Here is a 72,089-nt window from a genome sequence, read left to right on the forward strand (position 1 = left end):
ATCTCCCATTTCATCTTCATCTACATCCTCTTCCATTTCCATAATACTGTCCTCAAGTGCATCGCCCTTGTATAGACCCTCTATATACTCCTTCCACCTTTCTGCTTTCCCTTCTTTGCTTAGAACTGGGTTTCCATCTGAGCTCTTGACGTTCATACAAGTGGTTCTCTTATCTCCAAAGGTCTCTTTAATTTTCCTGTAGGCAGTATTTATCTTACCCCTAGTGAGATAAGCCTCCACATTCTTACATTTGTCCTCTAGCCATGCCTGCTTAGCCATTTTGCACTTCCTGTCAATCTCATTTTTGAGACGTTTGTATTCTTTTTTGCCTGCTTCACTTACTGCATTTTTATATTTTCTCCTTTCATCAATTAAATTCAATATTTCTTCTGTTACCCAAGGATTTCTACTAGCCCTCTTCTTTTTACCTACTTGATCCTCTGCTGCCTTCACTACTTCATCCCTCAAAGCTACCCATTCTTCTTCTACTGTATTTCTTTCCCCCATTCCTGTAAATTGTTCCCTTATGCTCTCCCTGAAACTCTCTACAACCTCTGGTTCTTTCACTTTATCCAGATCCCATCTCCTTAAATTCCCACCTTTTTGCAGTTTCTTCAGTTTTAATCTACAGGTCATAACTAATAAATTGTGGTCAGAGTCCACATCTGCCCCTGGAAATGTCTTACAATTTAAAACCTGGTTCCTAAATCTCTGTCTTACCATTATATAATCTATCTGATACCTTTTAGTATCTCCAGGATTCTTCCATGTATACAACCTTCTATCATGATTCTTAAACCAAGTGTTAGCTATGATTAAGTTGTGCTCTGTGCAAAATTCTACCAGGCGGCTTCCTCTTTCATTTCTTAGCCCCAATCCATATTCACCTACTACGTTTCCTTCTCTCCCTTTTCCTACACTCGAATTCCAGTCACCCATGACTATTAAATTTTCGTCTCCCTTCACTGTCTGAATAATTTCTTTTATTTCATCATACATTTCTTCAATTTCTTCGTCATCTGCAGAGCTAGTTGGCATATAAACTTGTACTACTGTAGTAGGTGTGGGCTTCGTATCTATCTTGGCCACAATAATGCGTTCACTATGCTGTTTGTAGTAGCTTACCCGCATTCCTATTTTCCCATTCATTATTAAACCTACTCCTACATTACCCCTATTTGACTTTGTGTTTATAACCCTGTAGTCACCTGACCAGAAGTCTTGTTCCTCCTGCCACCGAACTTCACTAATTCCCACTATATCTAACTTTAACCTATCCATTTCCCTTTTTAAATTTTCTAACCTACCTGCCCGATTAAGGGATCTGACATTCCACGCTCCGATCCGTAGAACGCCAGTTTTCTTTCTCCTGATAACGACATCCTCTTGAGTAGTCCCCCCCTCGGAGATCCGAATGGGGGACTATTTTACCTCCGGAATATTTTACCCAAGAGGACGCCATCATCATTTAATCATACAGTAAAGCTGCATGCCCTCGGGAAAAATTACGGCCGTAGTTTCCCCTTGCTTTCAGCCGTTCGCAGTACCAGCACAACAAGGCCATTTTGGTTATTGTTACAAGGCCAGATCAGTCAATCATCCAGACTGTTGCCCTTGCAACTACTGAAAAGGCTGCTGCCCCTCTTCAGGAACCACACGTTTGTCTGGCCTCTCAACAGATACCCCTCCGTTGTGGTTGTACCTACTGTATGGCTATCTGTATCGCTGAGGCACACAAGCCTCCCCACCAACGGCAAGGTCCATGGTTCATGGGGGTAAGCACTTTGGATAATGGGGATAAAATCATCTTCCAAAACCTTCACGTACCATCTGTCAGTCACCATGCCATCAGGGAACATTACACCAATTATTCCATGACTGAACACCACACACCACACAGTCACCCATTGACAGTGAAGAAACTTCTCAATTGCAAAAAGCAGATTCTCAGTCCCCCAAATGTGCCAATTTTGCTTATTGATGAACCCATCCAAATGAAAGTGGGCTTTGGCACTAAACCAAACCATGCATGTGCATACCAATTCCCATCATGTCTCACAGTCAACCACGCAGTTTGAATGGCCTAACCCAAGAAGTTATGGTGATTTTATTTCATATAGTTCAACAAGTGTCACCCTATATTAAAAATGGATAATAAACTCATGTATGGCAGTGTGCATTTGTGTATGCACTTTCATGTCCTTCATTAATGTTTTAATAAAATTATGATACAGTAATGACAAAAAACACTAAATGAAACAAGAATTAGCTGAAGGAAGGGCAAAAGCTATTCACTGATATAACTGTGAGCTTGGCCAACAATTAACAAAAACAGGAATAGATCCAGCCACTGTGAGAGCAAGTAAATATCGGGTAACAATTACATAAATCATGCATTGCCAGATAGTGGTATGCATACCACTAGTGGTATGCAAGAACATTTCAGGTGGTACACGTACAAGTAAACAAAATGCATATTGATGTAAGTAAAATTATTCTTTTATGGTACTTTATTTTTGAAGTAAAATAAAATGATAGTGAGAAAACTAATCTATAAAAGAATCATCTGTATAATGTTAAGGAAGATGGGTTTACCACAGACTGTTTATTTCGGACCGACACAGGTCACAGGAAGGTCGAATTGTACCATTCTCACCACTCTCTTCATTAGTTGTTGCTGCCTTTGCTGGGAAAGATTTATCTTGTTTTGTTGTTGGCAGTATTCTAATTTGGTGTTGTTGGTGGTTATTAAAAAGATTTCGTGCTGCACTGCAAATGCTGCCAACTAATGCAGTGTACCAATGTGTGATGCTGAAGTACTCATTACACAATGAATGATTTGTTGCTGTTATAATCACTTTGTTGCGTGTTATGTTAAATGGTATTGTGATATGAAGAATGCTTGCATCTGCAACTGGAGTGTGCGTGTTATGATAGGCTTGTGAAGTTTAACTTAATTGCGTGAGTTATACACAATTGTGTTTTAAGTTAACTATGAAGCAATTTTCAGGCCAGGAAATTCCTTCTACCTCCAAGGATACAGTCACGAAACATGAACCTACACCTAACCGCAAGTATGATGAAAGAAGCCAATTCCTCACCAATGCCTTGTATGCCAGTAAATGCTTTCAGACCAAATCGTGTAACCTCCTTTATGAAAACATCATCAAAGTACTTAGTACTCTGAGTTAGTTCACAAACCTATTGACCTAATTACTAAAGTGCTTCCATGAAACCATATTACTTGTGTATATTTGTGTGTGTGTGTGTGTGTGTGTGTGTGTGCTGCATTTCTACCATACACAGCAGGTAATTGAAATGATGCAAAAACTGTACCTGTGTTGTCAGCTTTGAGCAAAAGGCTGAAAATTATTCTTGCTGTACCATTTCCCACTCATGCAGCAGTTGTTACTCACCTTTCGGCACCCCATCCCCTCCCTCCCCACCACAGGGTTCTTTAAAAAGTGAACAAGCCATAGCAGTATGGCCAGATGTCTAAAAATGTCAAGTAGTACACAGTGACAAAAAGTCTGGGAAGCCCTGCTATGCCTGGATGCTGTTGCTCTTGTGATTTTCAGTCTGAAGACAGGTTTGATGCAGCTCTTCATGCCACTCTATCCTGTGCAAGCCTTTTCATCTCCAAATAACACCTGCATCCTACATCCTTCTGAATCTGCTTCCTGTATTCACCTCTTGGTCTCCCACTGTGATTTTTATTCCCCACACTTCCCTCCAGTACTAAATTGGTAATCCCTTGAGGTCCCAGAATGTGTCCTATCAACCAATCCCTTCTTTTAGTCAAAGTGTGCCACAAAATTTCTTGTCTCCTCAGTTCTGCTCAGTACCTACTCATTAATTATATTCATCTTCAGCATTCTTCCATTGCCACAAATTCAAAATTTATTCTCTTCTTGTTTAAACTATTTATCATCCATCAAACAATGGAAAATCCAGGATGGAATGTAACAATACGAGAGAAGGAAAGTTGCTACCCACCATATAGTGGAGATGCTGTCATAATAGGCACAGTAAAAAGATGCACACAATCACAGCTTTCGGCCATCCTTCTCTCTTATTGCTATTTATCATCCATGTTTCACTTCTATACATGGCCCTTTCACAAAAGACTTTCTAACAGTTAAATTTATATTTGATGTTAATAAATTTCTCTTCTTCACAAATGCTCTTCTTGCTATTGGAAGTCTACATTTTATATCCTCTCTACTTCAGGCATCATCAGTTATTTTGCTGCCCAAATAGCAAAATTAATCTACTGCTTTCACTGTCTCATTTTCTGATCTGATTCCTTCAGCATTACCTGATATAATTTGATTATGTTGCACTATCCTTGTTTTTCTTTTGTTGATGTTCATTTTATATCCTCCTTTCAAGATACCACCCATTCTGTTCAACTGCTCTTCCAAATCCTTTGATGTCTGTGACAGAACCACAATCTGAAACTTAAAGATTTCATTTCTTCTTCCTGAACTTTAATTCCTACTCCAAATTTTTCTTTGATTTCCTTTACTGGTTACTCAATGTATAGATTGAATGACATTACGGGTAGGCTACAAACCAGTCTTACTCCCTTTTCAACCACTGCTTCCCTTTCATGCTCCTCGATTGTTATAACTAATGTCTGGTTTCTGTACATGTTGTAAACATGATTTCACTCCATTTATTTTACCCCAGCTACCTTCAAAATTTCAAAGAGAGAGTTCCAGTCACCATGTTCAAAAACTTTCTCTAAATCTATAAAAGCTTTAAACGTAGGTTGGCCTTTTCTTAACCTATCTTCTAAGAGAAGACTTAAGGTTGGTTATTGCCTCATATGTTCCTGCATTTCTCCAGGATCCAAACTGAACTTCCCAGTGGTCATCTTCTTCATTTGTTCCCTTCTTCTGTATAGAATTTCTATTAGTATTTAGCAAACATGATTTATTACACTGATAGTTCAGTAATATTCGCACCTGTCTGCACCTGCTTTCTGTGGAACTATTATTCTTCTTGAATATCATGAAGGTATTCCACCTGTCTCATACAGCTCGCACACCAGCTGGAATAGTTTTTTCATGGCTGTTTCTCCCAAGGCTATCATTAGCTCTGATGGAACGTCATCTGCTCCAGGAACCTAGTTTAAATTTAGTCTTTTCAGTGCTCTATCAAATTCTTCTTGCAGTATCATATCTCTCTTCTCATCTATATCCTCCACTCTTTCTACAATATTGCCTTCAATTTCATCTGTCTTGTATAGACCCTCTAATATTCCTTCTGCCTTTCAGCTTTCCCTTCTTTGCTTAGTACTGGTTTTCCATCTGAGCTCTTGATATTCATACAGTTGCTTCTCTTTTCTCTTTTTCCTCTAGGTGGTAGGTCTTTCACCCAGTAAAACATACTTCTATATCCTTACATTTGTTCTCTATCCATTCCTGCTTAGCCATTTTGCACATCCTGTCAATCTCATTTTTGAAAAGTTTGTATTTGCTCTCACCTGCTCCATTTTTATATTTTCTCCATCCATCAGTTAAATTCAATATCTCTTGTGATATCCAAGGATTTCTACTTGACCTTGTCTTTTTACCTATCTCATCCTCTGCTGCCTTCAGTATTTCATCTCTTAAAGCTACCCATTCATCTTCTACTGTATTTCTTTCTAGTATTCTTGTCAATCATTGCCCAATGCTCCCTCTGAAACTCTCAACAACCTCTGGTTCTTTCAACCTATCCATGTCCCATCTCCTTAATTTCCTATTTTTTTTTTTCCAATTTCTTCAGTCTTAATCTACAGTTCATAACCAATAAATTGTGGTCAGAGTCCACATCTGCCCATAGAAATGTCTTACAATTTAAACTCCGGCTCCAAAATCTCTGCCTTATTATTATATAATTAATCTGAAACCTTTCAGCATCTTCAGGTCTCTCCCATGTATGCAACCCTCTTTCATGATCCTTAAACCATATGTCAGCAATGATTAATTGATACTCTCTGTAATATTCTACCCAGCAGCTTCATCTTCCATTCCTTTCCCATAGTCCATACTTATCTACTATTTTTCCTTCTCTCTTTTTTCTTATGATCGAATTTCAGTCTCCCATCACAATTAAATTTTCACCTCCCTAAACTATCTGTATAATTTCTGTTGTCTCATGGTACATTTCCTCAATCTCTTCATCTATGAATCTAGTTGGCACATACACTTGTACTACCATGGTGGGTGTGGGCTTAGTGTCTATCTTGGCTATGATAATGTGTTTACCATGCTGTTCATAGTAGCTTACCCACATTCTTATTCATTATGAAACCTACACCTGCATTACTCTTATTCGATTTTGTATGTATAACCCTGTGTTCATCTGATCAGAAGTCCTGTTCCTCCTGCCACTAAACTTCACTAATTTCCACTATATCTAACTTCAACCTATCCTTTTTCTTACTTAAATTTTATAATCTGTCTGCTCGATCAAGGGATCTAAGATTCCATGCTCCAGTCCATAGAATGCCACTTTTGTTTCTTGTGATGATGGTGTCCTCCCGAGTATTCCCCACCCGGAGATCCAAATGAGGAACTATTTTACCTCCAGAAGATTTTACCCCAGAGGATGCCAACATCTTTTAACCATATAGTAGAGCTGCATGCCTCTGAGGAAAATGACAGCTGTAGTTTCCTCTTGTTATCAGCCATTTGGAATACCAGCATAGAGCCATTATGGTCGATGTTCCATTTTCCAAGACCAGAGCAGTCAGTAATCCAGACTGTTGCACCTGCAACTATTGAAAAGGCTTCTGCCACTCTTCAGGAGCCACACATTTGTCTGGCCTATCCATTGTGGTTGGACTACAGTACAGTTATCTGTATTGACTAAAAAATAAAAAAAATAAAGAAATAAAACAGTTACTCTTAGATGCACAGCCTACCCAGAAATTGGGACTGAAGTCCTGACAACACACAAAAACCTTGAAACCTTTTACGCACTCAAATAATGGTGGACAAATTGTTATCAACAAAAATCGCTGCCCTTTTGTCAGAATGAAATTACAAGTAAGATGTGGCACAATGACTGGTAGGTGACAAGCACTTCACTCTGGTGGGTACTCATACCAAAGAAGGTGCTTGCATCCCAGAGGACAGTACCCTATCCTCAGCAGTGTTAAAGTCACTTCTTTTAATCTGTATGACAGAAACAATGTTTGCTATGGGAAAACTATAGGTTTTAGCAGCTTTAATTTGTTATTTTTTACCTCCAACTAAAAATTCTCCCATCAATACAACAATGATGTAATAGCATTCAAAGGGAAAGCATGGGACTAGTACATTGCTTTCTTCTCATGCATCCCTTGCTGCCAAGTCAGTTTGTTTAGTTCCTGAGAGTCCCACCCAGGAGTATTGTACTTGATGTTTTAGCATGTGAAACAAGTATGTTTGGACCACTTTGTTTGCTGAATGGTCTGTAGGACACTTGGGGAAGCAGAGTAGATAAGACTGTCATTCTGTTGATTGCATCTCATATGCTCCAATTCCTTTAGGACTGCAATGAGCTCTGTGTCTAAGACTGCAAATTAATCAGGAATTCTAATCCTTAAGACACTGGCAGAGAAAAATACTTAACAGCCAGCATTATAGCTTCCTTTTACACTTGTCAGTGTAAATAACTGTCAAATTTCCTAAAAAGTCGTAAAATGCCTGTATGAAAATAAATTTTGTTGCACAAGGTTTTTTACACTCCGTCGAACTTAAAAACAGCTTGGCCCCACTATGAACCAAGGAGAATACTTGTGCCAACCCATTGTTAAAACACTCAGGACCACCACACCAAGCTCTGCTAGGGGCTCTTTTGCTCTAATCTCAAACTGTCTAGCTGCTCTTCAGTGATTTACATACAAGAGTGGATAGCATCTTGAAAATAGGTTATAAGATGAGCATCAACAAAAAGAAAACAAGGATGCTGGAATTAAATAAAATGACACTGAGGAAACTGGATTAGGTTAGTGAGACACAAAGTAGTAGTTGAGTTCTGCTGTTTTGGAAAGCAAAGTTATTGATGATGGCAGAGAAAATGAGGATATAAGATGCAGACTTGCAAAAGAAAAAAAAATCTGAAAAAGAAAAACATGTTAACATAAAAAACACTTGATGTATCAAGAGGAATAGCAAATACTGCAGGAGGCGGTGGTATAGCATAATATTAATAAACTATCCCGTATAACATGTGTTCAGTTTTTACTGGTCAGAGAGATAAAACTTGCTATAGAGATAAGTTTTCATTTCATATGTTAGTACTCCAGCTGGTCTACATTTATTTATTGATTGTCATTTGTGCCTCAAAGTTACGGTTATTGAGTTGTGCTTGAATTTACATAACTGAATTTTTCAACTTGGCTTGCTACTTGTTGGGCAATTCTGCTGTATTGTTTAAGCTTGTTGCATGTATTTGCAAAGGATGAATTTTCCAACATGGGATTTGTATATGGGTTTTGTTATGGAAATGCACTGCAGCTTTTAGAAAATAGATGGACATTTCCTAAATTTACTCACGTTTTCATTAAACTGCATAAGACTGGTGTGGTCCCCAACAGTCTGATTTTATCCTAATGCATAAAATAAACAGTACGGATGAAGTAAAAGACATTATTCAGATGGTAGAACATACTCCTTCAACCAAACAAGCACAAACAGCATTCATACACATTTTGGTGTTCCAGATACAAGAATATGGTAAATATTACATATCCTCAGCCTCTATCCTTATCATTTATATCAGATTCAACACCTTAAGGAAGGAGATGGAAGGTAGATGACTGGAGTTTTATCACTGGCTAATTGCAGATCACCAAGTAATCTCATTAAAACTATTTGCTGGTGAAGCCATTTTTACTCATGGCAGTATCAATGACATTCATAACTCACATCAGTGATCCAATGAAAAACTGCATGCATCTGTGGAGGCCCACTTTCAAGAATGCCTCTCTGTAAATGTGTCATGTCATGCGATAACAGTCAGTTGATTGGGCTGCCTGTGTTACCGCATCACCTTACAGAGGGCTGTTATCTAGGCTTCCTTGAAAATATGCTCCTAACATTACTAGAAGAGGTTCCTTTGGCTACAAGGTTGGGAATATTCTTTCAGTATGATTGGGACCCTGCACATTCTAATCATAAAATGACACTCCATCTAAACCTAACATTCCTCAGAAGATGAATTGGCAGAAATTGTCACATTTCTTGGCTGCTATGGTCCTTACCCCTTTAGTTTTTGCATGAGAGATGAATTGTTTGTTCAGACTATGACTAGTTCTGCCCACATAAAAGAATGCCAGGATGACTCAAAAGAGCTACAGGTGGTATTGTCAAGAGAATCTGAAAATATACTGAAGTCAGAGATGGAATTTATGAAAATCAACTTTGAACTTAATCACTTGCCTTTGCTTCACATGTTTGTGAGTGTTTGGGTTACATACTAACTGTATCTCTGTAACCACATACGATATATGGAATGTTTTATTTAAATTAGGCTGTACTAGCACCGCCTAAAATATTTACTATCCTCTTGAAATGCACCGTACAGGCGGAAACCAAGGCTTGAATGCAGCACGTTCAAGTGGATACAGGCTGCAGTAGTTAGGCAGATATCAAGGGGTTTGCACAGTAGAGCTGCATCAAACCAGTCTTTGGGCTGAAAATCACACCTCATGTGCCTAACCTGCATAATTTTTGGAATTTGAGAATATTAAAGAAAACTTCAAGAAATAAGTCAGAATATCAAGTTCAAGGTATGCACAAGCACCACAATTCTTTTCCCCAATCCTCAAATTTGTCTGTTCACAATGAAATAATGAAAACAACACAATAAATAGTTTTTATTCACATTTGAAAAGCTGCTCAAGTTTATCAGAACTAGATATTTTCGTCTTCATGAAGTAATCATTATCGCTACTTATAAAAAAATATCCAATATCAGTTTCAAGATTGCTTTCCATTATTTCAATATCATAGCTCTGAGCCAGCTTCCCATCTTCAGATATACTACAAAAAATTATTTTATAATTACAATTGGTTCAAATTAGAAATGGGTTACAATTTAAGCTTGTAAAGCTTCAGGATTCTTAAGAAATTAGTTGTGATGCAAATTTGTGAAATATATAATTTGTTACAGTTATCTGTCGAATGTAGAACTGAAAGACATAACTAGCCATACACCAGCTGCTGTGGCTTTATAAATAAATTTTTTAAAAATCTGATGGGTGCAGAACCTACAACACTGGAAAGCACCCTCTATTTGTGGAGAGTGGATCATGTAATTCCATAAGCACTGCTCCTAAGCGTAGCAGGAAACACTAATTTCACACAGCCTGTCTCGCACCTGCCAACACAAACTGTTGGGTGTGATGAAGCAGCCGATTCCACATTCATTAACTCATCACAATCTCCCATGTTTTCAACAGTGAATTGGCTGACTGTGATCACACTGCCCTTCAGACATTTGCATTCACACAAACTTGTATCTCAAACAAGAGTACCACCATTCAGAACAGAATAGCTAGTGCTATGGTTCTCCACTGCTGAGCATGTGTTCAGTTTGCTAATCTTCAGGGTGGTTAGGCCATGTCATATTTCCTCTAAAATAGCCAACATTTCGACCCCTCTGCTGGGATCTTCTTCAGGATTTTCCGGTGTCCACTACTGTTACGACACTGTCAGAAACCAGTCTCATGTTCTCTTATAAAGGGGGGTGTCAGAGACCAGTCTCACGTTCTCTTATAAAGGGGAGTTTTCCTGCATTTGTGCAGGGGAAGTGGGAGTATTGGATAAAATTCTTGTGGCTACCATTTGTGGGCCATCATAATAGGCCTATAATGATGGCCCACCAATGATAGCCACAAGAATTTTATCCAATACTCCCACTCCTCCAGCACAAATGAGGAAAAACTCCCCTTTATAAGAGAACGTGAGACTGGTCTCTGACAGTGTCCTAGCAATAGTGGACCCTGGAAAATCCTGAAGAAGATCCCAGCAGAGGGGTCGAAATTTTGATTATTTTACATGAAATTTGACATGGCCTAACAACCCAGAAGATTTTAACTTCACTAAATATCATTGACGACGACACCAGATACATCACCCTCATCAGTAATCTTGCACAACATACTGAATTAATCAGTGAAGTCATCTTATCATCAACTGCTAAAAATAAATACACCATAGCTATGATATTGCTGTTGCAAAGACTATCAAAAAACTGGAGGAAAAATTACAAAAAGCCCTATTTGGTCATCAGCTCAAAGATAAGATTCCTTTGCAACTTTGGCACCACCTATGGTCAACAGTTGACGTGAATCTCATGACTAATGCCACTTTGTGGATGCTTTGGATCATCAAACTACTACAGCAGTTACAACTAAAATTGATACTGCATGAAACAGAAATGTTAGAGAAACACTGGGCTCTTTCCAATAGGTTGTTTATGCTATTACAGAACAAGCAACATATCAGCCAGGAAGCCACAGCACCCACACACCATTCTACAAATCGTTAACCTACATCACGTGCTGGACAGCACTGAGTGTAGCCAAATTCCACCAGCGGTGACATCTCCACCACTGACTGTACTGTGGCAGAATGCACAAGGCACCAACCCAGCAACTGACAACACAACAAAGGTTACAGCGGCCAAGTCAAGGTTACTAGCCTGGTGGGACCACAACCAGTTTGGAGACACCGCATGTGAATGCCACACCACATGTGATTTCCCAAACTGCAACTGCAAGGTGGTGTTAGCACACTGGCTCGCACAACTGCATTAAGTCACCACCAATTGCTATATGTGTCGCAAACACACCCCTTCACATGCTCATTGTGGAGGCAGGCTGTACACCCTCAATCTCAACTCTGGGGATTAGTTCCTCATCAACACCAGTTCCGATATCAGTTCTGTACCACAAAATGACACATTGACAGCTGACAGCATGCAGTCATTTCAGCTGCATGCAGCTAACAACTACACAATCAGAGTGACAGATCCACGATATGCAATTTATATCTCTCAAGTCAATACCAACTCACATGGACATTCTACATCACTCACGTCTTTGAACATGTGTTGATCATTGATTTTCTTCACCATTTCTGATTCTTGCCTGACATCACAACTGCTTCACTCATACAACATGATACCGGAGAACGCATTGCAGAGCTTTTCTCACTGACCACATTTCCACCCATTAATCCAGCATGCTGCTCCAGGCGGTGACTCAACAATGCTTCTAGACATGCTGACATACTCTGCAAGTGTGTCATCACCGCATACAAACATCTCATAACCCGTCAACATTATGACAACAGCCACGCTGCTAATGATGCACTCCCCACAGAAAATGCTTTGTATCAATGACACTTCAACTGTTCTCGCATTAGCACATGAACAGTTGTGGTGTACTTTACTCACACACAGCACTTACTATCATGTGGACACACCAAAGCCATCCAACCAGGCCTCACTGGTGTCATCACACAGCATGCACAATCCATGATGGCACTGTGCACTAAATCTCAACAACCAACAGTCCACCTGTATGGCATAAAGCATGCTGACCAGCAATGGCTAACTTGTGACTTCTGAAATTTTCCCGGCGTATTTCTTCTTCTAATAATTTCCGGGTATGCAGCCGGATCCCGTCGACATTCTGCCACGATATTTCGGCCCAGAGACGTCCGGCCATCATCAGGTGAGTACACAACTACTGAAGAGCCCACGTGCAGTCGCGGTATTTATGCCGAATCTCGCGCATGTGAAATGTACTGGCATCCTACAGCGCATGCGTCAGGTGTTGACATGCGCAGCATAGCCGAGTTGTACGTGCTGCCCTCGGTGGTGGAAATAAAGGTTCATCTAGTCATTGAGTATCGAATGACACTGTCGATTCCGCTGTGATTGTATAATTTTAATAACAGGATTCCAATTTTTATCCAGCTGAAAGCCGTTGTCACGATTTATAAGATTATTGGCAAGGCGTATTTCCACTGATTCCTTGATTACGGAATCCCAAAAACCGGAAACCGGGGATAAAATTTTTGTTACATTGTATTCCATTGAATGTCCCAAAGAAATACAGTGCTCTGCTACTGCCGATTTTGACGGTTGCCGCAGACGGGTGTATCTTTCATGTTCTATACATCGTTCATGGACAGTTCTTGTCGTCTGGCCAATATATGCAGCGCCACATTCACAGGGAATTTTGTAGACGCCTGCCCTCTTCAGCCAGTGGGTGTCGGCTATCAAATAGGTGTAAAAATAAATAAATAAATAAATAAAAGAGGGCACTCTTCACCTCTGCTGTGATTATAGAGCTCTCAACACCCTTACAATGCCTGACAGTTACCCATTACAAAATATACAAGACTTTACTCACACACTGGCAGGCACATCCACCTTTAGTGTACTCGATTGTAAAAAAGCCCATTTACAAATCCATATGCACACCAACGACAAAAGTGGCAATTATCACACCCTTTGGTCTGTACGAATACCTTTTCGTGCCTTATGGGTTGAAAAACACTGCACAGATTTGGCAGCAGAATATTGGCAAGATCATCTTCCATGTCAATCATTGCTATCCATACCTCAATGATACTCTTATTTTTTCCACCTAGCCTGAAGAACATGAGGTACACCTCGAACCATTTCTCAGAACCTTACAAGATAGCAGTGTGTTGATCAATCATGACTAATCTCAACTAAATAAAAAAAAAAGTCACTTTCCTTGGACACTTAGTCAGTGCCACAGGCATCAGACCAACACCAGACAGGGCAGAAACCGTACAACAGCTCCCACTACCACTAATTTACCATGAACTCTGACATTTATCATAATTTTAAATTACTAACAATGCCACCTACCACAAGCCGCTGCACCACAAGTGCTGCTCACAAATGCATTATCAGGTCACAATGAAATTGGAAAAAGGAAGGTTTAATTGACTGAAAACATGTGAAATGGTTTCCATTGCACAAAAGAATGTCACACTAATGCAGTCACACTTGTACAACCCATCACGAATGCTCAATTGACTGCTAATGCTTATGTGAGTGACACCACCATAGGCAAGGTGCTACAAAAGTTGGTGAGCATCAAAGCTCAACCTCTCCGGTTTTTTGCTTGAAAACTGACAGCTTCCCAGTCCAAATGGTCAGCATTCGACGAAGAACTCCTTATGTTTTACAAGGCAGTTAAGTACTTCTGCAAAGACCTTGAAGGTAGGAATGTCATTCTACTCATGAACCATAAGCCATTTGTTAACATTATAAAATATCCACAAAGGAATTCACCCCACAAGGTTTTCAACACATGGATTTCATCTCACAGTGCTCAACAGATGTACAGCACCTACACAGTGCAGACATCAGTGCTGATTACCTATCCAATTCAAGTGAGAATAGCAAGCTGCTGCCCGAAAAACTTACACTAGCATTGCTGAACCACTATGCAGCAACACCAGCCTCAAAATCGAAAAGATTCACCCGAAATTCAACCACTTGCACCACACTAACAATGTGACACAAAATCTTTAAATCTGTCCATATCCTTACATTCGTCCCGCAGTCCGCTAATCACTGAACATTTTGTGTGACTCAACATTAAGATAGTCTTTCACACTTGGACACAGATGTGTGAATCCCGTCACCACAGCAAGGCAGAATGACATGCGCAACCACAACTCAGCCAATTCACGAGCGCAGCTCATTTCTGCCACCTCTACATTGATCCTGTGGGGGCCCTTACCAATTTGGAAAACTACAAGTTCCTCCTCTCCATCACAAGGAGGGTTTCATGGTGGGTCGAAGGAACATCATTTTAAAGACATTACAGCTGAAACAACAGCATGCATTTTTGTTGACACTTGAGTATCACGCTTCACCACGCACCAGGGTCACAAAACTGATCTGCACTCTCTGTGGCAGTCTGTGTTATAAATGTACCTGCACCATCACCTAAAACCTGCAGAGCATCAGTCATTGTCCTCACAAACACCCCTCTTCAGTGCAACGCACTACGAGGGGGAGGGGGCGCTCTGTGGGGATATCCACACCTACAGTCACCACCAGTGAGTGAGGACTGCAGTATCTGTGACTTGACCAAAGACAGCAGTATGTTCCAAGCTGTGTGTCTATGGGCATGCTTCTTGTCAATACATAGTGTTTCTGTATCAGCATTCCGTCTCGTTACTGGTATATTCCTACCACATTGGAGTGAATTCCTCCAAAATCTCATAATTATTCACATTGCCTGATTGAGTTGCACACACTACATCTGTGGCTCTTCAAACATGATCATTAGCTTCCCACATGGTACCAAAATGTTTTTGAGGAATGTTGTTTTTTCACTTTAGCAGCTAAAATTGCTACACCAAGAAGAAATGCAGATGATAAATAGGTATTCATTGGACAAATATATTATACTAGAACTGACATGTGATTACATTTTCATGCAATTTGGGTGCATAGACCCTGAGAAATCAGTATCCAGAACCACCACCTCTGGGTGTAATTACAGCCTTGATATGCTTGGGCATTGAGTCAAAAAGAGCTTGGATGGTGTGTACAGGTACAGTTGCCCGTGCAGCTTCAACACAATACCACAGTTCATCAAGAGTAGTGACTGGCGTATTGTGACGAGCCAGTTGCTTGGCCACCATTGACCAGACGTTTTCAATTGGTGACAGATCTGGAGAATGTGCTGGCCGGGCAGCAGCTCAACATTTTCTGTGTCCAGAAAGGCCTGTAAAGGACCTGCAACATGCGGTCGTGCATTATCCTGCTGAAATGTAGGGTTTCGCAGGGATCGAATGAAGGGTAGAGCCACAGGTCGTAACGCATCTGAAATGTAACGTCCACTGTTCAAAGTGCCGTCAATGTGAACAAGAGGTGACCGAGACGTGTAACCGATGGCACTCCATACTATCACACTGGGTGATACGCCAGTATGGCGATGACGAATACACGCTTCCAATGTGTGTTCTCCGCGATGGCACCAAACACGGGTGTGACCATCATGATGCTGTAAACAGAACCTGGATTCATCTGAAAAAATGACATTTTGCCATTCGTGCACCCAGGTTCGTCGGTGAGTACACCATCGCAGGCGCTCCTGTCTGTGATGCAGCGTCAAGGGTAACCACAGCCATGGTCTCCAAGCCGATAGTCCACGCTGCTGCAAACATCGTCAAACTGTTCATGCAGATGGTTGTTGTCTTACAAACGCCCCCATCTGTTGACTCAGGGATCGAGACGTGGCTGCACGATCTGTTCCAGCCTTGCGGATAAGATGCCCATCATCTCGACTGCTACTGATACAAGGCTGTTGGGATCCAGCATGGCGTTCTGTATTACCCTCCTGAACCCACCGATTCCATATTCCGCTAACAGTCATTGGATCTCGGCCAACGTGAGCAGCAATGTCACGATACGATAAACTGCAATCGTGATAGGCTACAATCCGACCTTTATCAGTCGCAAACGTGATGGAACGCATTTCTCCTCCTTACACGAGGCATCACAACGTTTCACCAGGCAACACCGGTCAACTGCTGTTTGTGTATGAGAAATTGGTTGGAAACTTTCCTCATGTCAGCACATTGTAGGTGTCACCACTGGCACCAACCTTGTGTGAGTGCTCTGAAAAGCTAATCATTTGCATATCACAGCATCTTCTTGCTGTCGGTTAAATTTTGCGTCTGTAGCACGTCATCTTCGTGGTGTAGCAATTTTAATGGCCAGTAGTGCATGTTTGAAAGACGCTGCTTGCAAGTTCAATCTAGTGTTACTCCTAGGTGTTATGGTGTACTGCAGTATGGTAAGACTTGGCCTCTGAATCTGACTTCTGGTTTATATTTTGCCTGTCTGTTGTGTAGGCGAAATGCAGCATTTAGTTGGAGGTACCAGTTTGTGAAGTATACATCCCTCAGTGGAAAAGGTGGTTTCAGCATCAGAAAATATGAACTCTGGGCCTCCAAATAAACGTCACCAGCAAAAATGAATTATCTTGAAGATATTTCGAAAGTCATGTGTTTATGAACTGAAAAGGAGGGGAGCCAGAACAGGTCCTTGAGGTAAACCATGATTTTGTTTAAATACTCTACTTCTGTCATCATCAGAACACATCTCAGACTCTATTGTTTAGTATGTGGTAACGTTGGTTCATAAGTTTACAACATGGGATACCACTCATGAATTTCAACAGAAATTCTTCTTGCCAAACAGTGCCATAAGCAGCTGAAAGATAAAAAAAGGTAGCTACTCTTACTGATTTTTCTCCAACCCATTGTAGATATAAGTAGTGAAAGAGAGTACCTGATCATTATAAACTTCTGCTGGTCTGAATCCTGCTTGGTCTATAGGGATGTGTTTGTCAATTACTTAAAAATTTTATTGTACTTCAGAGGCTCAAAGAGTTCATATGCCAAACTTAAAATTGCTATTGGACAACAGTTTTCCATCCTCATGGGATTTTTATTTGGTTTCAATATGGTTAATACTTTAATTCCTTTCATCAGAGGCAGAAGATTTCCAGTTTGTAGGATATTTGAGAAGTAGTTCGAAGACCATTTTACTACTGCTGGTCCATGGTGAGCCAGAAATTTAGGGTGTATCCCATCAAAGCCAGCTGCTTTTCCAAGTTTCATACTTTTCATTGCATCTTTGGTTTCCTCTTCTTGACATGGAGTGGAGAATCCGAAAGTCTGTTGTGCAGCTCTTCTTTTGGTATTTAACTGTAATTTGATACCCCTTTGGTTTGCTGGTCTTTTGGTTCTTGGAAACTGATACCAGGTGTTTAACAACTCCATTCAACTGATGGTTGTTTTTGATATTTTAGTTGCAAGATTTGTTTAATCTAGTTTCCTAATGACAGTCTTGGCTTTCCTGCGAGTGGGTGTAACTCAGTTTTCGTATTTTACAGATATTTTTTGTTCCAAACATAAGAATTTTATTTTATATTTTGCAAATATTTATTTATTTATGTTTGTGGATCATTCTGTACTTATGTATTTGACACGCCATGTTTACATTAAGTATGAAAAATTACAAGTTTCAAAATTACATAACTACATGCATAAATCAGTAAAGTGACTTGATTTCTTCAAAAGTAGCCTCTAAAAACCAAGCATCTAATATATTTTACATTAATTTTTTGCTTCAGTGTATTCTTTAACACTGTATGAACAAGTTTTAATCAAGAGACATTTTAGTTTATTTTTGAAAATTGAAGCATTTAATTACTCTAGTAGATATGCTGTCTAGCCCCCCCCCAGCATTTTTTGTTTTTAATCAGTGTATTACTTGAATAATTTAGGTTCATTTGTTGGGAGAAGCAACAAACTTTTTGTCTTGTGAGGAGGACTGTACGAATTGTGTGTCAGGAAGGTTTTGGTTTATCAATTTGTCCACTACCACAACTTAAGGCTGACTTAAATATTACTGACTTCTTAAGGGTCCTTGATTTTCTTCCCATTTTCCTTTATAGTTATGTTTCCACTGTTTTTCATGTCTACACCATCCCTCTCTTCCTTTGTGTGAGACCACGTGGTCTTCGCAATATTATTTGAAGCTGTAATTTTGTTTATGTACTAATTTGATCTGGTTTCTTTTAGCATTTTCTTATATGAGGTCTTCTTGTCCCTGTAGGCATCACAGTTTGCTTGTGTTGGATTTATCCAAGATTGTTCATACAGTTTTAGTTCTTTGTTCTTTCTTTTTGCATCTGCTGTGACCCAATTTTTAATGCACGTAACATCTGTATTCCTATATACTAAGGACATGCAAGATCTATGTAATAGGATAATGTTTTGTAGAATGATTCCCATCCATTATTTATGTTTTCTGTTTGGTAAATATTGTTTCAGTATTTAGACTATATTATTCTTTATAGCCTCTGTAGGTTTGCTTGCTTTATTTGTCGCAACTCTTTAAAGATTTTTTACGACATTTTACCGTATCTGATGCCTGTATTAATACCCTATGGTGGTCAGCAATGGCTGTGTTTATGACCTGTACTTTTTGTCTGTATTGTGGTGTACAGGTAATTAGGTGATCTATTAATGTCTCTGTATCTTCACTGCACCTTGTGGGACTCTTTACTACTTTCTTTCAGTGTGTTAATATTTAGATAACCTGCTACTATTATGTACGTCAATTGCTCAATGGACTTGTCTAACAGAACTTTTAGCTTCTGTAGATTATCATTTACCTGTCTGCTGATCTGTATATTCCGAATATCAAACACTTTTCTCCTTTGAATGTTTGCCAATCCAAACAGCATTTCTGTACAGATGTCCACTGTCCATGGTAGGCAATGTTTCATTGTAGTTCAACTCCTCCACATTTATATTGACATCTGCAGAAGTAAGTCAATATATAGTTCAACTCCTCCACCTTTATAGTGACATCTGCAGAAGTAAGTCACTTTTTGATGGTCCTGTATGTTGTAAACGATTATTTCATTATTGTTTAACCCATTTTCTGTCATAATAAATATATGTGGTAGTTCTGCTGCTGCTATAGTCCAATCCACGAATGATGTCTGTTCGGCACATATGGATGGGGACTGCATTGTAGCAGATGCCAAGTGACAGTTACAGTACACAGATGCACGTGCTTTGCTCTTGAAGAAAGTGTATATCCAGCAAATTACGTCTCTCGCTTCCTTATGCAGAGTTTCTCATATACCACCACTACGATGACAACTCGCAACAAATGTAACCGAAATTCAGTAAATAACTTGCTACGATCACATTTAATGCTCACATTAGCTAAAAAATTCACAGCAGAGCACTCACCAGCTGTCCAAGAATGCGTGACATAGGCATGCAGAATAAGCCAAAACTCGACTGCCATCGTTCGTGACTGCAATTATATTGTCTAATTTACTTGATACATATCATAATTTGGTGTAGAATTCTTACAGCAGAAAATTTATATTCGTTTCTAAATTTTTTTCTTTATCTTTTTTCCCAGCTGCTTGTGCATCCAAATTACACCTCTGAACACTTTCTTGATGGTCATTTATCCTATTGTGATGATCTAATTTTAGAATGTAATTTTGTTTTATTTCATTGCCTTTGGATGATGATTCAAAATTGTTTGTTTTCTTTCCTGAACCTTCTACAGAATATTGCAGAAATGATACAGGGGGGAGGCACTGTCATGAGTGGTAAAATACCAGTGGTTATAGGATTCAGAAAAGACCCTTTTTTAGGGTAGGGAGGACAGAAAGAAAGCAAATTTTAAGAGAGGTTAGAACTGAGACAAACCTTCAGTTTGAGAAAGAAATCAAAAAACATAATTCCACCTTATTACATCAGCATAAACAGCCGTTGGCTAAGAATTTTCAACTGTCAGCAGATATTTTAACTCCACCCAATTTTAACTCAGTCAATGTGAAATGTCAGCTATCTTTATTGCATCAAAATATTTGAGGACTGAGAAATAAAATTAATGAATTAACTATCTGCATAGATGAATTAGAGTCTTCAAACCCAGCTGACATAATCTGCCTCTCTGAACATCATGTGACCACTGGTATAGAACTTTTAAGTGTTACAGGGTTTAGGTTAGCATCTCACTTTTGTAGATCAGAAATGGAGAAAGGAGGAGTTGCCACATTCATCAGGAACTGTCATAAATTTAAGAACATAGACATTCATAAATTTTGCCTAGAACAGCATATGGAAGCACGTGCAACAGAATTAGATTTTCACAAAAAATCTATCATAATATTAAGTGTATATCGAGCACCTGCAGGTAACTTTAATCTGTTTGTAAACCACCTTGAAGCTGTACTGGCCCATTTAACAACCAAAAACAAAGAAATAGTGGTTGCTGGTGATTTCAATGTAGATTTCCTTAAAGACTCTCCCAATAAGAACTTATTTGAGTTAGTAACACTATCATTCAACTTAATTCCCACAGTAAAGTTCCCCACTAGGATAGCCACTTGCTCACAAACAGCCATTGATAATATCTTTATAGAAAAGACCAATGAACAAAATTATATTACAAAACCAATAGTCAATGGCCTCTCAGACCATGACATGCAGTTCCTTCTGTTAAATGTTAATACTGAACAGGATATAAAATCTGTTAAATCTGAGCTCAAGAGGGTAATCAGTAAGCCAAAAATTGATTATTTTAGGACACTCCTCAGAGACATTCACTGGACTGATGTTTACAGTGCTCATGGCATGAATGAAAAACATAACATTTTTGCTAATAAAGTGCTTACCTTATTCGAACACTGCTTTCCCCCAAAACTTACCAAGGATAGAGCAAAGTCTACAAAGAAGCCATGGATTACTCAAGGAATAGGAGTATCTTGTAAAACAAAAAGAAAACTGTATCTGTCAATCCGAAACATTTCCAATGTTGATGCTAAAGCACATTATAAGAAATACTGCAAAATATTAAAGACTGTAATACGGATGTCAAAGCAAATATATTACAAGGAAAAGATAGTCATATCAGATAACAAAATAAAGACAATATGGGATATAGTGAAGGAGGAGACCGGTAGAACCAGACATGAAGAGGAACAAATAGCATTAAGAGTAAATGATACATTGGTGACAGATGTGTATAGTGTTGCAGAACTTTTTAACAAACATTTTATAACTGTTACTGAAAAGACGGGGTTGTCAGGTTCGGTAGATGCTGCTATGGATTACCTTAGACCAGACATTTCAAGTAACTTCCATAATATGAATTTGACCCTCACTACCCCAACAGAAATAATGTCCATCATAAAATCTTTAAAATCAAAAACATCTAGTGGGTATGATGAAATATCAACAAAGTTAATTAAAGAATGTGATTCTTAGCTAAGTAACATATTAAGCTATCTGTGTAACCAGTTGTTTATCAGTGGAATATTTCCTGAATGGCTGAAATATGCTGAAGTTAAGCCACTGTTTAAGAAGGGAGATAAAGAAATAGCATCAAATTTCCGTCCAATTTCACTGTTGCCAGCATTCTCAAAAATTTTCGAAAAAGTAATGTACAGTCGTCTTTATAACCATCTTATCTCAAATAACATACTGTCAAAGTCACAGTTTGGATTTCTAAAAGGTTCTGATATTGAGAAGGCTATCTACACTTACAGTGCAAATGTGCTTAATTCATTGGACAAAAAATTGCAGGCAACTGGTATATTTTGTGATCTCTCAGAGACATTTGACTGTGTAAATCACAATATCCTTTTAAGTAAACTAGAATATTATAGCGTAATAGGAAATGCTGCAAAATGGTTCAAATCTTATATCTCTGGCAGGAAACAAAGGGTGTTATTAGGAAAGAGACATGTATCAAGCTATCAGGCATCATCCAACTGGGAACTAATTACATGTGGGGTCCCACAAGGTTCCATTTTGGGGCCCTTACTTTTTCTTGTGTATATCAATGACCTTTCATCAGTAACATTACCAGATGCCAAGTTTGTTTTGTTTGCCGATGATACAAACATTGCAATAAATAGCAAATCAAGTGTAGTCTTAGAAAGATCAGCCAATAAAATATTTGTGGACATTAATCACTGGTTCCTAGCCAATTCTTTGTCACTAAACTTTGAAAAAACAACTACATGCAGTTCAGAACTTGTAAGGGGTGTCCCAAGAGTATATGTCTAACATACGATGACAAGAAGATAGAAGAAGTGGACAGTGTTAAATTCTTGGGATTACAGCTTGATAATAAATTCAACTGGGAGGAGCACACCACAGAACTGCTGAAGCGTCTTAACAAATCTCTGTTTGCAATGCGAATTTTGTCAGACATAGGGGATACAAAAATGAAAAAGCTGGCATACTATGCTTACTTTCATTCCATAATGTCATATGGGACTATTTTTTGGGGTAATTCATCAAGCCAAGCTAAAGTTTTCTGGGCACAAAAACGTGCAGTAAGAATTATATGTGGTGTGAACTCAAGAACATCCTGCAGAAGCCTGTTTAGGGAACTAGGGATACTAACTACAGCTTCCCAATATATTTATTACTTAATGAAATTTGTCATTAAAAATATATCACTTTTTCAAACCAACAGCTCAATTCATGGAATCAATACTAGAAATAAGAATAATCTTCACAAGGATTTAAAGTCACTTAGTCTTGTACAAAAAGGTGTGCATTATTCAGGAACACACATTTTCAATAACTTGCCAGCAACCATAAAAAGCTTAACAACCAATGAAATTCAGTTTAAGAGAAGCCTAAAGGATTTATTGGTGGCCAACTCCTTCTACTCCATTGATGAATTTCTTAGTAAAACCAACTGATTTGTATATAAGTACAACATAACTTCTGCACAATTTCAGTGCAGTAATGTGTTCACTGAAAATATTTGTGTGTGTGTGTGTAAGTATCTACATCTACATCTACATCCATACTCCGCAAGCCACCTGACGGTGTGTGGCGGAGGGTACCTTCAGTACCTCTATCGGTTCTCCCTTCTATTCCAGTCTCGTATTGTTCGTGGAAAGAAGGACTGTCGGTATGCCTCTGTGTGGGCTCTAATCTCTCTGATTTTATCCTCATGGTCTCTTCGCGAGATATACGTAGGAGGGAGCAATATACTGCTTGACTCTTCGGTGAAGGTATGTTCTCGAAACTTCAATAAAAGCCCGTACCGAGCTACTGAGCGTCTCTCCTGCAGAGTCTTCCACTGGAGTTTATCTATCATCTCCGTAACGCTTTTGCGATTACTAAATGATCCTGTAACGAAGCGCGCTGCTCTCCGTTGGATCTTCTCTATCTCTTCTATCAACCCTATCTGGTACGGATCCCACACTGCTGAGCAGTATTCAAGCAGTGGGCGAACAAGCGTACTGTAACCTACTTCCTTTGTTTTCGGATTGCATTTCCTTAGGATTCTTCCAATGAATCTCAGTCTGGCATCTGCTTTACCGACGATCAACATTATATGATCATTCCATTTTAAATCACACCTAATGCGTACTCCCAGATAATTTATGGTATTAACTGCTTCCAGTTGCTGACCTGCTATTTTGTAGCTAAATGATAAAGGATCTATCTTTCTGTATATTCGCAGCACATTACACTTGTCTACATTGAGATTCAATTGCCATTCCCTGCACCATGCGTCAATTCGCTGGAGATCCTCCTGCATTTCAGTACAATTTTCCATTGTTACAACCTCTCGGTACACCACAGCATCATCTGCAAAAAGCCTCAGTGAACTTCCGATGTCATCCACCAGGTCATTTATGTATATTGTGAATAGCAACGGTCCTATGACACTCCCCTGCGGCACACCTGAAATCACTCTTACTTCGGAAGACTTCTCTCCATTGAGAATAACATGCTGCGTCCTGTTATCTAGGAACTCCTCAATCCAATCACACAATTGGTCTGATAGTCCATATGCTCTTACTTTGTTCATTAAACGACTGTGGGGAACTGTATCGAACGCCTTGCGGAAGTCAAGAAACACGGCATCTACCTGTGAACCCGTGTCTATGGCCCTCCGAGTCTCGTCGACGAATAGCGCGAGCTGGGTTTCACATGACCGTCTTTTTCGAAACCCATGCTGATTCCTACAGAGTAGATTTCTAGTCTCCAGAAAAGTCATTATACTCGAACACAATACGTGTTCCAAAATTCTGCAACTGATCAACGTTAGAGATATAGGTCTATAGTTCTGCACATCTGTTCGACGTCCCTTCTTGAAAACGGGGATGACCTGTGCCCTTTTCCAATCCTTTGGAACGCTACGCTCTTCTAGAGACCTACGGTACACCGCTGCAAGAAGGGGGGCAAGTTCCTTCGCGTACTCTGTGTAAAATTGAACTGGTATCCCATCAGGTCCAGAGGCCTTTCCTCTTTTGAGCGATTTTAATTGTTTCTCTATCCCTCTGTCGTCTATTTCGATATCTACCATTTTGTCATCTGTGCGACAATCTAGAGAAGGAACTACAGTGCAATCTTCCTCTGTGAAACAACTTTGGAAAAAGACATTTAGTATTTCGGCCTTTATTCTGTCATCCTCTGTTTCAGTACCATTTTGGTCAGAGTGTCTGGACATTTTGTTTTATAATAATAATAATAATATAATATAATCTAACTTCTGCACCATTTCAGTGCAGTAATGTGTTTATAGTAAATAAGTATTACAGTAGTTGTATTACATGTTTATTACCTTATAAATAAATAAAAAACTTTTTTATTTTAAATTCAGTGCATTAGTATTTGTAAAATGACTCTTAGTGTTCATTAAAAAATGACGATCATTCCACTTGGGACCTGTGGAATGGTACATTAGCTTATTTGTTTTAGTTGTAAATATTTGTCATGTATTGTTGTTTTTCTGACATGTTCCACATCCTGGAGGACCTCCTCACTACGTATCAATTGGAATGAAAGTAAATCTAATCATGTGTATTTAAACCTCTGTGAGGCAGAGGTCCATATGAATCACATACACTGTCTTGAGTGGTGCAACATTGGTGGAGAGTTTTATTGGTGTCAAAAGACATTATTCTTGCCCTGCTGATGTACTGTTTCAGTGATCTGGCATTCTGTGGTTATTTTTTCTGAGAGTTCATGATTTTTGTCATTGAGGGAAATGACCTCTGTAGAACAATACAGCATATTCAATTTCTTTACACATGACCAATCTGGTAAGTCATAACTGTGTGGGACAGAAGACAATCAAATTTGACCTTCTCAGCTGGTGGAGCCTTCTTTTGAGTGAGAGCAATAGCTCTGTAGCGTGGTTTATTGTTACTTCGTTTGTTTCTGCTGAGAATATGAAGTTTTTGTTAGTTGAAAGTGTTGCCACATTAGGATTCACAGAAGTCATTGTGACCACATACACATAATTAATACTGGAGCTGTGTATGTGGAAGCCTAGGCTGTATACCCACAACTACATTAGACAGTTCAGCCACTAAATTCCGCCCTTGACTGTCTACAAACCGGTTTATTTCATCTGTTCTTGGTGGCTGGTAGTTCCTTGAATTTTCCCCTAAGCAACATTCACTCATATGCCATGAGTTGATGCCAGCTTTAGTCTTTTGAAGAATGAGAATGTCTTATCATTTCACCAATTTTCAGATCTTTAACTATTTTTAGTATTTTGCACATTTTCTTTGTTATGGTCTGCAACTGATGTTTTTACATTACTACAATTTTCTTGACACTTCTGGTCTTCGATTTCTTTCTTCAGTAAACATATTCACTTTTCAGAACCTCTCTATCACTTAACACCACTCTTATAATTTCATGTTTCAACTGTACTGCCAAGGCTAAACATGTGTTTTCTTCTTTTAAACAGTCAGAACATGACCACCGAAAATCGTAAGTGATCAATTTTAGACATACTTTAATGTACTTTTCACACTGAATTCTTTTGCACTAGTCACTTTTGACTGTTTAATTTATTCTTTTTATGGAGTTATGTAACTCTACACCATCTTCCTCAACATCTAAGGATCCTACCGTGCCAGAGCTCTCTTCGACCATTATTGCAATGAGGTCTTTTAACTTCACAGACGACATGGGCAGTCTGAATGGGTAGAGTGATGGCATTTCCTCAAGTTTAATCATGTAAGGATGATTTAGCATGAGTTCTCTTCTAGTTTTTTTTAGTGATGATCTGGCAACTTTTTGAAGAGTTCCAATCCTTGTCACGGTTCTCCTTCAGAGTTAGTGTATTTGAAAATAAGCATGCCAGGCTGTCTATCAAATTTCACATAGGTTATTTTTCTGACTAGCACTTATTGCAATTCCACTCTTTATATTTTACTGTAGAAAAATCCCTGAAATATTTATGTTTTCATTCAAATTACATTAAAGGGGTCTCTGACTCTGGCACTTTCCACAACTTCAGGTGTGTACATATGATATGTCTTTCAAAGTTTCTTTTCAATTGTGCCAAAATCTTGATCACTTGGTAAATAGGTATTACCAAGAACAAAGAAATAATGTTGAATGGAATCATAGTGTCCTTTCACAATCATAGAATAACACACATTAACAAATATAATTTTTTTGTCCAGTACAACAGACAGAAAAAATATTAACTTTCTCTTAAAATGAACATTCATGGGATCACTAAGCACTTCTGCATGAAAGGTGCAATTGCTGAAGAACCCCTCAAGGCAATATCATGTGACCACATACACATAATTAATACTGGAGCTGTGTATGTGGAAGCCTAGGCTGTATACCCACAACTACATTAGACAGATCAATGCCTCTGTTGCAATTTTTGGTGCTGCTGTAATTCACAGATGGTGATTACACAGCAGTCTCAAACATGACTGGAACAAGCCTCTTTGCTTATTCCTCCCACCCCCAAGATTGTGTTTCTTCTACTTTAAGTTGGTGTAGCCTAACATTCAAAGGGATAGAATCAGCACACTCATCACAAGTTTTACACATCAGTATGTGTTCACTTATAATAAACTCAGTATTGAAAACTTTACCATACATTTCATATTTTAAAGGTAAATCTCCTGAATCTTGGCCTTTTTTCATACAGACAGTGCATTTCAGCTATAGTTTTCACACTTCTCGTATACACCTTAATTGTAATCTTTTAATGAATAATGACTTCTGTAATTCAGAAACTTTTTTATGTGATCTCTCAACATTATGCAACAAGTATACACTGATTTCATGCTTAACACTGCTGTGTTTGTCTATATGTGGCAAGGAAAACTCTGTTATATTAAGCTCATTGCTAACTTCATCGATACCTGCATCTTTTCCCCAACATTACATCTTTCCTGGCTCCTGTACTCTTTTCCATGAAATGTATCGCAAGAAGCTTTCAAACATAAATCTAAGCTTGGTAACCAGTAGCTGTCTCCACTGAAGTAAACGAGTTCGTTCTCCTACTCACTCCTACGTCATTATGTTTTTTAGCAAAGCCCCAACTGCAGGCTTCAAGCTTAATAAGACCACTGAGGCATGCACTTTGATGTTGCACACTCACTGATTACAAAACAAAATAATATGTGTTTAGCATGTTCATCTACAGTTGAATAGCTACATCAATTGAGGTTAGAGCCGCCCGATTTGATTTTCAGTTGCATACACATCCTTTTTGCCTAGTTGCTGCTATTTTACTGGTCTTACCTTTCTTCTTTACATTTTCTCTCTTCCTCTTGCCTGGGTTACAGATACATGCTCTGATGCACAAGCACCCTTGTTTCTCTGAAATACTGTAAAACAAGGATACCAGAAATACAATTTTTGTTATAAAAAAAATGAGTTAACACATGCATTACAAAGTGAGGAAAGAAGACAGTTTAGGTGTAATGTATGTAAACAGTTTAGGTGTAATGTATGTAAAAGAAGAGAGATGTAAATGCAAAAATCAAATAAAAAAATGCTCTTCTTGTATGATAAAATTTATGCAACAGTCTGTAACATTCCTGTTGGTAACTTTGTCAATGACATAGCAGACATCATCAGGAAGTGGCATAACAACTCCTCTCACTCAAAATGCCAATGACTATGAATTCCCGTACTCTAAGAATCTAATGTGGAGCTATGTCATGTCATTCTAGTTTACTTGACACACAACATATGACAGTAGTACACCAGAAACGGCAAAAACTGAGTTTTTCAAGCTTTTTGGCATAGCTTCCCCTCTCACTACACCCCTCAATTAATAACTGAAAATAATTGTTATCTGTTTCAAATTAAAATCAATTGGCAACTCTTATAGCTTACTTGTTAGGAATCAAATAATAACTTCTGTCTTGAGATTAACTGCTTGAAATGTTGCTAAATACATAATGTCAAATGTTGCAGAGAAGTACTGATATTCATTTTATGCCATATCCTTACTGTGTGTGGTCTATGGCAATTTTAGATATCACCAATGGCTGCTGTAACTTCCATACGTTCTTCTTGTGGCCTTCAGTTCAAAGACTGGTTGATGCAGCTCCCCATGCTACTGTATCCTGTGCAAGCTTCTTGATGAAGAAGCTGCAACCTACACATTTCTGAATCTGCTTACTGTATTCATCTTTTGGTCTCATACAATTTCTATCCCCCACACTTCCCTCCAGTACTAAATTGGTAATGCTCAATTTCCAAGTTTGAGTCATTCCACATGCTTGAAATTCAACCTGCACGTCAGAATCTAAAGGAAGATAAATAGTAATGGGAAAAAATGAAATCAGTGTTCCTATTCAACTAAGTGCAATGAAATATTGCAACAAACAGGAATTCTCTGTTGCTTGAAAAATGAAGGGATATTTCTGATCACGAAATTAAAATTACAACCAGTGAAAAAGAGAAGTGTGGGACTTCTTATGAGTATTATTATATTTATGGGCCACAAAAAAAAAAGGTGAATGATAAACTCACCAGACAAAATATTAGTCACACCCTTACAAAAGGAACACAGGTCACTTTGAAGTGCAACGGAAGGAGCAGAACTGGTACCCAGTGGTAGTGTCACACTAACCATTTATGCAAGTCATGGCAGTGCAGTGGTATGTTTGTACTGGTCACTCATACAGTATCAGCATAACAGAACGTAACTATCCACACCGTGAATGAAGTAGCCAGTTTGGTGTGTTACCAGTCTGGACTGCCCAATGTGTCTACAAGGAAAGATGCACTACTTGCAGCCATGTTAACACTGCATAAAACAGAGGCCATAAAAAGATCCTGACAGACTGGAGACAACAGTAACACCTTGTAACTCAAGTGGTTCTAAATCTGACAGAAACAGCTGCTGTCACTGGATCGAGGCCCAACCAAACCAGATTCCGGGTGAGCAATGGGAAGGAAACTGAATGGACATTTGGAGTGATGTACTCCACAAAAGGCCATTGTTCACAGTGGCATGTACAAATCTATGGCTGCAATGGGCCAAGCAACACAGACTGGGCAGAAGCTGAGTGGAGTCAAGTAGTATGGTCTGACAAGTCACAATTTTGCCTCCTTTAAAATGCTGTGAGATACTGTGTGCACTAACATACCACTGATATGCATTTTTCAATTCTCATGGCATAATGAGAAATCCATTAAATTTCAGGCACGCAGCCATGCAAATACTACTTCTTCCACTGATATTTGAGCCACATATCGTCCGGCCACCCTCAGAGTGAATAGCGGGTCAAAATATCAGTGAAAGAAGTAGCATTTCATAGCTGCATTGCCCAAATTTTATTGGCCCAAAGGTATATTTAACCCACAGCTTGTGGAAGGTGTAGTTCATCCTGGGTATGGATTCGTGGTGTTTCTTCCCCCCTCCATGACAGAGCCCTTTCTTTCAGGTTACTGTGAACATAAATCAGGATAATAGTGTCCAGAACTTTTTGGGATAGTGGGTGAAATTTATCAATCAACATCTCCGCAATTTGGTAGCTCTGTGGGATATAATAATCAATGAATGGCTTCAGCTGGATACGGTATACATGAAGAAACTTGCTCACACACTTTCTCATCAAATGGTGGCCATTAACAAGGCTAGTGCAATTTCTCATGGGAAGGACTAATTTTTTGTCCATTTCACTTATCACCAATACTCTATAAAATTAGAATATTGACTTCTGTCTCTATCTGGTCTCGTGTTTCACATTCCCCTGAAAATATGCAATTGTTGGGTAACAGGTGACAAGTTTCCATAGTGCAACTGAAAAAGATATTAACAAGGAAAGCAAAGTATAATGGAATGGTAAATGACAACTTACAGTGGCCAAAATGACACAATATTTTTCAAGAATGCAACATATCAAACAGAGATGTATTAAATACGTCTTTATTTCAACCATGCAGATTGCAATTTAAATACCATTTTGCATATAAAACAGAGCAAGAGCAGAAATACACACAACATACAGCTGGCAAAATTATTCTTATACAAACTAACATAAAATGTCAATGTGTAAATATAAACTTTATTTACACAGTAATCACATTAATCTCGGGAAACAATACAAAGTCTCACAGAAAAATCAGTTAATTTCACAGGACTGTTATTTCCCCTTATAGCATAGCTGTTCCTCATTTGTCACTTCTTATTATGGTCCTATAATATTCTAACAGTCCTATAAAAAATAGTACCATTGGTATTGATGTGAAAATGTTGCTAGCTTTCTAATCTGGGATGAATACTTGAAGTGCCAACCGATATGACTGGAAAGAAGCATCCTGTTCTTTCATGTCTCAGTATTGTATTACAGATGATTACTTCAAGTGCCAACAGATATGTCTGGAAACAACCAGCCTGTTCTTACAAGTCTCAGTATTGTATTACAATCGTAATGCACAAAATTGGGACTTAGCTGGTTGTTACCTAATTTCTTTCTACTCAAGATATTAAATCTCTTAGGCTAGCAGAGCCTATTTTTTCACTTCAATAAAATAGTACAAATACTTATTCATTTACCATACTGCCTTGGTCACACACTTTTTCAAATACTTCTATTCTTTAATTATCTCTAGTCTTTGACAAGATGTCAGAAAACTGTGGATGAATATATATACATGGCAATATCACATACAATTGTCTCCTAGTCCTTGCTGTATAAAGTTTCTATGAACCAGACTTTTCATGTATCCTTGTATAACTCATTCTCTTTTCCTTTTGCCTTGTAGTTCGAAAACAAGTAATTTGAAATGCAATAAGTTTATGATTTGATAACTGCACTCAGGTACTATGTTGATTCTAGAAAACATGCTTTTCCATTTTTCAACGTTCATATCTGAGACTTTCAAATTTTACTTCATTAACTGTGGTATGAAACTGACAAGTCTTACTGATGAAATAAGCATAGACTAAGAATATTCAAAATAGTCACCATTTCTATATACCTATTTTCAAAGAAAGAATGAATGTAAAGAAAATGAACAAGAAATAATAATGGACTAACACCACTTTCAAATAATAAGAGAAAATTGAAATTTTTAGCTTTTATTTTATGTTCTGGCATACAAATATCCCTCTCTCAGGGTTGATGAAAGACCATTACTGACTATTACAGTTTAAGTTTCAAAAAATTGTAACAAAAAGAACCCCTATCACTTATATTGAGAAGGGAAGTCATACCCAACTACATAATCTAAAGATGTGTAGTTGTCCAACATAAAGAAATAAAGTTATTATGACTTATTTCAAAGTGCAGTAACTTTGCAAATTGTGTGTAAATGATTTACGTTTATGTGATTAACAGAAAAAGAAGATAAAGTGTATGTCTTACATGCTTTAGTGAATAGTTCTCAATTTGCATAAAAACCTGAGCTGAAGCATCTTCACATCTCCTGATTCAACTTTAACAACTCCATCCTGATTATCAATAGAGATAAGTTTTCCTACTGCTTCTCGCTCTTCTCCTAAAATAACTTTAACCCTGTCACCTTGCTGTGGCAGTACTGGTTCCAAGTGCTCAGCCAAAATGTTGACTGTGCGATCTTCCTGAAGTAAGAAAACTGAGCACATACCTCCAGAAATTCCAGTAATAATACCAGTTTGACCACTTAATCCAGTATCCTCATGTGTGTCTTTAATCCTCACTTCAATGTCTGTTGTATGCCATTCTTGTTGCAATTGCTGCTGGTCTAAGCCAGAACCAGGTGTGTGTGGATTAAACGGAGATGCTGCTCCTGGTGTCACAGGACTATAAACCAATGGAGATGGAGTGGCATACTGAACGCCACTAGTTGGAGATGGTGTGTAGCCTGAAGGACTTGGAGTTGCAACATAGGCAGAGGGAGTGCCACGATAACCAGGTGGGGAAGGCGACGGCTGATATGGAGAGTATGAATTGTCTGAACCATACATAGTTCCTGGTGTCTGAGGAGTAAGTGGACCTCCTGGCTGATAAGCAGGTGTACTGGGATTGTAAGTGGGTGAGGGAGAAGCATCATCAATTGGATAGCTATCAAACTCATTAGGTCGGCGAGGAGTATTTGCAATAGTTGGATCCCATGCTCCTGATCTTCCTGGTGTCTGTGACCCATCATGAGAAGGTGTCATGCCACCAAAATGTGGTGTGCGAGAACCTGCATCATATATGGGTGTCTGGGAGCCGTGCATCGGAGTTTTGCTGCCGTCACGATATACAGGGGTTTGTCCTCCACCATATGCTGGTGTTCGGCTGTATGACGAGAATGAACCGTCCCTTGTTGGAGCACCCACTACAGCAATGTGAGACCTATCCACAGAGATGGTTTGGCAAGTTGAATGCAGCTCAACTCTGGCAGTTGATTCTGTTGCAACTTTAACAATTCCAACATTTCCTTTGTAGGGTCCACCAGTAATTTTTATTGTCTGACCAATTAATTCTCGATCTCTTCTCATACCACCGCCACGACCTCTACCTCTCGCACCCCCACCACGAGCACCTCCACTTGGATGCATTGGAGAGGATATGTGAGGTGACATGAAACCTGGAAAGCCACTGTCCAAACCACCAGATGTGTTGGAGTTTTTGTTACCACCAGCGAGCTGCAAATGACGTGTTTTGCAAACAAAAATACCACCATTGTCTAAATACATTCTCGAATGGAGGAACGCATAATTTCTATACAAATGTTTTATTTCACCATCACGGCCAGCATGAGGCCCATCTATTACCTTCACAATATCTTTTCTCTGAATTGTATTTTGATCATAATCAAGTGCTACAGTATACCTTGATTCCTTCCTTTTTTGTAATGCTTGAGGTTTTGCCTCTACTACTTTGCCTTGCATACTTAAGACATGGAAATTCTCTCTCTCCAATCTGACGATAACACCAACAGTCTGTGGATCCAACTGCACACAGTCACCCCATTGATACTGGCCCAGTGAATCAACACCTGTAGCCATATCTGGACTCAACTGAATATCTTTAGGGAGAACCTCTAGTTCATGCATTGTGAGATCTGAAAAGAGAACAACACGATTTTCTTCGACTCTTACTATAAGGCCAGTGTCTCCTTCATATCGCCCGGCAATGACCTTCACGTGATCTCCCATACGGAAATATTTTCGCAATTCTGATGCTAGGAACTCCAGAGGTTCTGTAAGTGCCTCATGCTTAGGCATAACGGTTATCATGTTGCCATCTATAGTCAAAATTTTACCTTGAAGGTTCATCAATTCACCTTCACAAACTTCAACATTATCTCCTGTTGAGAATGAATGTGTTGTTGCATCATCTTTTGATGCTGTAGTTGGTAATTCAATATCAATTCCTTCTGGAGCTTCTTCAAACTTTTCTAGCTCTGACAATGTTGGTTTGACACCATCTGCAACTATGGCACTCATTGTAAAATTTTTGTACAGAAATCCTTTCCTGGAGTACCTGTTTCCTTCAAAGATAAGGAAATCTCCATCACTTGTAACTTCACCCCCAATAGCCCTAATTGCCTCAGGATCAAATGGTTTTGCTGGCGGGCGAACTTTCTTCTTACGTTTTGCAGAATCATTATCAGGCTGTGAAGTCCTTAAGGCACCTCTCAGTCTCGTGTAGTCAATCCTAGGAAGTAACTTAAGGTGCACTTGATTCTGTGCTAAATCAACATAGTCCACCTGAGCAATGTCATCTCTATATATGCTTCGTTTTAGGCGAACCCACTGCTTAGGTTTCAGTCCAATCTGTTCCTTTACCACCCTTAGAACATCTGTCATTTCCTTTATGGGAACCATCTGCTGTTGCCATTGTCCCATCCTAAGATTGCCAACATTCTGAATAGCAGCTTTCACATGGGGTTGCTTGTAAGCTTCAATGTAAATATATCCCTTCACATGCTCTGGTGCAACGACAGATTTTATCTGCAAGGGTTCATTAGTGAATTGATAAGCAATAAATTTTCTCATAAGCAGCAAAGCTGTGTTTTTCTCCTCTCCTATGCGACACTTAACCATCCACAAGTTTGGATCTTTAACACCAGGCAATAATGTCTGCTGTGTGATCTCATCAGACATTTCTTCACCTCCATCACCAAAATGCCTGGCAGCAATAGATTCATCAGCATATTTCTTTCGTAAGTATTCTTCAATTTCATCTTCTTTCTGGGAGTCCCAAAGATTGGTGCCTCGGCGTCTTCCTTCAATCTCACGAGCTGTGGGTCCATGTTCATCAAATTCATTCCCTACAATTCCTATTTCCTGGGCTCCTTCCTCCCATTCATCCTCATCTTCAACCTCATCATCTACCTCAGCTTCATCAATAATAAATCCTCCAAAACGATCTTTCTTCTTTTTCTTACGTGGTCGGTCATCTTCCTCTTCATCCTCCTCTTCATCGTACTCATCTTCATCTTCCTCCTCCTCCTCTTCTGAATTAAGATCTTCTCCTTCTGGCTCCTGCTCATCTTCAACTTCTTCCTCCTCCTCACCAGGTCCTGCTTCTTCTGCTTCATCATCACGAGTGGAGCGGCGACTTCGACCAGACTTCTCCGACCTCTCTGACCTCTGGTCATCGTCTGAGGCATTTCCATCATCTGACTGGTTATCAGCATCTGATTGGTTACCATCTGACTGGTTACCAACATCCGACTGATTGCCAGCATCTGATTGATTACCAACATCTGACTGATTACCAGCATCTGACTGATTGTCATCGGACTGGTTACCGCCATCGGATTGCATTTCAGCATCTGAGTCATTCTCACCACCTGACCTGTTACCAACATCGGACTGGTTGCCTGCATCTGACTGGTTTCCATCATCTTCGTCCCCTGAGCCTACGTCACTTCCACCTCCAGCATCAGATCTTGCATCTTCAGCTTCTGAATCACTTCCTTGATTGCTTCCTCGGTCGCTCTCATTGTAAGAATTACTGCTGGCTTCAGAATCCGACATGATATGGGATTCTGAAACAAATCAAAGAATAAAGGTTTTAATTAGCTTAAAAGATAACTATTTAATTTTTGTTATACCTACAGATAAGTCATTAGTGCAAAGTATTACGATCACGGCTCTAGCCAAAAGCGAAAAGAGCTAAGACTCATTCCATGTGGAAATAAAATTGTTCTGAGAGCTACGCTTCTACATAAAACTCTATGATTAGACACACACTACCAACACACAATCTGTAGCCTTTGCTGCCTTACCATTAAACCGTCAAAGGCTGAAGCTGCAACCACTTAGCACAAAAATTCCAAGTGACATCAGCAAACACCTCTTTTTGGCTTCAACTGTTAACCTTCATTACTGCTACACTAGTGTTACAGTACAGTTCCTAACATTCTCACGGTGACAATCATACTTACAGGTTGAGACAGCCACATTAATTTTGGTTTATTGCTGCATGGAAATCGTACATGTCTGTCTGGGACTATTATGTCAACTCATGTAACAAGTTTCTTCTTTGTAACTGTACAAGGGTTGGTACAGTAGCTGAAGAGGTAAATGCCAGCAAAAGTGCGGAGTTCAGCCCCTGGAAGTTTTACCAAGCGAGGTGGCGCAGTGGTTAGCACACTGGACTCACATTCGGGAGGACGACGGTTCAATCCCGTCTCCGGCCATCCTGATTTAGGCTTTCCGAGATTTCCCTAATTCGCTTCAGGCAAATGCCGGGATGGTTCCTTTGAAAAGGCACGGTCGATTTCCTTCCCCATCCTTCCCTCACCTGAGCTTGCGCTCCGTCTAATGACCTCATTGTCGACGGGACATTAAACACTAATCTCCTCCTCCTCCCTGGAAGTTTTTTCGTCGATTGTCACTTTATCCCCTTTAGAATGAGTTGTTAATAAGAAAAAACCAAGTTGGATCCTGATTTAAAAACTGTGTTTAACTACATGTATCTGTAATTGGCTCAATAAGTCATTTCAAAAGTCAGAGACGGGTAAGGGCACCTCACCTCCACTAGGACTATGCTCAGTGAAGCAGAGGCGCTGCTCAAATCAGCCTTCGGGTTGAGAACCACTTTACTAACTATAACACTATCTTGTTTCTATGATGAGCTGTCAAGGTATTTATTATAAACCCAAACAAATAGTTACGCAGTTAATTTTCTTTGCTTGTTTGTTTGCACGTACACGCCTGTAGCCATGGTACACACTGAAGTCGTTGCACCACAGTACTGTAACATGTCGCTACAGGGGCCAAAACAAAATGGCACAGCCTACTGATAACGTGGAGTATCAAGTGGTAGGCCCTACATCAAATTCTGCATTTGAAGATGAACAATGCTATTTCTACACTCACTCAATTGAACTGTAGCAGTTGCAAAAATGCCTCAGCTGTGTCAGGCCAATTCATTCAGAGGAGGTCTTTAGCTGCCTAATAACCATAGATGAGTGCTGGGTGTATCACTACGAATTCAAAACAAAGGAGGAAAGCAAATTGTGGACATGTGACTTCACCAATGCCAAAGATGTCAGGCGAGGTGATGTCAAAGTTTTTTTTTTTGGGTGGGGTGGGGTGGGGGTAGACTGCCATAGCTTGGTGCTAATGAATGAATTATACTTGTCAGGAGAAAACAGTCATATGCACATACTACCATTATTTCCTGAGGGGCTACAGGAGCATCATGTGAAGCAGTCTGAGGTGTTTGGCTCCACGGCAATAGGCCAGCTCACTCTGCAGGGGATACAGTCAGACATTGCTGCTTCTTTGGGCCCTCAGATTTTGCCGCATCTTGCCATGTTCTTCTCACACGGCACCCAGTGACTGCTTCTTCTTTCATTAGGAACAGCGAACTGCAGATTTCTACACCCAACGATTCTGTCAAGTCATCCACCACTGGGAAAAATTTGTTGCATTGAAGTATGAATATGTTGGAGGAGGACTAACAGCATCACCCAGTTTCATTAACACAGCTTGATTTTTTCCACGTGATAATCAAAACTTATTGGCTAATCACACATACACTCTCATATTTTATATATTCTTTCAATACATTTAAGGAAAAAGCAGCAATATGAGAAATAACATGACAGCAATGATGAGATCAGCAGACAGTACATAACCCCTGATTTACTTCCTCATCCTTCCCCAGTCAGTTGACACAGTACATAATCCCTGGTTTACTTCCTCACCCTTCCCCAGTCAGTTATGATTTTTGAAGGGAACTATCTGATCATTTGCCTTAAGTGATATAGGTAAACCACATAAAACCTAAATCTGGATGGCATGGTGGGGATTTGAGTTTGTAATTAATATGATGCACATTATTACCACAACAGTCAAGCAAACTTAAGGAGGATCTAATGTTTCTTGGAAAAAATTGCTAATAGAAAGGTTTGTGGGCAAGTATCATGGAAACCACAATACAATGTCAATTCAGCTGCTTTAATTTAATTTTTTTGTGAAATCCCTGATAAATACCTAAAAGTGTATCTGCCATAAATTTCCCTGGTAGCAGGAGCGGAATACCACCAAGTCCACCACTGATTTTTATAGCCTTGATCCAATCCACACACATACACAGTGTTTGAAAACTCAACAGCAAAACTTCAGGAATGCATTCCTCGTACAACAAGATGTCCGCATGAGTCCAGAAAATCATAGGTACAGAGTTGTTCGAGCACATTACTATTACCCAGCACGCTTTGTCAAGTGCCGTTTTCCTGAGGAAAATGTATGACAGCAATTACAAGTCTTACACAAGTAATCAAATTGTGAATCATAATGTGTGGAAAGTTCTGGTTGAAAATTATAAATTATTTAGGAATAAAGGAGATTACTCACCAAAATGCAGAAGCAATGCAGAAGCGCTGTGTCATCGATAGCCACACAAACAAAGGTACGGAGCTTTGGTAGCATTTGGAATGCACTTCCTTTTTCTATCTGTAGGGAAGTGACACACACACACACACACACACACACACACACACACACAGGCAGTCAACTGAGTGTGTGCGTTTTTTCCTACAGCTACAAAAAGGAAGTGCTTTCTGAAAGCTAACCAAGCTCTGTACCTTTGTTGGTGTGCCTATCGACAACACAGCGCTTCTGCCTTTCAACAAACTGTGAATCAATATGATATAAGCCTCAATATCTTTTAGCAGGTGCAGGATACTGATTACCAGTTAAGTATGTAGCTTTGTAAGGTACACATGGCGTGCTGACAGGTTACCTGTCTTGTCGGAAATGAAGAACACACCTTGTATGCCACAATCAAAGCACAGACACTTTTATTGTCCAAAGATGACCAGTTTCAACAGTCTTATCATGACGTCATCTGATCTAAGGGGAAAAGATGAAGCTTATCATGCTTCATCTGATCTAAGGGGAAAGATGAAGATAATGGGGAGGAGGGGACTACAATTAACTTCACTGATTACATAAAATACAGAATTTCATGTACTTGTTATAAAATTGCCATATTTGTTTGCGTTAAATCAAAGCACAAAAGACACTCCACACTTATATGTATCTTCATAAAAATCCAGTAGATAAAAATTCTTGCCCCATCCACACATATCGGCTATCACCAGGACTCTCCCATGCTTGCTGCACTGCACTCTCGGAGATAGTTAATATAGAGGTGTTACATCCCCTACAAAGTTACCTGTTTCGCCACTGGACGGCGACCGTAGTACAAGGTAAATGATCACATGCTGTGGTTACAATCAATGGATAGCGATCCACCAGAAATAAAGGTGGATTTTTCAAAGTGCCCAATAGAACAATTAGGAATGCCACCTGACCTGACCATAAAAATAAAATTACCATGCGCTTATGCTCCATATAAAATGGAGCCTGCTGATAGTGAAGAAACAACAATAATACTAAAAAAATTAAAATAACCCCTATCTTTAATTAACAAAGCAATGTGATGTAAAAAGAAAACTGCACTAGTGGGTGCACGGATGCCAAGCCTGCCAGACATGGAGGGCTCCTGGGAAGTATCTTCTACAAAAGGAGGAGGGGAGAGTTCCACACAAATCATGTGAGGCTGAACTTACTTCACGACTCACCTGATTCAGATGCAAGCCTTATTGGGAGCAATGTCTCTACTGCAGTGTCAATTGAAATGCTATCTACTATAAAAAGTAATGCAGACAGTTACAATAGAGTTAAAAGAATGAATGTGTCGTTAATAGTGTGTATGTAAACAGGTCATACATTGTGCAGAGGATGTCTGGAGTCAATGCTGCGTGTCAAGAACTACTGTAAATGGAGGCATTTAAGCAAACAGGAATGACAAAGATCAAGTAGCTGTTCTGGGTCCGAGGTCTACCTTTAGTATCATGGTGAAGTGGGAGATGGAATATATTATATCTGCAACACCTGAGGGTATATGATGATAAAGACTCAAAGTAATGCACTAGATGATGAAATACTAAATGAAAGGTTTGGGGGTGATGGCGTGGTACCTAGAGGCTGTTCTACTATAAGCACTTAAATGTCTGTATATACACCAACCAACTTAGTAAACTGCAGTCTCTCATACTACCTTACCCAAACTTCTAGTATACCATTGGGGGTGGGGGGCGGAAGCCTTGTCAGCTGGCTATTACCATACCGAAAGACATTAGAAGAAATTCATTGATGCCTCTGTTAATACAGGATTTTCACATGTTCACCAGGCAGTGGAGCCAGCCAAGGTGTACATCAGAGGACGAGGAAGGTCTACTTAACAATGTGGAGGAAAGTCCTGGAATCAGCACAAGGCAGTTAGGCCTGCAGAGGAATGTACCATATGTGACAATCTGGAGATATTACGTGAAAACATACTATATTTGTACCATCTGCAGCATGTACAAGCCTTGCCTCCTGCAGATTATCCTCCCTTCTGTCAGTGGTTTCTGCAACAATGAGTTATGACATCCACCTTTGCAGTGGTTGTTTTATTCACAGAAGAATCAACATCCACAAGAGATGGTTAGATTAGATTAGATTAGATTAATACTAGTTCCATGGATCATGAATACGATATTTCGTAATGATGTGGAACGAGTCAAATTTTCCAATACATGACATAATTAAGTTAATTTAACAACATACTTAAGTTAATATAACAACTCTTTCATTTTTTTGTGTTTTTTATTTTTATTTTTTTTTAATATTTTTTTTTAATTTATATCTAAAAATTCCTCTATGGAGTAGGAGTTGTCTTTCAGAAATTCTTTTAATTTCTTCTTAAATACTTGTTGGTTATCTGTCAGACTTTTGATACTATTTGGTAAGTGACCAAAGACTTTAGTGCCAGTATAATTCACCCCTTTCTGTGCCAAAGTTAGATTTAATCTTGAATAGTGAAGATCATCCTTTCTCCTAGTATTGTAGTTATGCACACTGCTATTACTTTTGAATTGGGTTTGGTTGTTCATAACAAATTTCATAAGAGAGTATATATACTGAGAAGCTACTGTGAATATCCCTAGATCCTTAAATAAATGTCTGCAGGATGATCTTGGGTGGACTCCAGCTATTATTCTGATTACACGCTTTTGTGCAATAAATACTTTATTCCTCAGTGATGAATTACCCCAAAATATGATGCCATATGAAAGCAACGAGTGAAAATAGGCGTAGTAAGCTAATTTACTAAGATGTTTATCACCAAAATTTGCAATGACCCTTATTGCATAAGTAGCTGAACTCAAACGTTTCAGCAGATCATCAATGTGTTTCTTCCAATTTAATCTCTCATCAATGGACACACCTAAAAATTTGGAATATTCTACCTTAGCTATATGCTTCTGATTAAGGTCTATATTTATTAATGGCGTCATACCATTCACTGTACGGAACTGTATGTACTGTGTCTTATCAAAATTCAGTGAGAGTCCGTTTACAAGGAACCACTTAGTCATTTTCTGAAAGACAGTATTGACAATTTCATCAGTTAATTCTTGTTTGTCAGGTGTGATTACTATACTTGTATCATCAGCAAAGAGAACTAACTTTGCCTCTTCATGAATATAGAATGGCAAGTCATTAATATATATTAAGAACAACAAAGGACCCAAGACTGACCTTTGTGGAACCCCATTCTTGATAGTTCCCCAGTTTGAGGAATGTGCTGAACTTTGCATATTATGAGAACTACTTATTTCAACTTTCTGCACTCTTTCAGTTAGGTACGAATCCAGAATTTGGCTAACCAGCATGTATGAGCAGACAAATTCCCATGCAACTATCCAGTCACTTCACCAACAGAGTTTCTCCACAAATATCTGGGCAGCCATTGTTGGCAATTGCTTGTTGGGAACTTACGTCCTTCCAGGTAAACTTATTGGAAGGAACTACACAGATCTCATGTGCACTTCATTGCCTAGTGCTTACAAGACATGCCACAACTGTATTTCATGCACGATGATGCTCCCACACATTGTCTGCCTGCTTGGAGGCACCTGAATGCACATTTTACTAAGCGATGGAGACACAGAGGCGAACTAATTCCGTGACCAGCTTGTCTGCCTGACATAAGCCCCCTGGACATTCACCCGTGGGGACATGTTAAGTCTCTTGCTTATTCAACTGCTGTTTTGGATGAACCTATTCTTCATAAGTGCATTATGGCAGTCCTTCAGACAGCAGGAACTACCCCTGGCATTTTTTATCGTTTCTGGAACTCAATAAAGTGACAGAGGCCTGCATTCAAGCAGGAGAATGTTACTTGAATCATTTCCACCTATACGTAACCAGAGTGCACTTTGAAAGAACCTGTTGGATAATTAAACTAGAGAGAAATCCACCAGTCAATAACTTCAACACACAAAACATATGGTGAGAATAAACAACACAATTCTGAAGTGGCCAGATAAAGATGCCGTGAAATAAAATTATTCTGTAATTATTCAGTAATTATTCTTCTTTCATTATTCATTCGATATAATAGAGTCAAAATATTTCACGTTGCAATGTCCTTCCAATTGCAACTGAAAAAAATTACTGTAAAATAATAAATACTGAATGGAACATAAACTGTTTCAACTGAGGGAAAGCTTGTGTTAAATAACAAATTATTTCCAATAAGTAAGCCAACAGCAAATAAGTATTCTTTTTCAAAGAGACAAACTGGAATCCAGTCAAAAGAAATGACAACTTGAGCGACAAATTGGAACACTAGGAAGCATCAAATCACTAACAGATAGCAAACTATCCAAATAATGAATTTTAATTCTGTAGCAGAATGTGTGCTGCAGCAATGTACGATGGTTCACTCACAGCTAGTGATTGATTGATTGTTTTGTTTAAGGGCACAAAAGCAACTGGGGTCATACACGCCCAAGTCAAACCTACAGAACACTAGAGATCGTCGGAGGGAATATAGAACTAGTGAGCTGAGGTACGAGGACAGCAGCCTTGGCAGCAGCGTCAGCAGCCTCATTTCCTGGCAGACCGACATAACCAGGAACCCACAAACATCACTGTGGCTCCATCAAGAGTGAGAAAGTGACAGTTTTCCTGGACCCATTGCACAAAGGGATGGGCAGTGTACAGAGACTTTGAAGGGTACTGAGCGAGTCTGAGCAGAGGACACTACTTGAAACCTGTGTTGCCGGATGTACTCCATGGCCTGATACAGTACAAAGACCTCGGCTATAAATACTGAGCAGTGCGCCGGAAGCGGATACTGAAAAACGTCGGCACCAAGGACGAAGGTACACTGAACACCATGGTCAGTCTGAGAGCTATCAATGTACAGAAAGGTACTATTACAAAGTTCCATGCAAAGCTCGTGAAACTGAAGGCGATAGAGCAAGGCTGGGTAGTGTCCTCCTTAGGTAGCGAATGAAGGCCAAGGTGAACATGGGACACCATACAAAGCCAAGGTGGTGAAGGGTTCACACCCATTAGGAAATTTGCAGGTAGTGTGAAGTTAAGCCGCCAGAGCAAGGGCCGAACGCGGACTCAAGGAGGTAACAGAGAAGAGGGACGCACCCCATACTGGTGATCAAAGGAGTCACAAAAGAAGGAGGCATAGGATGGGTGGGCGGCCATGCATGGCAGACAAACGGAATACATACCTGCAGCGGAGAAAGTCACGGCGGTATGTCAGTGGTAGTTCAGCAGCTTCGGCATACAGACTCTCAACCGGGCTAGTATAAAAGGTGTCAGTGGCCAAATGGATACCACGATGGTGGACAGTGTTGAGCAGCGTTCAAGAACAGACATGCAGACACACAAACAAGGCACCCTTAGTCTAGTTTCAGACAGACAAGGGGCCGGTACAAATGGAGGAGATTGGTTCAATTTGCACCTCCGGAAGTACCATTGAGGACACGTAGGACACACAGAGAGACCACGTACAGCGGGCTGCCGGGTAAGACACATGGGAAGACCAAGAGAGCTTCCTATCGAGCATGAGCCCCAAGAATTTCATAGTTTCAACGAATGAAAGAGCAACAGATGTAAAGATGGTGGGGGGAAACCAATTGCGCCACCAGAATTTCATACAAACGGTTTTGTCAGTGGAAAAATGAAAGCCATTGTCAAAGTTCCATGAGTAAAGACGACCGAGACATCACTGAAGATGCCACTCAATGAGACAGGTCCGCGGAGAACTGCAATAGATAGCAAAATTGTCAACAAAAAGGGTGCGGGAGGTACCCGGCCAGGCCATTATAGGGTTAATGGCAATAGCAAAGAGGATGATGCTATCACTGAAGATGCCACTCAATGAGACAGGTCCGCAGAGAACTGCAATAGATAGCAAAATTGTCAACAAAAAGGGTGCGGGAGGTACCCGGCGGAAGACAGGCCATTATAGGGTTAATGGCAATAGCAAAGAGAATGATGCTCAAGCTGGAACACTGAGGCACACCGTTTTCCTGGATAAAAGTGTCTCACAAGGCAGAACCCACACGTACATTGGAAATGTGGCCTTTTAAAAATTCCTCAAGGAAACAGGGCAGGCAGCCACAGAAGCCCCACGTGTAGAGAGTACAGAGGACACCAGTTCTCCAGCAGGAGTCTTAGGCCTTCTCCAAATCGAAAAACATGGCCAAAGTCTTGGATTTCCGCAGAAAACCATTAATGACATGGACAAAGTGACGAGATGGTCAACTGCAGAACGGCGTGCTCGAAATCCACACTGTGCAGTGGTTAGTAATTTGCAAGACTTGAGCCACCATACCAGCCGGGCATGAATCACCTAGCAAACACACCTGGTGATGGAGATGGGGCAGTAACTACAAGGAAGGTGTTTGTCCTTAGTGGGCTTAGGTATGGGTATGACAGTGGCTTCACAACAGCATCTGGGAAACGTGCCCTCTGCCCACATGTGGCTGTACGTATTAAGCAGAAAGTGCTTGCCTGCAAGAGGAAGGTGCTGCAACATCTGAATGTGGACAGCATCTGGTCCTCAGATGCGAGGATAGGGATGAACTGAGAGCATGATCCAGCACCCTCATAGTAAAGGTGGTGTTGCAGCACTCACGAGTCTGAGAAGAGAAGGGCATAATCCGAGCCGCCTCCACTTGTTTCAGATGGAGGAAGGCTGGGTGATAGTGGGAAGAGCTCAAAATTTCCGCAAAATGGTGGCCCAAGGTGATGGAGATAGCAATAGGGTCCAGGAAGACATTGTCCGCTACAGTCAGGCCAGAAATTGGGGAATGGATCTTGGTTCCAGAGAGCCGCTGGAGGTTGGCCCACACAACAGAGGAAGGGGTGGAACTGTTACAAGAACTAGTGAATGAAATCCAGCTAGCCTTTTTGCTATCCCAAAGAACGCGACAACACTGTGCACGCATCTGTTTATGAAGAATGCAGTTTGCCATCATAGGATGATGGTTAAAAACGCGGAGAGCACATCTCCGTGCGTCAATTTCATGGCGGCATGCCTCAGTCCACCCAGGGACTGGGACACAGTGTGGTAAAGGGGAAGTGCGAGGAATGGAACATTCAGCAGCGTTAAGGATGACGTTTGTAAGATATTCCAACTGGTCATCACAAGTGGGGAAATTTTGTTCTTCTAAGTTTGCCAGGCAGGAGTAAAGCCACCAGTCAGCTGTAGTAAGCTGCCATTTGGCTGTGTGAGGAGTTGGAAAGGAATGTGGGTGCTCCTGTGTTAAGGCAGAAGAGGTTAAGTTGATTATGAAGGGCAGCTAAGAAGGTACCTCTGACAGGTTCTGGGAGAACCGCAAAGGCGATGATGCACATTAAAGTCACCGAGAAGCACAAATAGGTGAGGTAGCTGCCCAATAAGCTAGAGGAAGACTGCCCTGGTGACGCTGAACGATGGAGGGATATAAATGATACAAAGGGAAAATGTCTGGTGAGGGAGGAAAAGGCAAACTGCAACAGCTTGAAGATGGTTAGTCAGGGAGATGGGTTGACTATGATCATCATCCTGAATGAGCAGCATGACTCCCCCACGAGATGGAATGCCGACCTCAGGGGGAAGATCAAAATGGATGGGGGAGAAATGTGAAAGCTCAAAGCGGTTGTGAGGATACAATTTTGTTTCCTGAAGGCAGAGTACAAGGGGATGCTGCAATTCTAAAAGCAGCCATAAATCCTCTTTGTGGGATCGATGGCTGCGAACGTGACGTAGGCAGTCTTCACAGGAGTACTCCTTCTGTCCTTTCCGGCCTGCAGGTTGTGTAGCTGGTGGCTTCGCCCCTTGAGATGATAGTTCGGTGGCTTGTTGTGCAGCTGGACAAGGGGATGGCGATGCTACCTTAACACTGGGTGATTTCACAACCTCAGAGCTGAAGTTGAGGTTGCATGTTTGCGTGACCATGTCCTTCATGGACCGAGGTGTAGCAAGAACAGAACTATAAGTGCCAGACGGTTGAACACAGGGTTTGCAACTTGCCAATAACTTATGAGCGACCAGGTAATGCACTTTTTCCTTTACCCAGATCTCCACACAGCCTGCTCATCAAGATACATGGGATATCTCGAGTGGAGGCTGCATGGCCGCCATTGCAGTTGATACAGTGGGGAGGAGGAGGCGGACAAATGCCCTTGTGCACATCCCTAACACAGGTTACTAATTTGCCTGGGTGGAGACAAGATGTACTAGTGTGGTTGAAACGGCGACTAAGATTTACTAGTGTAGTTGAAATGATGACACTGATAGCAGTGCATCGCATTTGGAATGCGATAATTTCATAGCCTGCTTTGATCTTGGATGGAAGCACCGCTCTATCAAAGTAGAGAAAAAGAGTGTGTTTGGGCACTGAGAAGGAATCTACCTTTTTCATCACCCGATGGACGGCAATGAAACCCTGATCAGAGGGGTATGATTGGATTCCGGCCTAGGTCAGACTGTTGAGCAGCCTAGTCTAAATAACGCCACGGGAAGAATTCAAAGTTCTATGGACCTTGACATGAACAGGATAGTTGTAGAGAAGCGAGGCAGCAAGCAATTGTTGTGCTTGAGAATCAGAAGTAGTCTCCAAAGTGCCATCTGTAAACGAGAGCAGGATTTCACAGGGCCGACAATGGCATCAACTCCTTTCTGAATAATAAATTGATTTACTGTTGTGATGGACTGACTGTCTTCAGTATGTGAAATGTGGAACCGTGGTGCAGCTTAAAGGATCTTTGAATTGGTACCCTCATTTACGTTTCACTGACATTAATTGTGAAGAGGAATGGCTCATTGCAAGAAAATCCCCCATGATTGCCAGTGTCTCCGATGGTGCGCTCATTCCAAGTGAGGAGCCCCTTCACAAGGTGGTGCACGCGCTTTAGGTAATTGTTTCCACCTCAGGTCACACCTCTTTAACACCTGGCGGAAGGACCAATCAGAAATTTGGGAAGGTAACAGCTCACGCAATCACTCCTCCCTGGGCCTGGCCTGTACCAGGGGGTACATGCGATCCCTACCTGTTGACCCGGAGCTGGGAGTTACAAGTTACCCAGTCACCGGTTGTGCACTAGACACATGGGCTGGCCTTCTGGAGCGCACAGGGAGGTCGAAGTAAAAGAGGAACGCCAAATGCCGAAATGGAGGAAGGATAGGAGAAGGGCCCCGTGGTAGCCAAGCACGAACCCACCAAGAGTGGCAAGACTCTCGGGGCAAGAGCTAGTGATGTTACAGTTAGATTCAATCACCATAAATGCACTTGTAATAAGGATGAATGACAGGACAGCGAAGGAGTGCTACTACAAAGAGATGTAAGGGAAAGGCTAATGGGTGAAAATATGGCAATAATAAACTAACCTCAGACATGGAGAGAAAATGTCTCACTAGGGGCCTTGCGGCTTGACCCCTTTTGAGTTTCTTCATGCTCAAATTTTTTAAGGTCAATGTCCATATATCAATTTCCTAAGTCAGAAAGATGTACTTTTCCAAAATACTTAAGGAAAACAAAAAAACTGTTGTGAAGTATAAAAAACTTAAAAGTTTTTTTCCAAACAGACCATCCACAGTACATGTACCATTCTAGTCTTGTGACTGGAAGGTTGCAGACAAACCTTTTTCACTTCTATTTGAATTTTATATTTATCATCAAATGAAGATGTGAATTAAATTATAACATTAATTTTTTAAATTAAGAGTACAATCTTTTTATCATGTCACATGAAAATGGGGCTATTCGTAATGAATTAAAATCTGGTACCATTATGAGAAATGTGTTACCATTGAATGATAAACACATATAAAACAATTTTTAACAACAATAAAGTCTACTGTCAAAGGTACTTTACACGTGTCTGTCTGCCATTCAAACAATTTTTAACAACAATAAAGTCTACTGTCAAAGGTACTTTACACGTGTCTGTCTGCCATTCAAAGACTCTTCTATGTAGTGAGTAGCAGTCTATTATATTTCACTGTTGTTAAATACATCCCAGATTTTCCATTGTTTAATATTATTGTTTACAATAGGCTACTGTGTTTTTACTTATTTGTAATACCTAGGAATAGAAAAGTATTTTGTTTTCTAGCTGATGTCCTGCATTTACGTACAAATTTTACTACGAATACTCATACTTCCATGTAATCAGCAATTAATAAAACATTTTCATTAGAAAATAATGATTCAATGTTAAGTTAGGTAATTTTTAATTTGATAAAAAATATAGAATTGAAATATATGTATCAGTCATGGTACTGTTGAAGAGCAGGGTACCTCAGTGAATTCCACTTATAATCTTCTACTTTTCAAATAACTGAAGCTTACAATAGAACAAAAGATGTCATTTGTTCAAATGAAATCAGCAGTCAACACAAAGTAACAATATTATCACATCAAATCAACTTGTTTACTCTGACATGTTAACACGCCTGACTTTACCCTGAATTACATACTAGTTACACTTAATAATTCAGATTTATTTCACATGATTAGAATAAAATATGATCACAAGATGAGGCATGTATTAAAGCTGAAGCGATTTCCTTGCATGTATAAGGTTCCAACCACCCACACCTCCTTCCCCCTTTCTGAACACAGTATAAAACGAATATTAAAACCATCAATAACAACATACAATAATCAACAACATGAAAAAAATACTGAATATCCATGTACCAGGTACATTCAAAATACACGAGTATTTCTCACCAAAAGAAGATGACTATGACTTTCATTCAAACATTACTACTTTTCAACACTGTCATCAACCCAAAAGTTTTCCATCAACATTGTTGGATACACTGGGGAAGACTACGTTCCCACAAATTTACTTATTTCAATCTGTGGTATATGCTAATTGGGTCATTCCACGTCAGTTCAACCAGGGGCTCCAGATCATAGTCTCAGATTTGACTGAAATTCAGTACACTAATTCTACCATGTGTGGAACACTAGTGTGCAATGTATTAGTTTCCTCTGCCAATTAGTTCCAGAATTATGACTTGTGAGAGAAGGTGGCGTGACCCGGAAATTGCAACCCGCACTTGGCGATCTATCTTCAGACCCAACTTCAGGTCTTAATAACTTTGGAACTATTCCACACAGTCCAGTGAAATTTTTACAACCCAGTAACATCCATTTAGAGAACCCACTCCATGAATCAAAACACCAACAACATATTTCTGAGGGAAAATAAAAAATTCCAAAATGTGATTAAAAGAATGTAATACATTAAAAGGTACATATTGCAGGTGCCCTCTATGCCAAATATAATTCACTCAAAAAGGGTATAAATTTTTTTGTGGTAAGCTTAATGTGGCCTAAACACACACAGAACTCATCATGCCCATATCAGTCACAAAAACTGAGTTACATGCACACAAAAATAGTAAATTTTGAAAAATTACCTGAAAAACATGGATTTTCGAAGTGTGGTAGCAAAAAAGAGACAAGTGGTATCCAAGCCAGATTTCACACAATGCATAAGTAGGCCATAATAATATATATCTCAAAATTTCAGCTTGTTATTGTAAGACATTTGTGTACAATGGAAGTTGACAGATGTATTTGGTGATGTGGCCATTGTTCCACAACACAATTTTGTAAAAACATATCATAAACTGTTCTGCCTTTTCTTATCCTCTCCCACAACTGTTTAATCACTAAGCAACAACATATAGACAGATTAATGCAACCTATCATTAATGTTCACTGCACCTTAACTGCTAAAAACCAGTTGATTGTGCTTCGAACAGAAGTTCTCTCACACTTTAGCTACTGCACTCTGTACATTGAGTGGCAAATTGTACTGTCTTCCTGACACTGTGGTAGGAACTGGAACTGTCATAAGAATATGTTCAAAAGGAATCCAACACCTGTCTGCCAAACGTGGCCAATGAAATGATCTTGCTGGTCCTGCTGGTGCCATGAAGTTCACAAATACATCACCTTCTGCTTCACAGCACTCTGCAACACATCCTAAGTACCATTTGTCATCATAAATAGCAATAACATAGCAACCTGGTTGTATGTTGCTGCTTTTGCTTCTGAATCCTGAGTCAAGACACACTGCAAAGACACATGTTGTGCATGAACCTATAGTTATAACCGGACAGTCTGATCATCTGCAGATTGTCAGAGACTGCTGGAGAGAAGTGATGATGGCTCCTTGTGCCTGAAATAGTTTTAACGTGTTCTAGTCTGCTTTTTAGCAACTCTTGGACTGATTTCACCTCATCTTTCGAAACAGAATGATTGTATGCCAGAGATATTTTTCTGTACCCAGGTAAATAATTGAAGAGGTGTTAGAATGTGACCTTCTGTAGGGTGCTGCAGAGTAGCTCATGTTGCCATGCGCTTAATGGTAGCATGAATACCATCACATACATTTCTACCATGATTTGTTACAAAAAAATTCCATTCTGCGTGAATCTGAAAATCATGGTAGTACATGCATAAATTTTTGAGATTTTTACAGTTTTTGTACTGCCTAGCTGCCCCATCACTGAAGTATTTTGCAAAATGTATGTGAGGCAGCTTGTTTTTCACATATGCCATGACAGTGCGAATGTCGGCATGAACTGCAATGGCATCGTGAATTAAACAGTCACTAAAACTGCACAGGTTCATGACAGACACATCACCTGATTCACCTCTATAGTAAATCGTAAATGGCTGGAGAGTTGCTTGACTGTTGTCCCAATGATATCCTCAGATGGCATCTCAAACTATAAATGCATAATTTTCAGAAAAGTCTAGTATTACTACAATTTCATCTTGTTTCAAATTATCCTTACAAAACTGGAGATAAGCAGACTGTGCTGTTGCTGTGTGTGGTCAGTTTGTCTGTTTTTTGACAACACATTTCAACAAAATTTTCCACTGTACTTTGCTTTGTTTCAAGACTTGTGCGATCCATGTATGTCCATTGTTTATAAGAAACAAGTTCATCGTCCTGCATAAAGTTCACCACACAGGTTGTTATTCATGTGTTCTGCAAGATTTGCCTTAGCAGGACACTTCACACCTATGCATCATGCACTGGTAGGCACTGATGTCACACACTAGCAGCTTCACTGCACCTTTGTAATCCAGACCAGAATCCTTTATAGCAGCAAACATCAGCTTAGCATTTTGATGGGTCTCACATACACAAACATTGTGTGTGTCCCTTGCACTTACAGGCACAACCCATTTTGGCCGAAGATTGAAAAAAGATGATAAACCTACTTTCGTGTTGGGATACCTCTCCTTGAATTCTACATATAGTTCTGATATGTTGCACAGCAACAGTCTTTTTCCATCTGTACACGTACATTTCCCATTTTCACCGTTACATGGTCTTTTTTTTTCTTCCAGGCAATTTCCCATTTTCACCGTTACATAGTCTTTTTTTCCAGGCATTATTTGGTTGTAGTCATTATTTTCATAAAACTCTGACACTAGCACCTTTACTTCTGAACTCAACTGCTTACCCTGAGCCTGCTGAAGTTGTGGAAGCACTCCTTGGGTTGCTTTTATTTTCCAAGCTTGCTTTACCATATATGTAGAAACATTGAATTCCTTTGCAGTGTAGTCAATAGACCAGCTTGTAGGTGAAAGGGCAAGAATAGCTACTTTTTGTGGCGTGTGGATATGGCACATTTTTCTTTCAAGTCATGCACAATTTTGTCCAAATCAGAGCATTTCTGGCACAATTTCTGTTCTTTTGGAGCAGATAGTTCTTCTTCTTCCACCATTAGTGTGTCAGCTATTTTGTGTTTTAATTTCATTTGAGCTTCTTGTATTTTTCTTCTACCATAGCTGGGCCTGCCTCTTTTTTCAACTTTGTGTGTCTTCATGGGGGAGAAACCAAAAGCTGTCACTGAAGTATTTAATTGCTCATCTGCTGTGGTTGTAAGTGGCAGATACTCTTCATCACTCTCATGTAAATTATCAGAATATTCTTCATTTTTTAGCAGTGTAACACACCTGGAACATAACTTTTGTCCTGGTTTCATGTTAAGTCCCATGCACTGATTCACTTTCAATACTGATTTTATATCAATTTCTCTGAGTCTACACTTCACCGTCTTCTTATGAATCCGAAATGGATCAGAACAACTTCTTTGTAGGAAAGAATACTTATCCAGAACCACTTTCATATGATGATCACAAACACTTAAGTTTCCTGGAACTGTACTTCTTGTGCTCACAGGGTGTATGCCGGTCCTCCATAGCAACAAATCTTGGTCCGATTCATCCAGATCATACAGTACAAAACAAATGCCACATTTTGTTTCATATGTTGTTTTATGACATTCAGATGCTTGTGCTCAACCAATACTGCAACTTGTTTGAACAAAAGCACCACTAGTACACTCTTCTGCCTCCATACTGACATTCCACAACAGTACTGACCAGTCTGAACTAGAATCTTAAAAACATGAGTAACCTGTAATTGTTGCTTGTTTTCTTTGTTGTTCCTGCCTAACTATGACTCACTCTGTCCTTGAAAACTACCATTGTTTAACTTTCTGTTGCCTAATGGTTCCCAAAAATTGCTGCAGCTTTATCTGAAACAAGCTGTCTGCATCATCACTATTACTTGTTAAATCGTGTTAAAAGAAATGTAACCAAATACATCTCTGTCAACTTTTATTGTACACAAATGCCTTGCAATAACAAGTTGAAATTTTGCCACATATTATAATATGGTCTACTTATGCAGGGTTTGAAATTTGGCTTGGATATCACTTGTCCCTTTTGTGCTATCACACTTAGAAAAGCCATGTTTTCAGGTAATTTTTCAAATTTTTGTATTTTCGTGTGCATGTAACTCTGTTTGTGTGACTGATACAGGCAAGATGAGTTTTGTGTGTGTTTAGGCCACATTAAGCTTACCACAAAAAAATTTATACCCTTTTTGAGTGGTTTATATTTGGCATAGAGGGCACCTACAATATGTACCTTTTAACGTAGTACATTTTTTTTAATCACATTTTGGAATTTATTATTTTCCCTCAGAAATGTGTTGTTGGTGTTTTGATTCATAGAGTGTGTTCTCCAAGTGGATGTTACTGGCTTGTAAAAATTTCACTGGACTGTGTGGAATATTTCCAAAGTTATTAAGACCTGAAGTTGGGTCTGAAGATAGATTGCCAGATGTGGGTTGCAATTTCCGGGTAACGCCACCTTCTTTCACAAGTTACAATTCTGTAACTAATTGGCAGGGGAACTTAAAATTTTGTACATGAGTGTTCTACACTTGGTAGCATTGGTGTGCTAAATTTCAGCCAAATCTGAGACTATCAGCTGGAACATTTTCTCAAATTGGTTGAATTCACATGGAATGACCCAATTCAAGTTTCTACAGAGAAGTTCCACACTGCTGTCTTGAAACTCCAGTCTCTAGGTGTCAATACAAGCTCTCACTTGTAATACTTCTCTAGAGGACAGGGAGTGAACCTGAACAAGGGGTGAACTTTAATAGAAATGACTGGCACAAAACATTAGTAAAGTAAGTTATAAGAGGGTCAATTCCATGTTATGTGGTTCTTTAAGAAATTATCCCACCTTACCACTTAAGGTGCTGTTTAAATTTGGTGTTTACCTGTCTTAGGTAACTCCACAAATTCAATTCTCAATATTCAATACTCAATATTTAGGAGACCCTTCAGACCAGGTTGTCTAAATTTAGTAAAGAGGATGCAAAAGTTTTTGTTATGATGGGGTTGATGTCTTTTATTGAGCAGTTAAGCTATATTCCTGAAAGTTAGTACATTAGTTCTACAGCTTGGATAGCATAAGTTTTTTAAGAGTGCTGATATAGTATACACCACACCAGCAATCCTCAAATTCAACATAAAATTACACCAAGAAAAAAACATTGCCAGTTCAGGTAGAATGATTTCCTGAAGATGGTGTCACAGAAAGCTCAGCTTACGGGCATTTGTTCTCTGTTAGTTGCTTTGCGAGATACACGACGAAGTTTAGCCATCAGGAGTAGATCTTTCTTGAGAGAGTTGAAGGCTAATTTGCTCCAGAAAATTTATTGCTTGTTACTTAGGATCTTCTCTCTCTCTCTCTCTCTCTCTTTTTTTTTGGGGGGGGGGGGGGGGGTGAAGGTAATAGATGGGGATAGGAATTTCATTTGCTTGTATACATTTTTCATTCAGTTTGTCTGTTGATATTTATTTTTCAATAATCTGGATTTTTTTTATACTAAAGTACCTATTTATAGGTATGTTTGTTGTCAAACAACTTCTGCAGTTTTTTTTATGGATATACTCATAAGTGTTTAGTATTGGATTTCATTTTATGTTTACAGGTAAACAAGTAACTGATACCCCATGACATTTCATAATTATGTGTGATTTGGTTTTTTTTTTCTTTGTGAATACTTTATTTTCATGGTTGTGGGTGTAGTGATTCTCATTTTAGCTATATATGTAAAGTACATCAATACCAGCATGTTTTGCAACTCCTATCCCCTGTAGATACCACTATTTCATGATTTGCTGGTAATGGAATGGTATGTCACTTTACCTAACATCTACAAATTCATTCACAATAGTGGTAATAAATGTATGCCATTCCTGGAGGATTTGTCACATTTAATGTGAGTTGCATTTTTGTTTAATCTTTGTCTTTATTTCTTATTTGACAGAGAAGAGCCTATATGTTCCACACAAATACTACGAATTCCTGTGGATGTCTCTTAAGTAACATATTGATTCTGACATTACTGAAACTTGGATTTTTTTTTTTATGTCAAAAATTGTTTCTATTCAGAGTTGGATATATGATGCTGTGGTTGCCATTCTGGATGTAGTAGTCACTGCTGATGCCTGATATCAAATCCTTTGTTATTTCCTAGTTTTTCCTTCACAGCAATCACAATCATGAAGAATGCAACCTTTTTATTCAAGCATAAAAGTTTTTGTCAATTCTATAAATGGCACAAACACATAAAGAATGTAATCCAAAGGATTTTTTAACAGCAAAACATTGTTTAGGTCTAAGGTTGCCCAACAGAATTTGGAAACGTCAATTTTGAGAGGTAAACGTATTCCACAACCAATGAACAGCACTTCCAGATTGTTTGACAACCCCTTTTTGCCCTTAAAATTGTATCCTAGTATTACAACGTGAACAAAGTTTCGTCATCCTCAAAAAAAGTTTATCACTCGATTTTCCGTGTCACACAAACTTTACTCAGGATTTTCCCCTTAAACAATAAATCTCATGATTAATGAGTTTGTGTATTGTTTCAATCATTCCCTCAGAAACTCTATAAACGCTGTGGTTGTCTCTGACAGAGCTACAGTTTGGTACTGTCTAAATCGGAACTTACAACGTGACTCAAGCAAAGTTTTGTTCTATATTCAAACAAGAGCTCGGTTGTGCATAACGCAATTCCTCTTCCCGTTAAAACACATTTTACAATTACAAAACAGGATTAAGCAGAAAGTGAACAACTGTGTTTCTTCATTTCTGAAATTTTACATGACTGTATCATCGAAAATGATGAGGATATATGGAAACAAAGTCAAACAAAAGTACGACGTCTTGTACAGCAAAATGAGTGGTTACTAATGCATGTTGAAGGACTGAGCATTGGTTCAAACTGCAAAATATGAAGTTAAAATTTTCTGTAGCAAAATTTGTCTCTATCTCGCCCCACATCCACTAACAGCAAACAAACTCTTTATAACAAGTACTTCGGGAAATCACTTCACCTGACGCTTGAACGTTTTCACTGAGATGGGATTGCCTGAAGAATTTTTTTTCCCCAAGAAGTGAATACGTCTACTGTCAACTATCATAAAACTTTTATGCCTCACATCATTCACACTAATGAACCAATGTACTAACTATCAAGGATGTAGGCATATTTGCCAATTCGATGAAAGATAGCGACTCAAAAATGAAAAAACCTTTACCATCCTAGTATCAGAAATTCGACAAGTATGACTTACGCGGTTCTTAAACGGAGAAGACTAATATCAACAGCCAATAATAACCTATGACACGAAACTTCCATACATCTAGATATAATCGGCAGTAAGGCGGGCAACACTGGACTGCCTAGCATGTAATGACCTAATATATTCACCCAAGTAAACAATTATAGTTTCTTATCAGATTCAGCTATTTATTCTCTTTGATACTAATGCTGATGTAATATTACTTTCACTACCTGAATTCAATCTCGATCACAATGAACTGACAAGCAGTTGACCTGTTGATACACCACACACCCTACAAAAGCCTTATTTCGTTGGATGATGCTTACAAAGCTCAATTTTCTTTCCTTACATAAAAAGAATGTCTCGAACACGGCTGCCTTTCTCCGTCACACGAATATTTAACAATACATGAAAATATTGACACTTCTAGTAATTCCAAGTTACGGTGTTACTATGTGCCAAATCTATTCCATATCGCAACACAAAGCAGTCGTTCACCTACTCTTGGAACGTTTCGAAAATACTGAATGGAGGTCCGAAGCTTATCAAATGACACATGCACCAAATAAACAATCGCCCTACATAAATAATGTAGACTTGATTGCTTGATCGATAACTTATACTGCGAAAGAATGAAAACAGATCTGGGTGTTTGCTTTTATTTTAGTGTCTATTGTTAACAGTTGTTACTTTTAGAGTCCTAGAACGAAAACGAACGTCAAATTTAATATCATTAATTCAGCCTACCTTCCTTATGTCACAATAGATCCTCCAGTTAACACGGATCACTTTTAGCGCTTATCCTTCGATTATTAGAAATCACGAATTTAATGTATGGGACAGCGATTCACTTCTCTTCAAATTATTGCAGGTTTTCACAAAACACCACGTATTTTCATGTTACCTTACAATAACCATACGGTATCCATTTACAACGGACGATTGTAGATCGAGATATTCCACTCCAGTATCGCTATTATATCTTTGGAATTCGTGATCCAAAGATCGATCCTAGCAGTCTAAAGGCCCGTCCACACGCAACGATCTGTCTGCGCAAATGTCTGCGCACATCACATCTGCGCAGACAGATCGTTGCGTGTGGACAGAAGATTTGCACCAACCTGAGGTGTGTGCAAACCTGGAAGTTGGAGTTGGAGGTTTGAGCGAAACCTCTCAAATCTGTGGGTTCAAACCACATCTGCGCAGACAAGTTGGAGCGTGTGGACAGGAGATCGCCGCAAATCTGGCGCGAAACAGCTGTTTGCTCAGTCTAGTGTTTGTATTTGTGCGCACAGGGCATTAAAATGGCTGATACTCGTCAGTGTTCCCGAGAGTTTGTAAGTGAATTCACTGAAATATGTAGAAACCACCCATGTTTGTGGAAGATTAAAAGTAAAGAATATAGTGACCGGCGACCGAGACAAAAAGACAGCAGCACACAATGCTCTAATTGAAAAAATTGCGTGCAGTTGACGCCTCGGCAAACAGAGAAGCAGTAATAAAAAAAAATCCTTGCGAACTGTTTACCGAAAAGAGTTATCCAAAGTTCAGAAATCTAGAAGATCTGGTGTAGGAGTAGAGCAAGTATACCAGCTAATGTTATGGTATTTTGATCTGCTTAGCTTTCTTAGTGATCAAGAAACGCCAAGACCAAGCAGGAGTACAATTGAAGATGAAATTGGAGTGTCAATGTTACCGCCAGCCGTTCATGAGGGGAAATTGCCCTTCTCATACAAGTATTTTTTCTCATAATATGAAGGGTTACAAGCATTAAGAGATAATTATAAGTTTCGACATCCATCCGCAAATAATTTCGCCAGTCGTTAGGTTCGCCCTGCAACTCTCGCAGTAAATTTACGTGAGAAAACTGCTTTCGCTTTAGCAGCCACTGTCTACACCATTTTGCCAGCTTTCTCTGTTTCCTGCGGTTGGTCTGAATGTTTTTTGCAACACAAGTTGCGAACACAGATCACAACAGAACTTCCTCCATTTCTATATTTCAAAATAACTGAATTAAATTTTTGACGTTTACGGGGAGCGTAGTCCCTTGCCACTGATATTTCTTTTCTACACCGGCAGATGGCGGGCGAGTAGTAGATTGAGGTTTGTGTCGTGTGAACACACCACATTTGAAGCGATCTTTTGCATGTACAGACATCTGCGCCGATGTCTGCGCAGACAGATCGTTGCGTGTGGACCGGGCTTAATGTCAAAAGAAGGCATTTTTTCAAGTGGTAACTTTTCAGTTCATATATAATTTTATTTCTTCAGAAATAGATAAATTTATAGACTATACAACTCACAAGAATAGATAGCACTGCGTAAAATACAAAACAGCAAAACCTCATCTTTAGTGATTTGGCCAGACCCTTATCAAGATCCATGTTCTCTTAATAAGTTTCCGCCTATGTAACATTAGAATCGTTTTACTTACACCAGAAGCAGACAAAATCAATGCTGGGGTGTAGAGGGACACCAAATCTTTTCACTAATATCTGAAGGACCGTATTTATCACATAGTTTTCGTCACTGTAATTGTAGAGGCTCTAGTATCCTTTATTTGTATCACAAATTGAGAGGTCAGGTCAATAAAACACTATTACTGTATGTATATTTTGTTTTCCTCAATTCCCATTTGCTATAAGAAATTCTAATTTGGAATACACTCTGGACCAGAAACAAGTTTTTATCAACAACATGAACAAATGATAATAATAATAATAATTTAACTGTCATTATGTCATTACAGCAAAAGGTTTACATTCATACATAACACAATACAACTGATAATTCCAAAGAACTATAGATCTGATATTAATATTACACCATTATATTACAACTGGTAAATTACTTCATATCGTGGAATGGCTGGGCAACTAAGCAGTCCTGCAGTATTTTTTTGAACACACGTTGAGATAGATCTTGTACAACTTGCAAAACATTATTAAATAGCAATAGTTGTATTCTGTATAATGTTATAAGATAAGTTATGTTCCCATGGAGTAAAAAAATTTACATCATTACAAGTTTAATATCTATACATTTACTAGTTTAAAGTATACACAACTGGAAATTTAAAATTTATACAGTTACATGAATATATCACTAAACTGAATGATTACCTTATAATAAGTAGTCTATCTAAAAAACACTGATATTGGCACAAATATTTTTAGCATGTTACATGGAGTTAAACAAATAGATTTCGTTACAAAGCAGCTTTATTTATCTTAAAATAATTATTTAAAAGCAATGAATACCTACAGATGTAAGTACCATATACTAAAGTCAAATGACGTTAGCATAAAAGTAATGTACATGTATGAACACTACACTCTCATAATTTTTAGATTCAATATAATCTTTAACAATGCATGGTGAAATTTAATCAACTGACCTTTATTTTAATTTTGAAAACAGCTATATTTTCTGTAGTTTTCATATAATGTGGCAAACTGTTGTAAAGAAAGATCATGTGATTACAGTCTCTTTTTAAGTTAATATGAGGCAGTTTCGGCAATGTGATTATCGGTTTTATTTATTGTGTTATAATCATGGATAAGTCTCTAACAATGTGGCACAGTTAGTTTTCACATAAATAATTATTTCATAAATGTTAGTGATGGCACTGTTAATATTTTTAATTCCATGAGTATTTCTGCAGGAATCTGTAGAAGGTATTATTTTGCTATACATCTTACAGCTTTCTTTCCTGACTTTAGTAATCCTTACATGTGTAGATATACAGCATTTCCTCAGATCAGCACAACATGTGATAGTTGTGAATGAAGTAGCCTATGATATGTTATTAGCAGTGTTTGTGTGCTAATATTTCTCAACATTTTTCTTGTCAGCAATATATTGCTTCAACTCATTTTACAACTGATGTTAGGTATATTATTTTTCCATGTCAAAACACTATCAACTATCATGCCCAGAAAGTAATAATTTTCTGTCTCTTTTAAATTCATGTCATCTAGCTTAACAGCAAAATTATTCAAGATATGTGTTTGGATGTATTTCCATATATGTGGTTTTGGTAAAGTTTTAAAAAAGTTACTTCTACTGAAGTACTTTTTCAGTTTTTGGGTTTACAGAAGGTTTGTTTTGTATTCATCTGTTTTGCCTTCACATTGTATCAGCTCTGGAAAACCATACTGTATGTCTGGGGGTCTTTTTTGACCTCAAAGTGATTCAAGCGACTTTATGGCGATAAAATTTGAAATATGTTCACAAAAGCAATTATAATTTATTGAGGAACATGTGCACAATGTTGATATTATAACTTCATAGTTTCTTAATATAATGAAGTTACATGTAAGTTGTATTTATTTACTGCATTTGTTTGAAATATGAAAATATACTTTGTTTAGTTCCAAAAATTATTTTAACACAAAATATTCATAACCCATACACTATTTAACAATACTGTACTTATTAATGTTGTGTGCAATATCACTTACATGTAATGTTACTAGAAATACATTCTTACTCATCTCCGTATCATATGATGAACAATCATTAGACAACACGCTTATCCTAGCATGTTCTATATAGACAAACTTGTGACATACATCACATTGTTGATTCACTTTCTTGTCCTTTGACCTTGGGCAAGAATGACACCATTTTCTTTCCAGATTTGGAACATCGGATTCCTGGTTATTGTGTTGTTTTTCCTTTATAAGATCCTTGAAGCCTGAAGATATTATTTCTGAACAAATGTGTGTGCTACAGCATTCGTCATTCAGTGTGAAGTTTAGCTAGTTGTTTTTTTAGTTCTGAGAGGAATTCTCTTCTTGCATTTTTACTTCTCCTATCATGTAAAAATTTACAATACAGAACATAAGCAATGAGACAAGTACACAGAAGGTCATCAACTGTAATATGAGGTCCAGGAACATAAGACAAAATGGTTGCATCAACCAACATTTCAAACACAGCCGTTATAGGTTCAGATTTTGATACAGAAGCAGCTTTTCCTTCTTCCCTTGCAAGTTTATCAACGAACTGGAGCCACATCAAAATATCACGAAATCTTGAAAAGTTCATTATGGCTCGAAAAATAAGTAAGCCGTACTCTTCTGGCCAAAGTTCACTCAAAGGCTTCCCACATGCCTTATGCAAGCTAGCTATTATTAGTAGACCAAAGAATGCCTGAGCTCTGTAGAATCAAGTTCAGTCCAGCATTCAAGAGTTTTGCATGATTATTGGTATGCATTGCTATTACACTCTGCATGCGATTGGTGATAAAATGTCTGAAGCAATCTGCCCTTGTCTGTAATTGTGGTCTAAGGTGACGTGGAATACACATAGTTTCACATATTACATTGCTTGAAACCTGCTTGCACACATCAGGTGGTAGTGTGTTATATATTATCTGTCCACTTCTAGGAACAAAAGTACTACTAATAAAAAAGAAGGACCATGTCCACACATGACAGCATTCCTCCTACTGTTTTGTTCCTATCACTTACACGTAAAATGGAAAGTGGTGTGCCAAGCACTGATCCTTGAGGCACACAATTTGGATAGACATTTCAATAGTACTGTTTACTCTGTGTTTTACTACCATGGAAGGTGCTCTATTTTTCATGAATGATTTTATGGTGTTGGCTGCTTTCCCTTTTCCCCCTTATTCTATAACATTAATGACGCTGTAATAATAAATAGGGTGCTCAGAAACAGTTGGAAAAGCACGTAAAGGCGGTGTAGGGGACGTTGTGCCCAGAAATAATCATTACGAAAAAAATTCGACATGTGTCGCTATTTCTGAGTTGTTTAGCATTGAAGTTAGCCAATCAGGTAAACAAGTGCACAAATTAAAGCAGCCTGCCAGAGACAGTGTCACCAAACTTGTTCTTCATTTGATTTCCTCAAACCAAAGAAAAGCAGCTTTTTCTCACCTAGCCCAAATTTATTGCTTCCAAGAAAAGGCACATTTTATGTGGTAATGAGCATTTGAAAAAGTGATAACCCACAGACCTTCAGATGCCTGTGCATTACAGCGCTGTAGCACTTGCAAGTGCTTGAATTTGTGCACATAATGAGCTGATGGCTAACTTAAGTGCTAAATGACATGGAATCAGTGCAGTGTAACGAATTTTTTCCTTAACAATTATTTCTTAGCACAACATCCCCTACAACACCCTTATATACTTTTCAGATTATTTCTGATCACCCTGTGTTTATACAATCACATGCATTAAAAGCTCCAGAAACACCACAAACTTCTTCTGTTCATCTAGTGCCTTAGTTACAAACGCAAAAAATTCAGCTTTTTTTGTTTTGGTAGAGATATCCTTCCTAAACCCATTTATTGCATCATTCACTCAAAACGTTGAACTTTCCTATAAAATTCACTACCTTGTTTTTAACTACAAATTTTGTTATGTTAGATAAGTCAGATGTAATATTTATTGATCTGTAATTTTCTGGTCTTCAGTGCTGCTTCCTATGTGTACAGAAGTCATATTACTCTTTCTTAAAAATGTCTGAAATATTCTTTCTTCCATATCAAAGACCATAAGAAAAGTCATAGGTATGAATACGCACTGCAGGCAGCATTTAATCAGCCAAGTAGCTGTTCTCTCTGCCACCTCAGTATTTATTTTTTAAACTGTGTATTATCTTTTAATAATTCAGATTCATTTCTTGGGATAAAGAACAAACATTTTATCTTATGAGGCGTACCCTACTGCAAGCAGAGTTGCACATTATAAACTTCCTCATCACCTGAGTATTGATGTGTTGTATCACACATTTTTGAGGGTTTTAGAAGCTTCAATCTTGTTTTTGTATTAAAGGGTTTTGGTTTCCTTTACCAGTTTTTTGTATGAACTCTTGTTGTCCCTATAGGCATCACAATTTGGTTGTGTTGGCTTTGTCTGACAACTTTCATACATAGATGGTTTTTAGCTCTTCTCCCTTTCTTATCAGATGTGTTTTTACCCAATTTTTATTATGCTTATTACTTGTATTTCTATGTATTACTATTAGTCAGACAAAGTATTACTGCATCTAGGAATGAACACCCTTCAGTTGGCTTATTGTGAACTTTTACTATGATATTTCACAAGGACATGTTGAACCACTTGCTAGCATATGCACTACTGTCTTGAAATCAGTCACAGTGTTATGTGGTATTCTTAGTCACCACAGTTATTGTTTATTGTCACAACATCTTTGTGATAAAAGCCATGGGAGGCGAAATGGAAAATTATCATGGCGAAGAATAGACATGCAACAGTTTTATGCTAGGCTGATGTTTTCAAAAAATATTTCCATCTTTTATTTATGGTTCCCATTATATAGATGGCATTCCAGTCTTCAGACTTCAGTAATCCTTGTACCTCGCTAGGTTGGCTGCCTTTGTTTGTTGCAACTTTTTGAATGTTTTTTATAACCTTACTGTCTTGCCTGATATTTCGATTAATACTCCATAGTGGTCTCCAGTGGCTGTATTTACGACCTTTATTTTTGTGTGTGATGTGTTGTACCAATAATTACATAAACTATTAATGTATCTGTATTTTTACTTTGTGGGATTATTTACTACTAGTTCAAGATAAAATATTTTGATTATATCATTGGATGTCCTTGTATAACAGTTGCCTTTCATTGGTTTAATGTTTACATCATCTGCTGCTATTATCTAAGGTAATTCTTTCGTAGCCTTATCTAACAACACTTCTTAATCCTATAGGAGACAATTTATCTGTCTGTTTGGCAATCTGCATAGCCCCAGTATCAAGGCTTTCCTTTTTTGAACATTATCTGCATTGCTGCTGATTCAAGCAATATATCTGCACAGTTCTTCACTGATTATGGAATGTAATTCTTCATTTCGTTGTGCACATATACTGTAACCTCTCCACCTTTATGTTTATGTCTGCAGAAGCAAGCTCGCTTTTCGTAGACCTGAAGATTGTTAACACTATTTTTATTTTCGTTTAACCCGTATTCCATGACAATAAACATGTGTGGTACATCTGCTGCTGCTAGTACTTTCATCTCACCTAATTTATTTGTTACTTACTGTACATTCTGGTGGAAAGTTCGTACAGTAGAAATGTTGATATTTATATTTAATTTTTTTGAGAACTTTTTTCCCCAACTGCAGTACAAAAAAATCCTGGTCCTTCAGATGTTTGTGTTTCTTGGTTCTTTCTCCCCTGCCATTTTTCCTGATGGTGTCTCTGCTTGTGGTAATGCAACTTCCCCTACTGGAGTCAGTGATATGTTTTCTTCTTCTGAAGGGCAGAGTGATAGTTCTGCAACTGCTGATAATAGTGATTCTGCTGTTTCCACTGCTTATGCTGTTCTTGCAGATCATGACATTTCACTACACTGTGTATGAATCTGGTTTGAACTTTGTGAAACTATCTGGATTGTCTAAGGAAGAGGAATGGTATCTGAGATAGATGTGTAAAGAGTATTCCTCAGAATTTCTGTGTCTTTTTTAGAAATAAATGTTTTTCTCTTCCCATTAAGATGCGTCTGCTTAAGTGTTCTCGCTCCATATCATGTGTGTGGTGAAACATTGTGTTCTGGAAATCTGGATGGATTTTATAACGTGATATGTTGGCTCTTCTCTCTCCTGGTTCACATAGGAGAAATATGAGAGGTCGTATTTGTGTGGAATTCGCACAGCAATCAATCTTTGGTTGTTCAGTAACATCTGTGGCTTCATTAAGCATCTTTTGGCTTCGTTGATATCATTTTTATAGACATTGTTGACACCTACTATTAATGCTACCATGCGCCATTCGTTACTAGAGAAGTTTTTACTGATTTCAAATATGGGTGCACTGATGAACCTAGTGATGTTTATACTTTGATCATTTCTTAAAAATTTTGGAATTCCTCTGCCATGACTGTCGGAATATATACAGATGTTCTTCAGTTCGTTACACATAGTTGTCTTCTCACTAATAATTGCTTTCTTGTTATTTCCTGTAAGTGATATACATAAATGAAGGTTTAGTGACTGCATTCCATGACGTGTGAGGTTCTTTTATGTTTATTGGTTACCTCCACTGTTGTGATTTCATTCACATAACGTTTGAAATGGTCATACTTGGCGTCAAATTTCATGTGGTGATGCACATTAATTCATCTCTTTAGGCCTAGAGTGGAAAGTGGTTTTATACTCAATGGTTCATCAATCATTGACTCCACAGACTTAACATAATTTTTAGCGTCCTTTAATTCAATGATGACTGACTCTCTCATAGAACATTCCTTTGATGCAGTTTTCAACAGCTGATTCATGAGTGTTACATTTAAGTCTACACTTCACGTTTCTTCCTCACTATTGACTTATGTGAAACATTCATAATGATTCCATTTCTGAAACTTTGAGTATATTTGGACTACTTTTGCCACATTTTCATCAGACACAAGACACTCTGTAAAGTTAAAAATATCAGTAAATGCCAAATAATTTGCCATGACTCACCGCCATCTTGATAAATAAATTGTATCTCGCTATTTCATATCTGTTAATTGACTATGACAGTCTGTGGTATAGAGTATAGGCCAATTCACACTGGCCATCATGTCACATCACCTCACATCCCATCAAAACATTGTGCAACGCATTTCAAATGGCGGCATCTACACTGGCCATCACATCACATCATGGAACCATCAAGGTTTCTTGGGAAGAACATTTTGATAGCTGACATCATCTGTTTGTAGTTTATCACATGACTCTCAAGCTTATTTCCTCTCAATATGCGTCTGTCTCCATATTTAGCTTTGTTGTGGTTTTCATCATTGATATCAATTGTTGTTTGGTTCATTATTTTTGTTGAATTTTATAATAAATGATGAAAGAGCAATCTGGATTGTATGACTTGAGCATGCAAAATTACTTACCATTTACTATATTCATAAAGTGGATTTTTATACATACTGTTACTGAAAGTAATATTTTACAATGAAGGTGACTGTAATATGGCTGCAAATTGAAGAGAGCACTTTGGGTAGAATCAGATTGATTAATAAGTGGTATTTGTTTGTATACTGCCATGCATTTGTAAAGTTACATCAAGAAACAGAACAAAACCTTCACACACTGCAACAGTGGTAAAAAATTTTTTGTGTGAAGTATACATCAAGCAATACATTAAAATTATTTGATTGAATATATGTTTGTGGCAGACTTAGTAAGTATTAAGCAGCTCTCTGGACTGTGCATGAAACAGTTTTGCAAGCATTATTGGTCAATATAGTACAAATAAGACACTTGAATTCTTAAAAGCCAAATAAAAGGTGTAAAGAAAACCCATAAAACTTGGAGGGAAAGGTATTGAGGGAGGTATGACTATTGCATAACAATTTGCACTGGTATTGCAACTAAACTTAACCTTAAACAAAGCAATTTTTCACATGTCATGGCAGCTCATAACACTATGCTGCTTTTAGTAATTCTGAGTGCAATTTGACACACCAAATGAAAAAAATTGGTGCTTTGAATTTCTAAAATACTTTTAAAATGCAGGTTTCTCTTCCTTGAGTTCCTTATATACTGTGCGAAAGTCCCCTTCTGTATGACATAATGATGTTCTTCGGACCCAACACTTTTTTTTTGCATTTTTTTGCACTTCGGTCTTCATTCTCTAAAACACAATCCACCCCTGCAAGCTCCAAACCATTTGAGTCAAATGAATGTCATTTTCGTACAAATGAGGACCCCTAGCACCTATGTATGTAGGTTACTGCATTGTGTAGGTGCATTTCATGTGCGAAAACAGTTAAAAATCGTCTTGTGAAAATCGCAGTTCCTGTGATAAGAATAGTCAAGGTCAGCTTTGGAAGTTGCAACCACATGATATGAACTGCTTTGACATGCTGTGACGTGATGGACAGTCTGAATACACTATGATGTGATGGTGCTGTGATGGCGAGTGTGAATTGATCGACTGACCATCACTTCATGTAATTTCAAACCTTTCTACAGTGCATCCACACTGGTCATCTGTCACTTCACAGCGCTATCAAGGCTCGTCAGGAAGAAGTTCTGATAGCTGGTACCATCATGCATTGTTGATTAAGTGACCCTCAAGCACATTTCCTCGAAATACACAGTGTGTGCTCATCTTCCATGGTTCCTTTTGTCATGCTTTTCGTTGTTTATATCAGTCGTTATTCTAAGTATTTGCAATTCGTTGTTTATATTTGTTGTAAACTGAAACTGTTGTTTTGTCGTATCTTCTGTTAAAATTTATAATTTTATGATGAATGAGGAAAGATTAATTGAAGCAGTGAGGCAGCAGTCACAATTGTATGATATGAGCAAGATGAGGTACTGTTAGGAAAAAAGCCTTGTGGAACAAATGAAGAATGTGGGAGGTCTGATTCCTAAACTTTATAAACCTTCTCACATTTTTGTTGTAATTATCATGTACCAGAAATGGATTTTAAATAGGACTTCTCAATTACATGCCCTTTGCTGCATTTATAAAGTGTATTTTTGCAGATTCAATATTCTCCAGTGAAATGGACTGCAGCATGACTGCAACTTGATGTGGTAGTCTTAGATTGATCAGTAAGTGGAATACATTTTTGTAATGTCAGGTAGACCTATTTGTAACGTGTGATAAAGAAATTGACTGAAATATTCATACACTGCAACAGTGGCAAAATGCTTTTTTGTGAAGTATATATCAAGTAATGTATTACAGCCATGTGTTTCAATATGTATTTCTGGTAGGCTTATACACTGTTGAGTGCCTCTGTGGATTGGATGAGAAACAGCTTTGCAAGTATTAGTCGTCAATATTTGTGTGGTTTCAGTAGCTAACCACAGTACAAAGAGAGCACTTGAACTATTAAAAACTAAATACAAAATGTAAAGGAACCCCACAAATCTTCAAGGGATTGATATTGAGGGAGTTACATCTACTGCACTGGACTCTAAACTAAACCTTAAACAAACAAATTTTTCATGGTTGTGACAGCAGCTTACAGCAACGTGTTCCTTTTAGTAATTCTGGGCCCAGTTTGATGTAACAAATAAAAACCTGGTGTTCCGACATTCTAAAATATTTATAAACTGCAGATTCCCCTTCCTTAGGATTCTTGTGGTGTGTGGGTGAAACTCTCCTTCTGTACCATGTAATGACGCCATTTTTCGGAGCCACACTCTTATTTTGCTTTGTTTTGTACTCCTGTCTTCCTCCTCTAATATAAAAGCTATTCCTGCAAGCAGCAAACCATATGAGTCCGAGAAATGTCATTTTTGTGCAAATGTAGACTCTAGAACCCATGTACATAACGTACTGCACTGTGTAAGTGCAGCTGCTGCGTCAAAACAGTTGAGAATCATCTTGTGACGACCGTAATTCCAATGAGAAAACAGTTGAGGATAGCCATGTGTTTTGGGATCATGTGCTCTGAATAGATTTTACGTGGCAGACTGTGTGAATACACTCTGACGTAACATTACTGTGATCTGACTTTGTCCTGATGGCCAGTGAGAATTGAACTTAAATTTATCTATTACTTACTGTATTGCAAATATGTACATTTTCTCTGTGTTTTATTAATTTAGTGTTTTTTATTCACAAAAGCCAAAACCAATCACAACAGTGCACTTCTGTATGTCAACTACCTCTGCATTTGATGAAGAGACTGACAGAAAATGTGATGAAGTAAACAAATTTATCCAGATAGTAAAGGGAGTCGAAGATTTAAATAATTGGAATTCGACAGTAAGAAAAGGAAGAAATGGAAAAAGAGTAGCTGAATACCCACAGCATTCCCTCAGGTCCTTGGAAGAACTTGCTTTGACACAACAGTTCCACCTCATGTGAGAGTCGACAGAGATGAATAACAATCAGTAGTTGAGAAGGATATTAGGCAGGGTTGTAACCCACAATATTATTCAGTCTGCACACTGAGCAAGCTGTGAAGGAAATCAATAAAAATCTGGAAAGGAGACAAATTTTAGGGGGGAAATGGAAACTTGGAACTCATTTATAGAATATTTCACAATGAACTATAAAATAAATGATGTTTTTGGAACATCAGTAATGTGCACTTCAGTTTTCAACAAAATCTAAGAGGTTTGCCAATAGCGTAATTCTCTCAGAGATGGCAAGTAGGTGAATCAAATGGGCATTGTTTTAAAAAAGACTGTAAGATAAATCTCAACAAAGGTAAAACATGGGCAGTGAAATGTAATTGAAGTAAATCACATGATGCTTAGGGAAGTAGATTAGATAATGAGACACTAAGAGTAGTATTTGAGTTTTGCTATTTGAGTAACAAAATATCTGATGATGGTCAAGATAGAGAAGATACAAAACACAGACTGGCAATGGGTAGGGAAGGTGTTTTCTGAAAAAGATGGATTTGTTAACACCTAATACAAAGTTAATTATTAGGAAATCTTTTCTTTTGTGTGTAACGTATTACAGAAGTGATACTTCGACAATAAGCAGTTCAGACAAGAAGAGAAAAGAAACTTTTGGTATATGATTATAAAGAAGAAAGTTGAATATTAGATGGTAGATCGATTAACTAAGATGATATACTGAAATGAATACAGGATAAGAAATTTATGGCAGAATTCGAGTAAGAGAAAGGGTTGATTGATAGGACAAATACGAAGACAGAAGGGAATCATCAGTTTGGTAATGTGTGGCACGTAAAAATGCTAGAGAGAGACCTAAGCATGAATACAGTATGCTGGTTCACATGGATGTAGGTTGCTACAATTATTCAAAGATGAAGAGGCTTACACAGGATAGACTAACATGGCGAGCAACACCAAACAAATGTCTGGACGAAAGTTCACAGCAATAACATAAAATATATTGAGGGAAATACAATTCATCCTTACTTCCTTCAATAGGTTGTAAGATATGTCATGTATATCTACGTTGTCTGATGATTTAATCTGTTTTACTGTTCACTGAAACACCATAGAAAGTCTTGCTCTCATACATGATCTACAATTTTTTTTGAAAGTAGACTAACGAACTGGTATCACATTTTTAACAACACGTCCTCCTTCAACTGATTTAATAAAAAAAGTCATCAAATGTTTGAAGAGTGATATAAATTTTGTTGTTTCTTGCATCTTTATCAGGGCTATTATTAGTTTCCATTCAGATTTGCACGTATTTGTGGATTTCTCAATACTGCTGAGAGTGTGGTTTTTTTTCCATAATGACTCTTTGTACTTCAAACTACACACATCAAAAAAAGTTTTGCATCACCCCGGTTCCCAGAATTCCTGAAGATAGATGTTGACTATGGATATTGTATCACGGATACAGTCCCTTTGACTGTTCAGAGATGTCACTAAACCCGCACAGAGATGTAAAGAAACATGCAAGAGCATCACTTATTAGGCAGAGGGGGGTCCAACAGCCCATCAGTTCCAGTCATTCCACCAGGAAGAAGATACACAGCTCGTGTTGTCTGTAGTTCAGCCATGCCTAGACGGTCAATGCCGCTGTTCGATCGCGTCCGTATTGTTACTTTGTGCCAGGAAGAAAGGAGACAGGAACTGCCGATGACATGCCTCGCTTATGCCGTCGGCACACGGACCGTCCTGTCGAACGTTAATGTTGAGCGTGCCAAGTTTAATGTGCTGCAGAACGCTCAGGAACGATGCGACTTGTGCATACAGTACGTGGGCCCCAACGTGGTATACGTGATCGCAACGCACTCCAGCAGCAGTTGACGGATGTTTCTAGTTCGTAAATCACACTGTTTACTCAACGGGCGCGCGTAAAATTCCCATGTTAGCTCTATTAAAACGTATATTCCTTCCATCGTCCACGAAAAGGGAAGTGCTATGTCCAATCAATAAGGACACAGGCTTATAAAAGTTCCATTACAAACAGTGCGGTACAAATTTGGAATACTTCTCCACATAATATAAACATTATTTCACCATCCCCACATTTTCGTAAAACCCTAAGGTCAGTCTTACTTGATCACTGTTCCTACCCCATAGCAGAATATTTGCAACATCTGAATTACGAAGCGTAAAAGAGAAAGGAGCAAAATATCTTTCTACAAGTAGCGCAAGCTGTCCTGTAGATTAAGCCAATCTAACAAAGTCACCCCTCAAAAAAGGTTAACTTATATTTGCATAACATCAAATATTGTAGTGTATACTTATATTAAACTAATAATAAAGTATCAGAACCTAATAAAAAGCGAATAATAGGAAAAAAAATCGGACGCGAACCATCGCCCTGCCGTACAAATCATTACAGGATACTGACACTACTTTTTGTTTTTTAATATCATTTTGTTGGCTTTTGTTCGTTGTTTCTGCTCGGGGCGGACGTCGTAAGACATCCATTTAAGTTCGTTGTTGTTCGATTAACTCAGTCTTTTTATTACATAGGGCAGCAAACCCTCTGGCCGAACACGCTGAGCTACTGTGCCGGCGTACTCATTACGCTAAACCAACAACTCAACTCTTGTATTCAAGATTATCATC

At 38.7% G+C, this 72,089-nt stretch overlaps 1 protein-coding gene across 1 annotated transcript; it reads right to left on the reverse strand.

The window, feature by feature from the left end:
* Positions 1–30,769: 30,769 nt before the first annotated feature.
* On the reverse strand, positions 30,770–57,556 carry LOC126163009 (transcription elongation factor SPT5). The gene is made up of 2 exons (XM_049919872.1): positions 57,365–57,556; positions 30,770–35,825 (listed from the first exon to the last, which is right to left on the reverse strand). Exon 2 carries the CDS (start codon positions 35,812–35,814, stop codon positions 32,230–32,232), a length of 3,585 nt encoding a protein of 1,194 aa, XP_049775829.1. The 5' UTR covers positions 35,815–35,825; positions 57,365–57,556; the 3' UTR covers positions 30,770–32,229.
* Positions 57,557–72,089: the final 14,533 nt, after the last annotated feature.

Source organism: Schistocerca cancellata, chromosome 2, assembly GCF_023864275.1.
Source record: "Schistocerca cancellata isolate TAMUIC-IGC-003103 chromosome 2, iqSchCanc2.1, whole genome shotgun sequence".
Classification (NCBI taxonomy): domain Eukaryota; kingdom Metazoa; phylum Arthropoda; class Insecta; order Orthoptera; family Acrididae; genus Schistocerca; species Schistocerca cancellata.

Excerpts from the sequence above, each read along its gene's own strand:
- LOC126163009 (XM_049919872.1), bottom strand. The coding sequence starts at position 35,814 with ATGTCGGATTCTGAAGCCAGCAGTAATTCTTACAATGAGAGCGACCGA.